The sequence below is a fragment of the Galendromus occidentalis genome, unplaced genomic scaffold, assembly GCF_000255335.2.
Source record: "Galendromus occidentalis unplaced genomic scaffold, Mocc_1.1 scf7180000077429, whole genome shotgun sequence".
Taxonomy (NCBI): Eukaryota; Metazoa; Arthropoda; class Arachnida; order Mesostigmata; family Phytoseiidae; genus Galendromus; species Galendromus occidentalis.
Window position 1 is genome coordinate 104070 of NW_003805417.1, and position 67448 is coordinate 171517.

General features: G+C 53.9%; 1 protein-coding gene across 1 annotated transcript; it reads left to right on the forward strand.

Annotated features, from left to right (window-relative positions):
- The first annotated feature begins 1027 nt into the window (after nucleotides 1-1027).
- On the forward strand, nucleotides 1028-60290 carry Icmt (isoprenylcysteine carboxylmethyltransferase ste14). Its single transcript, XM_003742683.2, has 5 exons — nucleotides 1028-1291; nucleotides 55057-55214; nucleotides 57611-57714; nucleotides 57890-58107; nucleotides 59919-60290. Exons 1-5 carry the CDS (start codon nucleotides 1028-1030, stop codon nucleotides 60099-60101), a joined length of 927 nt encoding a protein of 308 aa, XP_003742731.2. The 3' UTR covers nucleotides 60102-60290.
- The last annotated feature ends 7158 nt before the right edge of the window (nucleotides 60291-67448 follow it).

Sequence of the window (67448 nt, forward strand, 5' to 3'; positions counted from 1 at the left end):
GGTGTGAAGTCAATTCTTGGATAAAAACTCAACGCTCGCGTTCGGGATCTGTTGCTTTAAGTAAAAGCGCCAAGTCGGCCGAACTCACCGGTCGTTGAGCTCGATAGCGTTAATAAGATTGATATTGAAACTTATAAACTTGCTAGAAGCAATTTTTAACCGTGACCCCATCGGCGAATACTTCTTCGCCTGCGGCTCTGAAGGAAACCGGGGGGGTTTCTAATCTGACTACCTGTATGATACGCGGTAGGTTTTTACCAGCGTATGCTCATATCATGGGGGAGATCGGGGATCCGACCGTCCCTCGCGGGCCGTTCCTCGCTCCCAACCCGTCTCTACATCTCGCCCGAAATGTCGTCGAGGCTCTCGTTGGAAACCACCCCAGGACTGCCATAATGAACGCCAACATTCTCATGACTATTCATTTTTTTTCGACGCATTCATTAAAAATCCCCGTGCGGCACGGCAGACTGGGTCCCCGCTACCTCTGGAATCGATAATAATCTGAGCACCGACCCTGGGCTGGCATGATTGCTGATCATGAGAGACTTATTCAGCAGGCGGGGGAAATTTGTCTATTCGAAATAGAACCGATCAGGTCCAAGCGAACGCCAAGACTCGGGGAGAATTCCGTCCCAATGAGCTGGGATCTTCCGCGACTCGTCATTTGACATCGAGCAATGGAAAGCTCAATCTCGCAAATACGAAGAAATCGTATAGCCCCCACCGCTGCTGCTGCATGCCGATGATCGAGCTTTCCTTTCGAATCTCCCGCCATCCGATGCGACCTCCCCAGCGGCATCGAAGGCTGTGGTCCCTCCTCCTCGTCATCGGTCCGGCTCCCTCTCCCGGACCGCTTTCCACAGGCCCCTCTGCCACGGGAGTGGAGCCTGCTGTAAACGATGATCGCGTAGTTGCTATTTCGGCCAAGAGACAACGTTCGATCAGTAGATCAGCCCAGTCAGTAGACGGCCAGTGACCATCATCACTACCATCTTACCACCACCAGCAGCCGCACGAGGCAGCCATGTCGTCACAACGTGCAAATCTTGCCGGTGGTGGAGAGACAATGCAGCTGTGTGACGCTGGGAGAATCGCCCTCAAGAGCTTCGCGTACGGATGTTCGGTCGTCTTGTTTGTGCCGGTGTACTTTTTCGGCGAGACTTTCTCATCGTTCATAACAGAATGGTGGTTTACGCTCGGTTTACTGTTCGTGGCTTTTGTGCAGTGCTCGCTGTTCCTCAAGTTCTGTCTCCTGTCAAAGCGCCGCGCTGGATTCAGCGACTATCCGGTAAGAGCAAATGCTAGAGATGTGAAGGGCGCTCAGCGAGCTGCGCTACCCTCGGCTGGCGTCCCCACGCGGCCCAACTCGTGACTCATCCGATCTCAGCTGATGTCAAGCTGCCTATCCAGGGAACGAGTTGGGCAGCTTTCGTTCAGGTTGACAGTGATTCAGTATTCTCCCAGTCTCTCTTGTTCAGGACATGGTTTTCACGGCTCCCGAAATCGAACACAACGTTCTATCTGTGCCGGCGCGGTGCCGCGCCACCACCAACAGTCGCGGTAGCGCGCCAAATTCAAATCGCTATCAGTGGCATCAGCTGTCAAGCAGAACACTCGTCTCATTTTGCTTCATTCGACACACGGTTTTCTTCTTCTGCTCCGTTCTTCCTTCCGCAGCGCAGAATTTGGGGTTATGCGATTTGGTGAACATTCCGGATCCCCGAACAAATATCATCGATCGAGTTTCTTAACTATCCAATACTTGCGACGATTTCCATGCATCTGGAGCTCTGCAGAGGAGATATATTCCAAACCCATCTCCCCATTGAATTTCCGAACACCGAACTTGGCTGCAGGACGCAAGGCGATGTCGTTCATGAGTCTGCAGTCACGCAAGCCTGGATGCTGAGGCGGTTCTTCAATCTGATGGCTTTTTGAAATTCTTGGAAATTCCCAGATGGCTGTCGCTTTGTCAGATGGCGGTCAGACAGGACGACTGGTTCAAGATCGAGAACCAGGATCAATGGGTCGGGAGAGCTGACGTTCAGACCACGTCGCGGGGCAACCCTAAGCTCACTATTCATCCGATGCCAATCTGGAGCGAAAAACGTCCCAGAATATATTCACTTATAGGAATCCCTGCTGACATATTCCATCATCGATAGATGCGGTACCGCTCTCCATACTTCCGGAAATCGGAAAGAATTGTGTACAGCCCCTCGGTCGACTGACGGGTGAGAGACCTCGGGAGAGACTTCGAGACGCATATCCCTCGCCTAAAGCGCGAAAGGACATCGCTTTCCTTGACAACATTGAATGACCACGATTAGCCCACTTATCTCCCATCGGACGAGGAGTGTGCTATCGATAAGGTCGGATTCCTGATGCGATCGCCCGCGAGCGAGTTTTTCGTCGCCGGAGAACTCGACCGGGAGCGCTCTCTAGGCATGCGTGAGTACTTTCATCTTCTTCCAATGGGTTAACTTATTATCATGCAATGGCCGAGGCTCTAACTTCGAAGAGAGGGTGTCGCCGTCAAAGTTCAAATTTCACGGCTCCAGCAGACGCGTGCCATTCAACAATCACGCCGAACAATTGCTGAAGGCGCTACTGAGATCTCGAAGGCCCGCTCGTTCCATTCACTATGATGGAAATCGTGACGGAGTTCCAGCTCTTGGGAGCGCTCTGCAAGAAGCATCATTCTTGGCGGTACTCAGGTCGAGTGAGTGAAACGGTAGCCGTTTCGCAGGCCGACCGAGTGACCAACGCCTCAGCCAAGTGCTCGAGCCGCATTCGGACCGAGGCTACGCTGAAGACCTCATACACACTGCCTTTCGTCCAAATTACAACCGGTGGAACGTTCAGCCTAACAACGCCGTGCCGGCTGGCTTACGTTCGCGGCTGCTGCTGCTGCTGCTATCTTAAAGCAAGAAACTTGATCGCGACTATCTTCGTTGCATGCACCGCTGCTTCCGTGTTTTTTTCTGTTGCTGAAGCAGCTGTACCGGTACATGCGAACACCGCTCCCCTCATTCGCATCCTGCGCTTGTTCGGGAACAAATGCGACTGCTTTCACTGTTGCCGAGCCCCTAGCCCTCCCTCTTCGCGCGCCGGCGCTTCATGCTTTGACTTCTTCCGCGTACGGAGACTTTGCAGTCGTGCATTCGAAAATGAGTTTGGATTGAAAAAAACCTCATACATAATCGCTCCCACGCATGGACGACGTTTTTGTAGACATTGCAGACCACATGGTCATGATTCAGTATGGAACGGGTGCGTTATTGCCCTGTAGATGGCGACGTAATGGTCATTTCTCACTCCCAATAACTGGAGTCGGAAGGTCACGTGCAACGCGTCCCTGACCTCAGACTGTCACCTTCGAACAATCCGCCGCGTTGACGAACCCCGAACGTTTTCACATTTGGGATATCTGTGCGGAGGCGGCGACCCGGGGGAAACCGCGCGGAGTCTCGAGTGCTGGTTTTTGTTGTAATCGCCGCCGTCGTCTCGGTCTGGGTCGCGGGCTCCCATGGCCGGCAGGCGGTATGAATGGGAATCGACTTCCGTGTAATCTATGCCGCGAGGATTATGTGCCCCGGCTTCGACAATCTCATCACGACGAGCGCTCTCACCGACGCTGCCGCTTCCCCAATCGCAACCACAAACGATTGGGGATTCGCACCCAACGGTAGAGTCGGGTCAGAGGTGCGAGGAGATTCTGATTGAATACCTGATTTTCGAGCACACATCTCGATGACCAATTGATCTATGTGCTTGCTCGGGTCGACTCATCATCTCTCTGACTGATTTTGAGCTGTCGAAGACGCAGTCCTGGATTATGCAGCGGAATGCTAGCTAACGAAGAACTTTCAGAAGATGGAAACACGACAGACCCGGTGTATACCTACAAAGAAGTTCCTCTATCGGAGGTGAGAACGGGGCAGATCTGCGAGCGCTGAATCACGCCAGAGGAAGCAATTCCTCCCTCAAAGGCACTGTGTGGGGGAACAGAGTTCATGCGCAACGCTTCGTGGATTGTAAAATTCATGGATTGCCGGCAGGCTGGCCAGCATGCTCGCTGCGTGCGCGGTTGGGGTTTTTCCAGGTAGCGGATGAGGTTGCGCGTGGTCCCGTTCACTGGGGAGACGTCCGAGCGAGCCAGCAGGAATGTCGGGCGTGGAAAGGAGCGAGAGAACGAGAGAGCAAGCGAGAGCAGAGCCTGTCTATTTGTCGGAACAATTGTTGCTTCCCGTCGGTATCTGGTTCTCGTTTGGCTCCTTTCATGAAGATCGAGGAGATAGGAAAAGTTCACGCGGGAACGGCTGCGATACGAGTGGGAATGGGAGCGGCCAGGAGAAGCAATGGGGGAGAGATTTAAGATACGCGGGGTAATTCCTTCTTCGCCGAGTGTGTAATAATGCGAAGTAGGAGAACTCGGACCGAGGGCAACAGGAGGAGAAGAAGAAAAATCAGGCGGAGAAGAGGCAGGCAGAGGAGTAAGCGTGGTGTATAGAGCAGACGAGGAGAAAGCAACCCTCGAACGAGCACCCGGTGAGAGAGAAGAACTCGTCGCAGGAGAACAGGTGGAACAGAGCGGTTGCGGGAGAGCGCCTGCAAGAAGAACTGGAATAGAAGAACCAGAGAGGAAGGTGTTACGGTGTTGGCCCTGGCCGTGAGGGAGAAAACTTTCTCAGATCTCGCCATGTTTAGATTTTCTGAAAAAAAGATATAGAGGCTAACTCTTGAGCGTCTTCTCGAGAACAGTTTTTCCCCCAACTCTAATTCGTTCCCCCGCTTGTTCCGAAGTCGTGCCAAGATTCCCTTGTGCGGAGGTCCGCGCGTCGGCTCTAACGCGGAGTTTCCGGTTGTCGAGTCTGTTCCAATTTCGTGCGTGTCGTCTTTTTGTCTCTCTATTTCCCGGTCGGCGTCTGTTCGTCTCCTCGATCCCGGAGGGGGGAGAACGATGCTTAGGGGAGCTGCGAATCGGGCGAAAGTGAATCAGGATCCGAGAACGGCGGAGAGGCGGGAGGGGGGGGGGTAGGACGACAGGCGGACTGGCCGTCCTTTTCTGTCCTGCAAGAAAATCACGAGGATGGAATCGGAACGAGCAGACATGAGTCCCGGTGCAGCCGGTGACTCGAAATCTGATGATCTGGTGCTTCGTTTCTCTGATTTTTCCATTACGGAAGGAGCCCGGCGCTTGATCTCCTCGGACTTCGTTCGGTCCTGTATCCCGGTTGTCGGAGGGAAACGAAGTCTTATTCAACCAGAGCGCGGTCGTCGCGCGGTCCTCCTGTCATCGCCTTGAGACCTTGCCCGATCTTTTTCCATTCGGTGGCAGGTACGCTGCAGCTTTCGCACTCAACTTCCCCGAGCTTTTCGGTTCTCGGTCTCCGGCTTGCGATCGTGCGCGTATTCTCCCGTTTTCCGCACTATACTTTATCAAGATTCCCTGTCTCCGAACCTACCAAGCCCTGAAGCTATTCATATTCCTGCTCCGCCCGTCTTCGGCTCGCTTCTCCGGTCGTTTATCCCCTCCCCCTCCCCCTATTTATTTCTCTTTCCCTCTTCTTCTATGTACTCTTTCTGTGTCTGTATTTTCTATGATCTATGATTCCTCTACCGCTGTCTGATTCCCATGATCTTTCGGTCTCCACCTCCGTAGGATCTTGTCTCCCTTAATGTGTCCCTCCTCGCTAGGATTCACTTCCTCCCTCAGTCGCCATTCACTCGAACCCATCTGCTCGAGGTTCGTCTCGCATCTGTCGAGAGATGTGACGTATTTCCGTCTGTCCGATCGAGCCTCCCTCTTCAGCGGAGCTGGTCGAGCACAAAAGATCACTCGGCTAGAAGTGGAAAACGACGTTACGACAATTGTTGAGAGATGAAAGCCACCATCAGTTACCAGGGTGGAATGGTGAGGTGACCATACTCAATGCTTTTCCGCTCCCTCTCCGTTTTTTTTTCTCTTTCATTTCTTTCCGACGCGTCCATCGCCGGCTGAGAGTCTCCTCTGAGCGTATCTGCTCACTTCGATGCCTGTCTGCTGGCCTCCCTTTGAACGGCGGCCGCAGCAGCAGGTGGCACCAAAGCGAAGAAATGTCGTTGCGCCGCGACGTCGACGTACATCACGACCCAAATCCGAAAGGATTCGGATGAGACGGACGCAGGAGCAGACGAATAAGCCTGAGGAGTCCGGGGGGACGTAATTGTGGATACGGACGGCCATGGAGGAGAGTCCTCCAGAGCCAGCGAGCTCATCCACTCACAGTGAAAGTTTCCATAAAAAGAGGTGGACCATGTGAATGGCCGAGCAAGCAGAACAGCGGAGAATGACGGTGAGAACTGAGCCGAAAACTATGAAAAAGGAGCTTCGGAGAGAAATTTCACGAGGAATTCGTTCGAGTGGAAAGTCCGTGAAGCTAGAGGAACACACGAGTATTTCTCTCCGGGGAAAGGAAAACAAATCCTTCGTTCGGGATGCTCTACAAGCATACTCTGCCGCGGCGGTTGATACGGATATCTTCTTCTCGATTCACGTCTGAATAGGGAGGGAGGCTTCAGAGAGAATATGATGCAAACAGACCGATTGTTTATGTGGCTCCGGTCGATGGCCTCGTCGAGTCGTCGATGCATCGTGGTAGGATCGAGCTCGAGGGTAGCTGCTGGAAGGAGAGGTTGATATGCTGGAATACGAGATTTACTAGCAGGAGCCGAGGCACGAGGTTGTGGTGATGGTCTTCGTGTTGCTGTTGGGCAGGGAAGTGGAAACGAGAGAATAAGACGACGAAGACGACGTAAATGCTGGCGGTTTCACGCTGGGCAGTTCAGATTTTTCTTCGAGCAGCCCGCGGTGCAGCCTGCGGCATCCGCTCAGCATAGAATGGAATTCCGTTCCGAGCTTGGCGAGTTGGATGGAAAAGCTGAATTTATTTCTCACCTGGGAGACAGACTCCTTCATCCACTCCATCCGGGCCTTCGTAGGCCGTCCGCTCGCCGATCGGCCAATATCATCGCGGTAGCGGTGCGGCGGCAACGATGCCATCGGTGGATCAGCCGAACCCACCGCAGCGATCCGGGCAACTCTGATGCCGAGCCGTAGGCCAATACCGATGATGATGACGCGGAGCCCCGCATCGAGAATTCGAGACCTTAATACGGAGAACGTCCGAACCCGCTTTCGAAAGCTTTCCTTCCCTTCAGGTGGGAAGTGATTTCAGTGATATCGTTCTGAAGGGATACGCGCTTCGGATCAATCGGAAAATAAACGTCGGAGTGCATACTGCGTTCCCGACGGGTGGGGGAGGGGGGAAGGGGGCTCGCAGGGTCCTTCAAGAAAGAAACCTCAACCGAACCGAGAGAGAACATAGAGAGCTCTTGATCTCGCCGGTCCGTCGAGCTCCAAGATTGGCCTTGGTAATGATCTAAAATTGCTTGTGACGAAGACCTTAATGAGTTGGAGAATAGAAAGTACGTTCCTCTCGCAGGAGAAACGTATGGACAGCCAACCCATTGGGACGCAAGCGGACGTTCGTGACGGCCATCAGTTTGTGTGCTTTGAATGAGTGCGGAGAACGAGCAAGAGGAAAAGTGGGTGCAGGAAGAGAGGGAGACGGAAAACGAAGAGCAGGAAGAAGAACAGGACAGCGCCTGGAGACGTCGAAGTAGCAGGAGAACAGGAAGGCGCAGCAAGAGTTCGTTGTTCGTCGAAGGACCTCTTGAACACGCTTCTTGCCGCCCCATCTCCCACCTGTGTGCCCTGTCCGTCCGTCTGCTCCCTCCGCCCCTCCCCGCAGCCCTCCCCATCGTTCTCTTCTTGTTCCAACTTGCTGCCGAGCCTTAAGCTGGCAGAGGTGCCCTCCATAGAATAAGAGCTTTGAATGCTTTTCTCGCTTCTTCAATTTCAGAGCCGCTCTGGCTCATAATTCGTCCAGGCTGCGCGCTCCTCTCTTCCCGCGAAAGCATTTTCCCTCAATCTGCTCGGATTCCCGAAAAAGTCAAGGGAAATGCTGCGATTCGGGGAACCATCAATGATGCTTCATCCAGCCGGGGAAATTTCCGCGAGCAAAGCTAATTCTGAATGAGTGAGGATGATTTTCCGGGGATTCCAAATCGTTCCGAAACAATTTTAACAAATTCTCAGGCATCCCCCCGGAGCCCAACGGGCGGACGATGTTTGAGAGCCGCAGGCTCCCCCGATGATGGAATGTGGGGGATGAGAGGGAGGAGTGAATATGGGAGCTAGAAGGAGAGGATTTTCATTGCTTCATTCTCCTGTGACTCGATCATATCTTGAGTAGATATGGGGAGAGGGAGAGACGCGAGCGAGTCTCCGAAGGTGAAGCCAACATGAACGCGCACGAACACCTCTTCCGTCTTCTCCCTCCTCCCCATCTTTTTCGCTTTTCTCGTCTCCTTTCCGCGCGAGTTTCTCCCGCTGCCTTTTCCAGTTCCTTCATTCTGCCCTGCTCTTTTCCTATCGCACTCTCGCTCTCCTTGCCCTCATCTAACCCTTTTCCCCCGCTCACGCTCTACTTTCTCATTGCTTTTTCGACCTTTCCTCTCTGCTCTTCCGCTCGAATCTCCCCTATTTTCTCCTTCTGCGAGTTTTTCCCGAACTCCCTTCCGCTGCTTCCCCCTTCTTCCTTTCGATCTCCCCATTTTTCCTTGTCTGCTATATATTCGTGGTCTGCCAGCTCAGACCGGCCATGCTATCTCCCTCGTAGAAGCTCCGGACCCTCCCCGTCGCCCCAGCGGCCATTCTCTTCCTGCTCGAGCTTTCGGGAGAGCAGAGCGAGTGGCGTCGGCGTAGGAAATTGACTCGATTTCTCTCCGTGTTCTCTCCGCTCTCACCGGTACTCGCTCCTCCTTTCTACCTCTCCGGAGTCTTTCTATTCTTCGCCGCCCGCACCGCCGCGGCCACCGCTCACCAGATTGGCGAATAGTGTCGCCGAATACGTGCCGTGAGACCTGAGTTGACTTTCCTAGACGGTCCACCACACACCGGCCGTCTTGCCGGCTGTTGCGTTTGGACGCTTCGTTTTATATTATCCAGTTAACGCCGAGGGGGACGAGATCGAGCCCTGCTGCTCAATACTCCGGCCGCTCTCCGCCGCAGCGTTGAATACCACATAGTTTCTCGTCCGGAAACGTCAGAAAGATTTAGCGAAGTCGTTATTGTGCATAGAGATTTTAGATACACCTAGATTCTCCTTCGCGGGCGATGCGGATTTAATTTTTTGGAGGACTCTGAACCTTCGTCACTTCTCAGCCACCTTCCCAATAGCGGATGGATTTTCGGCTCGCGAGAAACTGATTCGCTTCTGAATAAGTCTCCTGAAGTCGTCACAGGATTGTCGCTCCTTCCAATACCTTCGGGGAGATCAATTCCGATGAGCTCCTAAGAGCTGTGAATTCTCGCTGTGATACATCTGCGTATACTCATTGCTTCGAAGCCCAATCCGTGTTCGTGGAGCGGGTCAACCCCGGAGAACCTATTGCCGAGGCCCTCTCGATTTATAATATTCGTCCGAATGAAACCGAATTCCACAAATGAGGAAAGAGAGAATCAAAGCAACCTGAACGGCAGCAGGCGGAAGTTTGTCCCAGCTGTGTGGTGATGATATCTGCTATTGTTCGGTTTATTCAAGCGTTTCAATGCGCAGAACTGATTTGAAAAGTTTCACAATGATTCGGAGCGCATCGGAGCCTGTAGGCAAGAATACACAAAAGGAAATAGTAATTTCCCTTTGGACTCTGCGAAACGTACTTCTGGGCGTCGTTGTTTGCACTGGAACGAATTTGTGAGTCTGACTTGCAAATACAACGACCCGAGAACGTGGGAATAGACGCATTATCCGGAGAAATACATATGTATGTACGTGATGCATTGATGGAGATGCCGAACAAACGATCATGGCAAGGTTAATGACGTCTCTCCTCTCTGTCCGGGACTCTCCACGAAGAGGAAAACGGGAAGGGCTTACCGTGCTCTCGGACTGTGTGAGGAACCGCCCCGAAGACCGTATCCGACTCGCTTCAGGTCTTCCGAGGTGGGCTGGGAGACAATCTAGTGGATTCAATCATCTCCTCGATTCGGAAGAATCTTCCCGTCGGTTGAGGAAAAGTGAGCTCGTTCAATATTGGAAAGGAGAGCAAACGCCGAGGATTCCGCCGGGTTGGACCCAAGCTGTGCGCTCACCGCATATGTTTATCTCCTGGAGAGACGCGTCATCAATATTCTTGAGAATCTCCGGGATATCGATAACGCAGTGGGCTATCGTGGCCGATGATCCGAACGTCTATCTGACTGAGCTTCCATTGTTAAGCATCGCCTTCCCAAATTTCCCGCTCCTGAGCCCCAGTCCGAGGTTCTACAGAGGTTATTCAGACTTACGAACAACATTGTGAGTTGTCTTCCGGAACTTTTTCCCTGCTCATCCATTTGCCCTTTCCTCCCTGTCAAAATCAAATCCGCTCGTTCTTCCATCTGCACTCCGCACTTCTCGGTACACCTGCTGCTTCACGATTTCCCTAAATCTCTACCAAGTCAGTCGAAAAACGCTTCCGCGATTTCTTAGTGGCGCCGGTGCCCCTCGTTCCCCTTCCGTCGCGCTTTTCCACGTGAGCCCCTTCTTCTGCGCAAGCACGACTTGCCACAGAGGAGCTGCGAAAGCAGAAACAATGTAGCGACAGCAGCGATCGCCTCACCCCACGTCGCCGCTTTTGGGGGAGGGAGCCAAGCCGTCACTAGAGCCGGGAACCGGAAAAACAGAAATCCGGGAGAGAGAAAAGAACGCTATCAGTTTCTCCCGCTCTGAGCGCCATTCAAGCTGCAGCCGGTCCTCGGCGAGAGAAAGCAGTGAAACGATACGACACAGGCTTCTAGGTGACTGGAAATACGTGGAGTGGGGTGAGAGCGATTCACGAGCACGGGGGACAGTTCCGAACGAGAGCGGGCCATAGGCAAGACAGTGGAGAGCCGGTCTGATGGACCAGATGGGGAAGTTCCCAGAGTTCTTGACGTCGACATCGGCAGTGGAGATGGTGGTGGCAAACCGAAACCACGTTCGAGGCTTACCACCGAACGGGGCTTAGGATGAGTTCCGGCGGGCGGGCGGTCGCGCAGGCGAGCGAGCGAGTGGGCGAACGAGTGAATGAGTGACTGACTGACGCCAAGATCAATGCCCATCATCTTATCGACGTCGGCTCCTACACAATGGACCGAGATGAATTGAAAAATCCAAGAATGGGTGGAATAAGTAGTTGATTGAGTGAATTCATGACGCACGGTCATTGCGTTTGTTGGTTATGCTGCTCCGGCGGCCGCTGTGCTCGAATGGTTCTTTGAGGAAACCGTTTGCGTCGCTCTTGGCACCATCTCCTTTCTCAGCTCCACGATGACTCGCAAGGGCAGATCATTCTTGTCGATGGAGTCCGGAGGACACATTCTTTGAGATTGAGTTCTCAGAACATGGAAGAGCCGGCTGCGGGGGTCAACGGTCCGAGCGTGGCTCAGGGACGGACAGGCCAGCGGGCAGTCGCGCGACAAGCACGAACGCTGGCTGGAAGTCTTCGGTTTTCTTTTCAAGGCTGGTCAGAGAGCGTTCGGGATCAAGGAGGGATTCGCGAAGACGAGTGAGTTTCCAGCGTCGGTCAGAACCGCGGGCAGAAATTGGGGGTTGCTGGGTTTCGACAGGGATCAGAAAAAAGCGAAGACTGAACGGAGTACGTCGGACAGTGGCCGCGTCGTCAGGGGTGAAGCTCGCAAGGTTGGAGAAGCCCGAAATGCTCCCGCTGGCCGCTAACCCTTGTCGTTGCCCCTATGATCCATCCGCCTTCTTATTCCTTTCTCCCGCTCAACCCTCTTCCGCTATGCAGCTCGGCCTCTGGCTCCCCGTCAACATCCCTTCAGCTCCCTTTTCCGCGCCGCCGCAGCCGTCGTCGTCGCCGCCGTTCTCCGGGGAGCAAAGCGTTATCTGGACCGCGCAGACTATTGAACGCCCTCAGCTTAGGGTCAACAACAGTGAACGGCGTCATACATCGTCGTCGTCTTCGACGTGCGTTCGTCGCTCTCGTGCGTGTACGCGCGATTGAGGAGCGCATGCACGAGAGCGGCTATCGGCGAAGCCGCTGCAGTCGGATGTGACGACAGAAATGGCGGACCCACGGACGGATGATTTAGACAGGCAGACGTACAAACTGAGAAATTAACAAACTCGGAGATCGGTCGACTGACGGATGAGGGGTATCGCCGCCGCACGTGGATATAAAGCTTCCGATGTGGGTATGCGCGAACGCAGGTCGGATAAGATGGGAATCCCGCTCTTCTGTGGAGTCGCCTGAACGGCCTGCCGTCCCTTCGGACGTTGCGAAAAGGAACGGAGCGAAACGAGCTCCGCAACCAGGTAACAAACGACTTCCTGGGAGCCACCGGGTAAGACCACAAAAGAGAATATAGAACAAATGAAACAAAAGCGAACAAAGTTGACTAGCTTTGTTGATCTGTTGTACAGCTAGCGCGGCCCCGTCGGTTTTCGCTGGTAAATCAGGCGAATTAGGACTCGAGTTGCTCGCCGCAAAGATTCACCAGCCGACCCGCTTCCTCGCTCGCTCGTCGACCGAGAGACCGGCAGAACGGCTAACCAACAAACGGACGGGAACCAACCGACCTCCGAGCGGCTCACCTCACAAACACTAGGGACGAGGTTTTTTTACGCCGAGAGGAGCCGAACGACTGCACTTTCTGTTAGCGGCTCTCCAAGTCCGTGCTTCGCGTTTCCTTTGCGGAGCTGGATAGACGGAAGAGTTGTCGGTCGAGAGTCGACGAGGTGGTCCACAGAGAGCCAGGTCCACCCATCGGGCATCAGCCAACTCTCCGACTGATATACCGCAGGTGCAGCAGCGCGGAGCCCACCACCGGGCCGGTGTGCATGCAGGCAGGCGAGCAAGTTGAAGAAAACGGTCGAAAAAGGAAGAGGAAAAACTTTCATCATTGCATTACTCGGCGCAGACGAAAACGAAGCGAAGTAAAACGGAAGAAAACGAGCATGCGTACGAGCCAGAAAGGGGAGCGGAGAAAAAGGAACAAGAAAGCCTGAATAATGAGAGCTTGTGAAGATATAAAAGATAATCGAGCGCGGGAGCAGCTCGCTATCACTGCTGCTCGAGTCGAAGTGCCACCGCGAATGATGCCTCAGTTGTGCGAGTCGAAGACGACCGGCCCGCCGCGCCGTCTCCGCCGGCGGCAGAAGGAGGGGGGCTAGAGCGTGATAAAGGAAAATACGGCAGGAGAAGAGGAAAAGAAGGAACAGATAAGAAACGAACGAAGGAACGAATCGAGCGATTGAATTCTTCCAGGATAGAGAAATCTCAGGAGCCACGACTTGCATGACCTGCGCCAGCCGGGACATTTGCGTCGTCGGACGGACTCGTCTTTTTCCGAAGTCATTCGCCCGGTCTAGGCTGTTTCCTGGTTCGACTTCTCTCCGCTTCGTCTGGCGTCACCGGTATCAAACATATTATCATTATTCATCAGCTTCCCACAGATTATTTACTATTGATATATTCCTTCGCGGATGCCTTCCGATTGCTGCTTCCAATTGCTTCTCCATAGATTATTGGCATCATCATCACCTACCTAATCGGCGGGATCTCAGACGTGAATCGGTTGAGACCGACGCAATTAGCACGCGATGCTATCTCCCTCTGGGTTACCCGTGATAAGTGGGCTGCGAGAGGGGCCGTGGATGCTATCTCCCTCTCTGAAAGTTCTGTCTAATGCTCGTTTACACGTGCTGGTTATCTGTTCGGCAACGACGCGACTACGGCCAGTGGTCAGACTTCTCGGAAAGTGATTATTCTCAATTAGCCGGGCTAGGACACTTGCACTGCGGACATGGAGGAACACACACTCTTTATCACTCAAACGCGCCGCGCACTTACGCACTTGTGGGCTTGTGGTATGTAGTTGCTCCATCCACTTCACCCAAACTCGACAATGCGTAAAGACGACGGAACGAGCCACTAGTCGTCTTCGGACATCAAATGATATTTCTGCTGGAGGTCCTTATGCAGAGGGTCACCCCGAACGTCGCTCTGTCTAAACGAGCACGACCTACCTTAGAGGAAGCATAACAAACAGTTCGTGACCGTTGTTACGGGAACTATATTTTCCGCGAGAGAGTTTGCGTCGAAAAGTGCGAAAAAGAGTACATACAGGACAACGAGAGAAGGAAATAAGCGCGACGAAGTCGTTTCCGGGAGGGCAGAAGAGATCCGAAGGGAGACGCTGTCTGGCCGGGAGAAAATGATGGGGAAGAGGGAGAGGGGCGAGGAAAATTGGTCAGAAGTAGGAAAACCCCGAGGTACACACGGATGAAGTGAGCGCCGTTGCTACTCTACATGATTATGTGTCCTGCTACAGGCCCGAGTCGTTTAGGAATTTCCCTCCTCGTACTGAGCGTCCCTCCTCCTCCTCTCCAGAAGGCGAAGAAAAAATAGATGAATGACGCAGACGACGACCGCGCGGAGACTATTGGCCCGCTCGGTCTATGTACGAGGAGCCCAAGGAATCGAGGGGAATAGCAGGAAAACCGACGACTACGCACCGGTCGACTTATGAGTGTTCTGAAGACGAGCCGTGAGTCTGCCATGGAAGTCGATTGGACAACCTATGGGTCCCCTCTGGACAACCTACGGTCGGCGACGGCGGCTCAAGCAAGCAAGCGAACGTCCGAAAGAACGGAGCAACCGACGAAGCCACTGGGTGGGGCCGACCTCGTGCAGGTCGGCATTAAGCCCGACCAGAGATAGGTCAGCCAATGTAAGGGTGCGCCTTGGGGGAAGGCAGAGCTCGGAATAGGATAGAAGGAAGAATGGGGAAAGTAGAGGGACTACTGGCTGCGGGGGTCGGACTGGCTGGCTGGCGGGCGAGCGAACGAACGAACGAACGAAGGCATATATAGGGGAGTCTGTCCAGCTTGCCCATATGTTGCATGGCCGGCGCTGATGGCCTTCTGAGCCGCCGGGTCGGCAGAGGGCCTTCGACCTGGACGTGAGTTCTCGGCTCGTCACTCCCACTGCAATAAGGAACGAAGCCGAGCGAGCGAGCGAGCAAGCATCCAACCAGCCAACCAACCGAGTCTGTCGGTTGATTAGTCATTCGGAGAGTCGGGCACGGGAAGCAAGACGACATTATTTCAATGAGCTCTGTCCAAGCCCCCTTGCCGGTCCCCCCTATCAAAGTAGGCCTGACGGAGTACGACGACTAGACGGAACTTACTTTCGTAGAGGTTTCGTTGCGACAGCCTATAAGAAATATCGTTTCCGCCACTGGAGAGAATCGTGTAGCTTCCCATACGATACCATCAACTGCTCTCCTCGAAATGAAAAATAAGGGGAGCAGGTAGATCCGATCGCGGGACGGACAGACAGTGAGATGCAGAAACTTCGACTGATTGTGGAATCGTTCCATGGTTCCCTCGCGAGCGGTTTCCGATTTTCGCTTGAGGAACGACACGACCCATCATCGCTCATTATCGCCTCCGAAATCGGTCGGAAGGGGAACGATTCATCTTGAGCCGTTAGAATTCGTCGATCAGAACGCGGAGGGCCGTTTCCCTCGGTGGGCTCAAACCCTCCATTCACATAGTGTCGTCCCCTCTCCATTCTGCCCAGACCTCCACCCTGAGCTGGGCGGAAGATAGTACGTGCTGATGCTAGTCATAATAGAGAGAAGAAGCAACAATTATGACACCACCATCACGACGATCCTGGCCCACGTCGACAGCATGCGGCAGCGTGAACAAAAATTCGATGATGGAGCCACGCGCGTGAGATTCCTACCGAGTGAATGAGATGTCCTCGCACACATGGCTGCTGGCGAACGCAGGGTAAAATGAATTCGACTCATGGAATCACAATAAGACGTCTTCAGCGCTCCGTTACATGTAGCGACGGACAGAGGGTCCAGCCAGTCGGGACTGACGCTCCATTTCGCGCCGCTCATTCTGGGCCGGAACAAATGAAGGACCAGAGGGATAAACGGCTGAGCAGTCTTACAATATCGCGGGACTTCGGAGCAGAAGACTGAGCTGTGGAGGGGGAGCTGTGTAGACGTGACGTCGTTTTCGGTGTATTTCGACGACGGATGAGAACGCTATTCGAGCTTGTGGGACAAGCGGCGGAGCGGGCGGATGGGCACGATGTTTGGATGGATAATCGTACTCGCTCGCTTTATGTTTAAGCTGTTGTCAAGCTGTCCGTGAGCTAAGCTCGTAGACGTTTACGAGTCCATCGTGGTGGGCTTAGTGTAGTGAGAGGACTAAGCTGTCATGTTGTTGTTGCCGTCGCCGGCGACAACGACGTAGCCTCCGTCGTTGTCGGCCGCCCGAAGATCTCTGCCGCACGCGGGGTAGCGACGGGGACGGGCGAGAGAGAAAGAATTATTGTCCTTTTTCTTCGGATAGCGCCGTCGAGCAGACACTCCGGATCCTAGCTGGGAACAGGCGACGCGGCGTTGTTTTTTTTTTTCGTCCATACATTTATGGTGAATGCACCTGCTCGACGTTGTCTGCTCTGGAGACTTAGCTGTCAGTCGCTCCGTCACTTAGGCGGTCCTCGGTAGCTGTCAGCTCCGGTGCAGTTAAATAGTGTCGCTACAGAATCCCAAGACACCCTCCTGCGCGTCCGTCGACCGATTCGTCCCAACTACCGTCTGTTCTCTCGGTCGCCCCGTCTCAAGTCAGTCATGCGTGAACGAAGCCACGGAGAATCTCGCAGGGGCACGCTTGTTGATCGGCCTTTGTTAGCAATTCTGAAACAACACCGACTGAGCTCGACAGCTGCCGAGTCGTCTGTCCTGGGGCGCTTGCCTTGGAACGATGTCCACGCGTCCACGCACGACCGAAGCACCTGGTCAGCAAGACATGTTTACTTTTGAAGGGAGGAGCTGGAGGCAAAACCATAATCGTTCGCACACCCAACGCAGCGTATCGTCAGCGATCGGTCGGCTTCACTGCGCTCCTATTAAATCTCTGAAAACAGGATGGGCCGCTAGGACGGGCAATCAACTCTTGACTGAAATCGAACAAGTTTGCGCGGAGTGTAAAACTTCTTTAATTATCGACAAGACAGCTTTCACAAGTTCCTGAACAACGGGAAAAAATCTCAAACTTCAACTGTTCCACCGACCCGTCCCGGTCCAGTCGAGAGAGTCGCGAGCAAAAAAGAAAAGACTCGATGGGCGCCGCTCGCAGCCAGGGTGAATATTGAGGGGTTTCCGGTTTTAGAGTGCGCGAGTGCGGCAAATAGCACCGTGCCGAGGTACGAAGTTCCTGACCGACTTCGAATGACCACGCGTCCTCCAGTGAAACTGTTGCCAGACTGGGCGACGTTCGTCGGGAACAGAATTCATGCCATAGGTCGGATTTTTGAGCGAGAATCTGAGTTTGACGGGATCTCGGCAACTGATGTGTCGATCTTTGTCTACGGCGGGCTTCGCGACGTATTTTCAGCGAACTCTTCTGCCTTTCTGAAGTTCTCCCCCGACCATCGATGTCTGGCGCCTGGCTTGCATAATATGCGTGGGTGGCGAAGAGGGTGAAACTAATAAAATCCCGAGGGCATCGGTCGAGAGGCAAAGTTTATGAGCTGAGGTGTATTCTGCCTCCTCCAGATTTTCTCCCTTGCCCATGGAAGTATCGCAAAAGCATCTTATCATTTCAATGGAAAGAGAGAATCATCATTTCATCCTGAGGAGGAATCCGATCGTGAACCATTTCCCCATTCGACCATCTGATTCGCGTATAGTGACGAACCTCTGGTCACATCGAATGCGATCTCGGATCTTAGAACGTTACCCGTTCCCGCAGCGAACGGTAAATCTTCTGCACGGATGGGGGACCTGTGAATACTGAGGCTGAAAGGTCGCCGACGTTTCATGCAAAGCCATTCAGGTACGTTCCCTCAGCCGCCGGGCTACATTGTGTGAGATCTATTCAGCGCGAGATACGAACAGCCAAAGCTGTACATCTGCGGGATTTCTCCGGCGAGTAATCGAAGCAGGAAAAAGATGATGAAGAGCAGCAGACGATGAGCTCGAGGTCATACGTTACGCGCTGCTTATTTAGAAGCGATCGAGGCGTCCCGATGGCTGCCGGTGCGGGGAGCCGCACTGAAAAAGTGGAGGAAGGGAAAATGTCTCGTCGACCTTCCCGACCGGGCTGAGTCGAGGAATTCTCCTTAGGTTTTTCCGCGGGAAAAAAACCCTGCGCGCTTCCAGATCGTCTTGAGACGTCGCGGTGGGTCCTCTCGTCAGAAATCAGATCGCAGCACAAATCTGGAAATCAGGAGGGATTTTTGATGAATAGAGTCCGCGCGCGATGGACATCGCATACCAGCTCAGGACAGGAAGAACGCATGAATGAACCAGACGGGAGCTCGAGGGTCGGGAGGAGTCCACTGTCCCCGGACATAAGGTGCGAGAGGAGAAAAAAAGCGCACCATAGAGCTCCCAACTGCTGGCACAAGTCGCCCCGGGGCGGAACTCCCCTCGCAATCGTATTTGTTAATGAATAATAGCGGCGATTCCAAACTTATTGGCCCGGCTGCCAGCTCCCTCTATTGCGGGGAGGACCGACCGGAGAGTCGACGCGACGGATCGGTTGGTCAGACAAACGAATAGGGAGACGGACCCACGAAGCAAACCTCTTGTATATATGCATGTAAACAGAATCGGGAAGTCCGCGCTCGCCGAACGGCAACACGCTGCTGCATAGAGTTTCGAATGGTAAATTCGCAATTAAAATGCAAATCTTCCTCCGAAAGGAAATGGCTACCGCTCAAAATAGCCGGGGCGGCCAGAGGAGGAGGCGGGCAGATATACGGAACGTTGGCCCGGAAGTTTTCCGTCGAAGTTGGTCAGTCTACGAGAGACAGTGAGCAGCGAAAGGATCTGAGGGTGCCTTAGCGGTAGTAGGAGTCCGGACTCCCGTCAGGCAGTTCCATATTCACCGAGGGAGCAACTTCAACGGGAACGGCTCGAGCCGACGCCGTCATATCAGAAGCCGAGGCTCGATCGAATTCAGTCAGACAAGGCTTCCGTGCTTTCATATTTTGGGTTGATCAAAATTTCGATACACAATCTCTATATTATACTAGCCGTGAGGGCGCTTCGCGCCCCCACAGCCTCAAGAAAATCGAGTGTTGCTTTTCGTTGTCCAAGGGGAAGGGTATGCAAGCAATAGATGATGAGTACTGATGACATCATAGAAGCGGCTTTGCATTTTGTGAGAAATAACGATTAGTGGAGAAACACGTAAACTTCACGGAAAACATGCGGTTAAGCAGTTAGAAAAGTATAACTCGACCTCACTGGAGTGATTGTGCATCGTTCGGGTAAATTTGGGGTCCGTTCGTAGGTGGAGAGCGCTAAAAAGTGGTCCGGTGTCAGACAGACATAGCGCTTTTATTATATAGGGGGATTCTTTCATTTTGTATCATGTGATTTTCATGGTTGTCCTGTACGATCTGAATATTCCGACAAACGAAGTCCGCGTTGGCTAGAGACTCATTATGCAGCGTCCATCGTGACTCCCCTGAGTTGGAGGGAGAAGTTTTGTAGCTGGAACAACAGTGGCAAAAAGAACGGATACGGTGCTTCGAAGCACGCGTCACGCTGCAGCTCCGAAGGTTTTATCTCCAAGTTGCGAATAACGGCATGAACGGCTGCCGCATGGAGGAGAAACGAGCGACTCTGGCAAGGCTGCGAGTGTTGCTCTCGGCAAGGCGATACGCTTTGATTTGCCCTGTTCCAGTGTGATGATCGCGGAGTGAAGTCAGCTACCCCAGAGAATTGTATCGGCTCGGCACATACACACTCACTTGCTCGCTCTGTCCTTCACTGCCTTGCCTCGGTCCCCTCTTCACCCTTTTTCCCGCCCTGTGTACTTATCCGACTCGGGAGCCCCTCTTCGCTTGTTGCACCCGCCTACCACACGCCGTACGGCGTTCCATCTCCGCAGTGCGTTTTGACCGAGGCATCAGTGAGTCATTTTCCAGGGAGTCCAATTCTGCTTGCTGATCCCGTGCGGTCTCGGCTCGCGAGCACCGACCGACGTCGCCGTCGTTGTTTTCAGTCGCAATAGTCTTATTTGTTGTTCCCTTGGCGGTCAGTCTGGACGCACGTTCAGTGGAAATAGCCCCGACTGAGCGCAGCAATGAGTTTCGAATGACGGTATTTGTCGGCTAATGACATCGATGTGTTGAAATAGTCGTCACATGGTCGGTCTCCCACTATTTCAACTACTAATAGTGTCAGAGTCGGCAGCCTCAGCAATAGATGCTGCACTTGGTGAGAAATAAAGTCTTTGTTGATGGTCGACCCGACGCCGCCGGCGGTCTTTCGACTTGTGGATGGGACCTGTTCTTCCACGAGTATCACGAGATTAGCCCCGGCGTCCTCGTAGCCGTGGGAACGGCCTTTGGCGTCATATTGCAGCTTCCCGGAAGCTCCTTTTTATTTCTCCTAGTTTTTCACAAGCTGCGAAAATAGCGGCGGGTCGGGGAAATCCTTTCTATATTAAATTCCCTCTATGCCCCAGCCCGGGTGATTGCGGTGTGGCTTCCGTGGGCAGCGGTGACTCCTTCTAGAACAATCGCCGCGGAGCTCGCTGAGCGCTAGACGCAGCAGTCGGAGTATTTGCAGTTGGTCTCGAGCTTCAGAAATCGGTACTGTAAACCCGTCGACAGCAGAGCGTATCGAGGGCGTTGTAGACAAAGAGACAGAAACGGGGTTCATTGCCGGTGGTCTCAGAACCCGGACTCCGACGGTATCACATTGAAGCTCTGCCTGACAGACTGACTGACCGACCGACTGACAGACTGAACCGTAATGGTGTGTCAGGGTGTTCGCTTTCGACTTAGCGGAAAGACGAAACGACTAGTGGCGAAAATGAAGAGAAGGACTACTGAACGGGCTAGCTGAGCGGCGGACGGCTGAAAGGGAGGGAGAAGGAACCGAAACGTCCTAATGACGGCAAAGATGTGTTGAAGCAGTGAAAAAAAACCTCATCGCTGAAAGTGACAGCTGAGAAGCGGTGCGCCAAACGCCAGGTTTGCGGCCGAGACAGACGGTTCCCTTAATCGAGCTTCTTTTGCACTCCATGCTATCGGCCGAGCACTTGGCACAATTATCAGACGACGAGGGGAACTAGCTCACTCAACAGATACTTGCGGCGCGACTCCTCCAGGATGTTGGAGCAGCTGTCTGTAACGGTTGAACGTGATTGACATCGTTCCTCCGACAGAATTGGCGTCAAACGGGGATTTATTGCTCCCCATTTAGAATCTACTGCCTGGCTTTTGTGTTGACGCTCCTTGTTTGCTAAACCTGTTTGTGGGAGGTCTCATGTATATTCCGAACAAGCTCCAGGAAGCTTTTGTTCTGGAGTAACAATATCAGGCCACGTGGCTCCGCATCGAACACTGACGGGCTCGTCTTGCACCGGAGCTTCCAGGGAATTTCAGGAAAAATTGCATTTGCTTGTCTCCACGGAACTCGCTGCACGGGAGACACGTAAATTCACACATTACCGATTTGCGTTCTTATATTCGATATATTCGTCGTGGCATGATTACTGGGGGCAGAAAATGAAAAAAGTGAACGCCCGAAGTTGAGACCCGCATTGCTAGCAATCCGAAAATCGAGTGAGTTTATTTCGTTGTGTCGTGTGCGCCCGAGGGAACGAAGGCGGACACTTCAGTCCGAAGTCTCGGAAGACAGAAAGATTGGCCCAAACGGCCGGTCCGGTCGCTCCTTCGCTCGCTAGCTCAGACGGTAGCTGCTTCATTGCGCGGATTCAGGCCGTGAGTTAGGTCCTCGCAGGGGGCTGAGCTTCGAAATGTCTGTGCACGTTCAAGTTGTTTGTTTCATCGTCATCCCACGAGCTTGCGCCCCTGCCCTGGCCGATCCTATCTCTCGAGGACCGTGGAGCCAGCGCAGCGTGTTCAGAGAGCGCAGCAGCATCCGAGCGGCATAAACTGAGAAAATCCAGAACGTTGCAACGACTGAATCGGGATATTAATGAATGATCGTCGCCCATCGACGTCGCAGTCGAGGTGGGGTGTCGTATACGACCTGCGGGGACGAAGGGGCGGACGGAGAACGAAGGTTTACGGCAGAGGGACCAATGGAGACAAAGAGGAAAAGAAGAGTATCAGGAGTAGCAGCAGCAGCATAGCCGCCTCCACCACGGTTCCGATAGGAGAATTAGGCTCCGAGGCGTGCGAGTCTGATGAGAATTAATGAGCGAATCGTATGATGAATGTCGATGGCGCGCTTCGGAAGCGCCCCTCACAATCAAGCGACTGCGATAGAAGAGGTGCTTCACAGTTTTCGAGAGATAGACTGCGAGCGCTCAGCCAAATGGGCTCTAATTTTAGAAAGCTCCGGTGTCCTCCGTGTGGAGGACATTTTCCATGGAATCGCTGACGATTCGGTCGAGTAATCGTTTGAATGCTCGGCGAGAATTATTATCCCGATCCAACGATCGGTCATCGCGCATATCGGGCCACCGATTGAGCTCAGAGCCGGCGTTCAGATCAAGATCGGGGAGCTCGTTCTCGAAGTTCCCCGTCTATTTGGCTTGAAAATAAAAAATAGCAGACGACGTGGGGAATCATACGTGGGCTAGTCCACCGGTTCCTCGTCGCAGGTCGATTGTCGAGTTGACAGCCAAAGGCGAGATTTCCCTTTTGTTTGAAGCTCGGAAACAAGAGCGTCCTACCTCAGCTTCCTTATGTTTCGTCCGGGGTAGGTGCGAATTGTTGTCCCGCCGCCACCGTGCTCCATCGGCTCGCGGCTCCGGCCGTCACTGTTGTTACGCGTTTCGGAACACTCGCCATTATACCCTTTTGTTTGAGGGGGGTGTTGAGGTGGAAGGGGCGGAGAAGCGGTAGAGACGTCGACCGGATAGAGCACACGAACGAGGCTAACGGCGGAGCTGCTACTTCTCGACACTCAACCTATCGGCGCTCGACCTATCGTCCGTAGACTGGATACTTTCTATTTCGTTATAGTTTCCTTCGGTCAGTTTGCCAGTCGTTCATTCGCCACTTGTCCGTCCGGTTGGTTCGTTTGTTTGTTAGGACACAGGAGTCGTTTCCGTTGAGTTTTTGCCCGTTGAAGGATTTGCTTGCAAGACGACGTACGTCGGTCGGTCGGTCAGTCGGTCGCTCGACCGCCTGCCGGACCCGCTATCCGGCTATGCGGGCCGAGTCCTCTTCTAGGAAGACTGATCGCCAAGGTCGCCCGTCGGACTCATTCGATTCGGCGCAGGGGATATCGAACAACCAAAGCTTCGACTTCCTATTTGCCGACCCCGCGACAACCGATCGAGCGAGCCAACGAAAGAAGGAGCGACCAGTCTGACCAACGGCCGACCGACCGACCGAGCGGCCAACCAGCCAACCGAGGGATCTTTCCAGAGCTCGAAATATCCCCTATCGTTGACCGTCGCTCCCTGTATAAACCGAACGGAACCACAGATGCGACTTCGATGAAGTAGATCGGCTAATAAGTTAAGGCTAATATCTGACTTCTGAAAGCTTCCTCCTCCGACCCACCGGTACGGTCGACGAGATCCATTCCATTGAAGCTATTCCGAGGAAGAATATTCGGGAAATGTTTTCCGATCGCGGCAGAGGTCTAAGCAGAGGATTCGTGTATCGGGATCTATTGGAGCGCGCGCGCCTCGAGACGAGTAAGTCACTCCGTATGTCTACGGCGGGATTTCCATGCCCTATCCTCTGCTCCGGGACCGAGGTGGATATATCCGGTTTCCGAAATTTAATAGTTCGTCACCGACCTATACGTCATCTGGGCATGTGTTATCTCAATGGAAAGTCTCCGGGTCCGCTCTTGTCTCCTGAGTGATCAAAAGATGAAATTCCTCTAGACGCTAGAACTGATCAAAGGGCCATGCGTCGCGGAATGGCGAACACGAAGAAGTACACGAGGTGCTTGAAATTGATCAATGCAGCCGGGGAAAACGAAGGAAAATTTCGACGCTCGAGTCGTGCATTAGAGCAAGCCGACGCGACGGCTTGTTGCCGTGCTGCCACCGTCATTCTCCTCCCTCCCCCCCTCGCGCCCCGCTTCCCGCCGACTAAACGAGACTCACTAATACTCGTGATATGTAAAACAGTTGGGCTACACACGCTCATCTACGCTCTCATATGAAGCAGAGCAAAACGAGCGCGCTGCCTTTCGGCGGACCAACCGCAAAGCCGGCGGCCTGCCTCTCTTCATTTCTCTTTTTTTTCTTTCATTTTCTCCACGTGCTCTTCGGAAGCGTTCGGACCTCAGTCGCTCGCTCCCGTTTACCGCGCTCTCGAATAATCTCCCTCGTCCCGCTGCGGCTGCAGACTTTTTTCCAGCCTCGTTCTCAAATCATAGCTTCATTAAGCCGCCGCCGCGCCGCCGTCGACGATGACGAAGACGACGACGATCCGAACAAACTCTTCCGAGAAGTGATGACGAAAGCGATGGTCCCGAAAACTTGAACTCGTCCCGGACTACCGGCGAACATTTCTGAGTCTTGATGAAGGAAATTACGAAGGAAGTCTGCGCGTTGCATGGATAAGTGAGCATTTGTCAAGCGTTGTCTGCGGCGGGACGTCGCTCGCTCACTCACCAGCTAGCCAGTCGCCTCCTACTGAGCACCGTCCGGACGGTGCGCAGTTCTGACGAGTCGTCGAGGTGAGCCATACAGGGAATAATAATTGTCCGATTGATTCACCTCGGGGATCGAAAGGGGAGTTGTTCGCTACATGCAAGCACCTTTATCGATACGGGATCGCCGGACGAGACAGGAGGGTATCGAGCAAACACTCTCGCCGAAAGATAGCTTAGGCTCGGGCGGAGGCTCAACGGAAAAGGAGAACCGGTAGGGAAGGAAAGGTTGAATGTAGCGAGTTCGTTGCGTTCTGATCTCACGCTGTTCCTTTGAGTTTGTTGCTCGTCTTTGAAGTCACAAGCCCGGTCTTCCTATTCGCCTCTCCTCGCCCATTTTCCCCATCTCCCCCTTTTCCCCTCCCCCTGGCTATCGTCCGACGGTATCCATCCGCAAGAGTCGCAGGTTCACTGCTGGTTACGTATTAGCAGGAAAGTCCCGTTCACAGGCGACTGGGCATCGGTCGGACGCCATGCTATCCGATCTCCCGAAATGGAGGTTGCCCAGGTCGCGTGAACGTGGCTCGCAACCCGAGTAGCCGAGACGCAAGCACTCCGAGCTGGAACCACCAGTCCCTTCCCGGCCACAGATCCTGCTGCTACTTCCATCCGACTTCGACTACTACTCTGTCGACTGCTAGTGAGCTGCCGGCAACTTGCGACTCCTCTTTCCACTTGCTTTTCCTCGACGGACGGGAAGCTGAATACCGACTAGCATTGGTCGCTAACTCGAGATCGGTTTCGCTTACAAAGCCGAACAGCGGACCCGGCCGACATCAGAAAAAAACTACACAGACAGCGCCGCAGGTGCAGAAGCAGAAAACGACAAGACATATGCCTTCTCGTATTCGATCCCTCTCCCGTTGGATTTCTAAGTCGCTGCCTGTTTGCTTGTTCACTCGATTGATCGACCGCTCTGCCCTCTGTCCTGGAGTGGAGAGGCCTGGAGGAGACCCTCGAGACAGAACAGAAATTTTCGTCGGCCTCCATCCGAAAACGCTTCCGGGTTGAGGAGATCCGTGGGAGGCAATCGTCAGTGCATCCTGGAAATTCCATCCTGCACAGGGGAACTGGGAGGTTTGATGCGCGTAGGATGCCTTTGAGTCCATCCCCGGAGTAAACGGGAAAAACGGTCCGGTAAGATATCCTCCGGAACGAGCAGCTGCCTCCAGTAGATAGATCCTCTGGAACGCTCTCGTGAGCACCGATGTCGCAGAATTGGTATTTTTCTGCCATGTGCTCCGGTCGTGGGAAGCGTGGGTGGAGGGAGGGGAGGCGAAGTGAACGGTGACGAGATGCAGCGCTTCCCACGTATTCTATTTTGCTCCGTGTCGACCATCGTCGTATATTATATTCCGTGTGCATCGGCTACTAGTATTTGACAGGCACGGCCGAGCGATCAGACCGATTGACATGGCCGATTTATTGGAACCCACCGTCGGAATTCCCTGCCCATAATCGACTGTGTTCTTCTGTATCTCGTCAGTATCGTCTTTGCCGCTACCTACTAGCTCCCCGAAGGAGGGAAGGCATCGAGGATTCGATGCGAGAGAAAAGAGATTGTTTTCCAGGTCCCGCGTTCAAACTCGAGCTGCGAGCGGAAAGCGTTCGGAGTGAGCTCCGCGTTTGCATTCCTCGGATGAGTCAGTCTGAACTCACGTTTGTAGCGTTTGCTTTCCCCATCGCTTTTCGACGCCGAGTCTCCCTCCGTTTCTGGCAGTTGCCGCTGAACAGTCCGGGGCCGGTCGAGTTCGCGAAATCGTTGGCACGCCGAACAGGAAACTCGGCGAACAACGCTTTAGCCGAAAGACCGCCACCGAGGGACAAAGCAAACAATTTCGACAGTCAGCAACAGGAGATTGACACACAAACTTCGTATAGCATATGTACATACATATGCTCGTATGATGTTGGTATGCACGTGCGTTCCTCGAGCTGGGCGTGATGGCGTACGCTTCGTACTTACACGCTGTCCTAGACATGGATGCAGGCACGGTGGCAGACGGGCCGGCACGATCTCCCGTCCGTCTTCACGCAGATATCCTCAAGCGTGCATACATACACATGTAGAGTCGGCGGAGTCACCAGGCAGTCTATTCGCGGATGGCGAGTTCCTTAGGATGCAACGGATTCTCCGGCGTCCACAAGTTACGTGACGGGAGAGACATCGATAGGCCGGAAATTTGACCACACCGAAACTGGAATCCCTCACCCGTTTAAAACGTCCGGGTACCTACCTCACTGTGACATTCCGACCCTGGATGAAATATTTACGCGGCGGCCGGCGGGGTGATTCCAGTTCATGAGTCTGCACCTCAAAAAAGAAATCTCGTGCGGAGCTGCAGGAACTCGCGTCGAGCTCATATTGCAGCAAAGAGGGGCGAAAGACTCGGTGAAGTTTTTTCTGGGAAGGGATCATGTCGAGGTACCATCTCGGGAAAGACGATTTCCCGCTTTCCGAGACACTGTACTCACCAAATTATCTCGTCGCGAACAAGTAGGCCCCATGGCGAGACGCATTCGCTTGAATGCACTTCGCTCAACTTGAGGCCTAGCGGGAGCGGGCCGATGTCGGTCAAGAAGGAAGAGGAACGAGCACGAAAGTTGTAATGCGCGGAAAAAATCCGGTGACGGGTGCCGTCTCCCGCGTGTTCAACATCTACATTCTCAAATAAGCTTCGAATCCGGTTCAACGCAAGCGCGTCCGATCCCCCATCCGACGGAACGGGCGAGCCGTCCGTCCGTGCACCCGCCGGCCGGCCTACCGCTCGCTCGACCGAACGAAGGAAGGAATAAGCGAAAGGCAACGAATGAGAGGTGGTAGAGGAAAGCTCCTAAAGGATTAAAAGTTTTGTTCGGGTTTAGTGGTTTTCTCTCATGTCGCCTGAGTGGCCTTTTTTGTCTGCTGTCGTCTATTTTTTGTTCATCAGAGATAGAGGAGGGTGCTTGGCCGACGTCGTTCGTTCGGCTAACCGGGCGGCGGGAGAAGCGGGCGGACAACGAGTTCGGATCCACTTGGCGGCAAGGTGTCTCCCGACGAGAATTAACGAAAACGAAGAGAACTCCATCGCGAGAATGTCGGCCGCTGCCGGACACTTGGGTTTGGCGGGCTCCGGCCGTAGCTGGTTGGAAGCAGTCGACTGCTCCGTTGTCTGGGTGTGGTGGGTCCGGCTAGTACGGATTGTTGGGGGCAACAGCTCTCCAGAGAGTGAGGATTACCTCGGTGAGGTGTACGGACCCACCAACGACTGAGTGACTTCTCCAGACCGTCGTTGGAGACAGAAGGAAGCGACGAATGGTCGGCCACTGCGGCGGGATCGACGGCGTTTTTCCTCCTTGTCAAGAATGTGAACTAGCAATGCTCCGGTCGATCCTTGGTCGTCGTTGGTTTTGTGGCGTCCGTCGTGGTGTCCTTTATTTATCTGACAACTGACCGGGAGAGGAATTCTTCCTCCGAGGATGGCGTTCTTGAGCTGCCGGCGAGACATCGGCGGATCTATACTCATCTAAGTGTCTATCTGTTTCGCGAAAGAACCCCGACACTTCCTCCGACGGCCGGCGGGCGGGCGCGGTGGTTTCGCCGGGCTTCTCGTCGGCAGCTAAAACAACGAGTCAGGAGGAGAACTCGGAACGCCAGAGTTCCTTCATGTGCTGGGAGAAGTAGACCTGAAGCCCGAGGGCAATGGAACATCACTTCAATAGTGGGCAAACTACGGGGAGAAAGGAACTCGACCGGCCGCGGCGTCCGACGGCCAAACTCTCGGGGAGGACGAGCGGACGGGATCAGGAGAGAATGGGAGAGAGAAGAAGGTGGTGGACTAAGGGGATCCGAGTATTACGATTTCATGGCGCCTCCGGCGGACGAATGAAAAAGACAGTGTGTCTGGCTCCGTTCCTGCGTTCCTTTCCCGTAGACTCCTCGTCAGATTGGTATTCAGGAGTGGCTGAGGGACGGATCGTGGCGTCCTGCTCTTCCATCCGGAGGCCACAAGGGGCTCCCTCGCACAGTCAACCACGCAGTCGGTGAAGCAGCGCTCCGACTTTTTCGCCGCTGCGATCTGAAGCCGAGCTCGCTCTTCCCACATAGCCTCGACCGACCGAGCGAGCGACCGTCGGACGGCCGACCAGTAGGCCGACCTACAGAAAGGGCAAGGGAAGGATCGTCTGTGACGGGATGTGGAAGGAGCCAACCCCTAGAGATTCCTCGAGTCGAGTTGAGATTCTCGTATCCAGTTCTCTCGATGTTTCTCATTTTTTCCCCTAGAGATTCTCGTTTCACACTGGGTCTACTGCAGAGATATACGGACTGAAGCAATCCCACGCTATCGGAGATTCATCTGAGTTCCGCCGCACACAGAGATACGAGAATTCTCGTAGAGCTCTCGACGGCATAGGTGAGAAGTAATCAAGTGGAGAAGTGCGGGCTCGAGATTCCGGCCACGCAATTTGGTAATTCACGACTGATCGGAGACGTTTGGATAAGTGGTCGACTTTCAAGCTGTCCATCTCCGGCTGGATCATGCCATCCGTGGGCTCTCAAGGTAACTGGTTCTCGTGGGCGCAACACGAAGGGGACCGTGGGTCGTTCTTTGCAACGTGCGGCAACGATGTGGATGGCCGTTTCGCACGATGGCTCGCCAGCTCGATGGCCAGTACGATGCGGAGCTACATGGCCGACTCACTGACCGGGCGACCGACCGACGGGACGACCGCCGACCGATCGACCGACCGAGAGGACCCACGCACAGGCGGGCGAACAGACGGACGGACAGATCGACTGACTGACTGACTGAGGTGAGCTGAAGAGGCCGCCCGGGGCCACTCCGTCATCAGTACTCTACCTCTGGCACGGCCATCACACCGTGGGCGCCAGACGTCCATATTGATGATGTAGGGACAAGCAGACATATCCGCTCCCTCCTTCGCTTATTTCCTTATTCCCGAATAAGCAACCAAACAGACAAACCACCATCGGGCGGGAAGACGGGCCCGAAGCCAGCCAGCCGGACCGACGGAGCCACCGATTGACTATCTGAGGTCCCGACTCGGGAGTTTATGCTCGTTACCTCGTTGCAGAAATATTCGGCCGAATGCGATGTTCACTGGTTCCCCCGAGGGGGAGAGTTGAGCCGGGCGGGGTGAAGATGAACATTTCGTTTGAAGTTCGTAAGAGGCTCACCCCTTCGCCGGCTCGGAATCGAATAATTGGAGCGCGTTCGAACGGGGAGCTCCCGACGCGGATCAACGAAGTATGTCTTACTCCCAAACGGTTCAATTATCACAAGGTGAATGATTCATCAGATGCAACTATCGAATCAGCTGGAGAGATCGGATAGTTCAGAAATCGAATTCGGGACCTGTCCTGCGGCAGCGCCCCGGGGGTCGCCGATACGAGCCGTGAGTGGTGAGGTGCACCACGAGCAGATCGCAATCGTTCAGCGAGATAGTTCGCTGTCGGAGTTTTTTCTCGCTCTTTCCTCTCCGAGGAGAATCGGACAGCCCATGTCTGTCCGACCAGCTTGATCCTGGTTCCGATGGGTCAGTCGAGCGGACCACCGGCTAGTCTTGCGTCAAACCGGCCGACCGGCTGTCGATGAGGAACCCATGCTCGTGGGTGGTTCTCTCCTGCCTCACGGACTCTGCCAGCTCTCCGCCGTGCTCGTCTGCTCATCAGAGTCGTAGGAAAACGCTTCCGTGACTTCTGAATGCGGTCCCGCGAAGTTCAAGCTGAAGAAGATGCGGAGCAGGCGAGAGCGGAAATACTCAGGTCGAGACATCTCGTCCCTTTGGGTCTCTGCGATACCTTACTTCACTCTATAACAAGAGACCCTCTGGAGAGATATTTCTTCGAGTGCGTTCCGACGGCGGAATACACGCGGCTAACATGTACATAGTGGACCCAGGGTGATACCGGCGCAACGGTAACTCAAAACACCCAGACGAGCCGGGCAGAGGCCCGAGCAAGCGAGAACCCACGACGATATCGGAAGATTGAGCGACGTAACTGATAGATTATGAAAGCGAAGGAGGTACCTATCTGCTGCTCACGAGTTGTCGATGCCCGACCCGGAGCAATCTGGGTCGATCGATGGGGAACCACTCAGTCTGCAGTCAAATTGACCAAGCCGCCACCACTGCTCTTTTTCGTATCTCTGCAACATGAGGGGGGGGAGCTCCCTCGGGGGAGACGTTGAATGCCCCCCCTTGCCGTCTCCCCTCCCCCGCTCTCGGGTAGATTCGGAAAGACATCTGCTTTGCAGTGAAAGATTCTGACTAAGGGTCGGGCGGTTGGTCGCTCGTGTGTTTGTTAGTTTGTTTCACCGATGCACGGGTCTATGACGAGTATTCGGCGGGATGTCTCAGGCTCGCAAACGGTAGAAGAAAGGAAAACATGGCTCGCTTGGAGCCATCCGGATTCGAATGAGCGACGAGTGGCGTTCCGTTTTCCGGTCAGTCGTCAACATGTAGATGAGGCAAAAACGGCAGGCGTCGACTGACTCGCTCGCCTCACGTTCTCATTCGTTCCTTCTCTGTGCTCGGCCAAGTTGTACGCTTCCGTCTTTTTCGTCTTTCTCAAACTCCGTGTGTTCCCGTCGCTTCTCATCGTGGCTCTATAAGCGCGATCTCCTCTCGAGCATTAATTCCGGTCGCCACCCCGGCCGTGCTGGTCGGTAGCGATTCTTATTCTGTGAATCGTGCCCCTCGGTCAAGAAACCTAGCCCTTGTTCTCCCGAATTTGCGAGTGTCTCACCTCGCCCCTTGGCCTGTTTCCTGCCCGGACACGCTCTCACCCTGACCTCTGCCTGCGCCAGCCACGCCAGAGATTGAGCCACGTTTCTTCGGTCCCTCCCGTCTCCCGTCCGCTTCGTGATTCCTCCAAGGCTTCTCCTCCCCTTCGTTCTACCGCCGGCCATCAAATTAACAATCCTCTAGAGAGCTTCCGCCTTTGTCTTCGCGGCCGCCCGCCCTCCGCTAAAAAGCTCAAAATTATTTCACCAATGTCCCGTATGTTGATTCGGACGACGAATCTCCCAACGATTCTCGCAGTTCCGGGCCGGGGGCCCCGACGATTCGCGGTTTCTGCAGATTTTCGATCAGATAATAATCCAATCTCTGCGCATCATCGATGCACTTCCAATGACCGGTTTGCGAGTTGAGCGGCGTGGACGACCCAAAGTAGGTCGAGTCAAGAACTCTTTTCTTGGGAGCGAGACGTTGGCAGCATACAGCGACGCAACCCGCGCATGCTGCTTCCGGGATGATCCGACCTCAGTCAGATCCGAATATCTGGATCCCTGGAAAAACACGCGATGACTTGAGAGTGGAGTCGTCGTTTCGTTACCGAGAGTCCCCGCGGTGGTGCCGCATCAGATCCGTGTATTCCTGCCGGATCAGATTAGTGCGGAGCGCTGCAACGTCGACGTGCCAGGTACGACAGCGAGGCTGGGAACTAAGAGCACCGTGTCGAGTCGGCTCTGCTCTCGTCGGCCTAGCATCGACGTGGAGTTTGTTTTATTTTGTCGCCGCGTAGTTGAATCAGTCGAAAGTCAATCAGAGTCGTAGCCGCGAGGATTCGAATTATTCCAACAACAATGCTGATGGTTTTCAAACAGTGAAAAGAGTTCCGCTTGCTCGTCTCTATATCGTCGTGGTTCCGGTCTACACCGGAGTCGGTAGTTCGAATGCGCATTGATGTCGACGTGTCCGGGAAACAGTCGCGAGTGTCTCAAGATGGTTCGACATGGGCATCACTTAGCAACGTAATCGTTTCCCACTTGAAACATTTGGAGTGCCGAATGGGTCTCGAGCTGGCGTCTGAACGATTCAAGCCTCGATTCGCAAACTGAGTGGCTCCGGGGCCCCTTTGCGTTGCTTGCCCGCGGTCCACCATCGCTCTCATTCCTCCAAGTTGTTTCCAACACCACGCAGATGATAAGAGGAGCTCTTCTGACGCAAATGATTCAATGTCCATACATAAGTCTCCTTGTCGTGGACTACAACTACGAGTTCTACGGTTGCGGTCCTCCTCTCCCCGTAATGACAGTTCCCCCGAGCCGGCCGGCTTTGCAATCAAGCCCCGTCTGTCCGTTGGAAGAGATCGACAAGCTCGCCACGGATTCCAGGGACTCGACGACTGACTCTCTGGAGAGATCTGATTCCGTGTGAGAGCGCACTTGTGTGAACGTTCGACATGCACGAAACCTCTCTCTGCGAGCCTCCGAGACACCGAGAACATACAATTTCTCCTTCATTTCATTTTACGACGAGGTGCGGATCTTCCACGAGGGTGGAGAGACGTTGGGCAGTGCGCGACACAAAGACGCTTTTGAAGGGCTGAGAGAGAGAGGGGCGAGCACAGAATTCGTCGACTCACTGGCTGAGCGACCGTTCGTCCGTCCCGTCGTTCGTGCGTTCGTCCGCCCGTCCGTCGGTCCATTCGTTGGTCCTAGCGGCCACTTGAGCAGTAATCGAGTTAGATCCACCGCGGCGGCACATCGAGCTATACAGATCAAAAGTTGAGAGGAGGAAGTCGGCTGCAGTTTCGTTCGATGGCCGGCCGCTGGCTTCCGTTCGGATGCTGACGTTTTAAGACTTGTGCGCTCATTCACTTGTTCTGCCGGGACAGTTCTTCTTCCTCCTTTCGTTCGACTCTGACAAACTCAGGCACGCAATTACTGGAACGCCGCCGTCTACGCTCCGAACGGATTCCCGCCCTCCCCCTTCCCTTCCTCCTCTCCCCCCCACCCCTTCGGTCTCCTGAACTCGCACCTCTCAACGATTCTGTGAAGCGCTTTTGAACCGCATCCGTCATCGGATTCTGAGTCTGCTCCACGTCTCTCCATTCTGTTCGGAAATCATCTTCGAATCGTCACGTTCGGCTCGGAAGTGATCCGCTGACTTACACCACCGGACCAGTGGAAATATTTCGCTGATTCCAGAGTTGTTCGATTGAGGCTTGGACTCGAGCGTCGATACAAAGTTCGAATCCGAGCTCGGAGAGGACACGCGAGCGATCCAATGCTCGTCGCTTGATCTATTCGACCGAATGGGGAACGATGAGCCCGCGGCACTCGCTTCGACGGATTATTAGCTCACTCACGCTGCTCGATGGGATCGTTATCAACATTGTCGTCGTTCTTTCCTCTCGCCGGCTCATCGTAGAGGCGTGCGAGCGCAATCACCGTTACCACAACGTTGCGAAATCATCGCGTTACCCCTCGAGCCTCCCATTCAGCGGTCGTTTGTGGAGGGGGCGGCGACCTCGCCCCTCGCTAATCTTTCGGTTGACCATGGGAGAGGAGCGAGGCGAGCCCCTGGGGGAGGGGGAGGGAGGGGTAGCCGGACGGAACGACCGGCGGGGGAGGGGGCGGTATGCAAGGGCGAAACCCGAAACTCATCTCTTGTCGAATTTGTTGTGTTGTTGTAATGCTCATTCATCGACGAGAGTCGAACGAAGGTGGTCCGGTAGCCGAGGCGGATGATTTGGAAATTCTCTTGCGGGAGCAATGAGCCTAATTCCGTCCATCGTCATCCGGAGAGTCTCAAATTCTCCCTCTCGAGCCTGAGGCTCGTCGACCAGGTCCCGGAGGGTGCTCCGTCGACTCGAGTCGCGGGTAGGTAATTTTCCTGCGAAAGTAGCGGGTATCAACACTCCCGGCATCGATGCATCATAGCATCGCAACGGAGCAACGATGCAGGACTGGGTACGGGTCTCGAGCAGGAATTCTTGTAAACAGTTTCCAAAACTCAGACTCGCAGTCACGCCTTCCGTGCGTAGGTGGATCGCGTCGGTGATAGCGTCGACACCGGAGCCGAACGACAAGTCGCCGGATCTCCCGTCGTCCCTTAAGTTTTTTCGGCTCGCTGCTGTTGTCAATGTTGTTGTTGACATTTCGGAGCAGCGGTATTGAATTTGCAATCGTTTCAGAGCCGACGACGCAACTCTTTTGGAAACTCTTCGTTTGTGATCCTACGTAGTCACGAATTTGTTGCCAACACTGAATATAAAATATGTCTGGGATTGTCTTCTGGGCGCCAAGCCTCTGAAGACACAGCCGAGAGTCGTTCGGACGGACGCGCGCGCCTCTGTTGACATTGTACGTGGCGCGCCAGATGACTTCGGGGACCGGCACAGGCTCGAGTCTCAGCCTCGAGATTCAGACAACAGGCGCCAAACGCCACTACATGAGAAAAAAATGCGTGTCAGCGAGAGGTGGGCCTCGGAACAGGGTACCTCGGTCAACATCGAGAAACAATTCTTCGAGGGAAAATCAGAGTATGCAGAATAAGAGGACCACGACCCGGGTTTGCCCGCTTGCAAATTTGCCACTCCCGGGGCCGGGGACGGCCCCCGGCGTTCCCGCTGGACGGCGCGTGGAACGATACGGGAATAGGTAGACGAGGACCAGTAGCTGGTTTAGTCCGGTCGGGCGTTGCTCGGTTGGTACCACTGGCCGCTAGCTAGCCAGCCATACATCAGATGCGTATGCACACGGTCGTAGCAGCAATGAGCAGCTTCACGGTACGTTAAATTCTGGAATTTTGAGAAAAATGAACCAACACGCACGAGGACAAAATGAGTCTACGATCTCTACGGACTCGGCGGGCGCCACCCGCTCGCATCCACGTACTTCTCTTGCTTTGAGCCGGTGGGCCGCCGACCCCCGCCGCCGCGCCCCGCTACCCGAACGAGCGCACCCTCGCTCGCTAGCTTGCCTTCTCGGCTGACAGCCATTAGGCGGAAATGCGTGCAAACTCTAGAATACTATAAGTGACTCTGCAGGGCTTGCGCTCCGTGCGGGAACGCTGCTTCTAAATGAACAAGCGGAAGGATTTAGTCACTTACCGACTCTATGGGCAGACGCATTGCCGTGGCTAATGCCAGCTACAAATTTCACGCGCCGTAATCGTTTGGCGCCCACTCGTTGTCAGAGGAAAAAGCAAGAGTGAACGAGGCGCGAAACATTCCCCTCGGAATCACCACTACATTCTGGTACGAATACGAAGCTGAGTCAGCGCGTCGGATCAGTGTCGCTCCAGTTCCTCTCCAGGATCTTAGTCGGGAGTCGATGAAACAACCTGCAGGGCACCGCTGACTCTTCTGCCTTCGCGAGGCGTACACAGGCCTCATATTCCCCTTATGAATATTTCACATCTCTTTCAAGTTATGGATTCTCGACCAAGTTGAAAGGAACTGATGTGAGCTGCTTCCGAAGCAAGCTTCCGTGGGAGCAGAACTGGGGAATAATTCAAGTGTTCTGATCATGCGGCGCATCGGGTTCGAGCAGGGGAAGCCATAATGCTTCATCTAATGTACCTGTTTTTTCTTCTCATCTCCAGGTAAGGAACATCTCCGCTGAAGATCCTCCAAATCCATGTGGACCCGATCCGAGGCTTCACGTTCCACCGCGAGTAGATTCTACGAGTAGGACGCCCCGATCAGTTCTGCAGAACTAGAAGAGAATTAGAAGAAATAGGTAAAACTTTCCCTCGAGATTTTCTGCTTCCCGAATCCCTCGGAACCAGAGATAAACCGACATGGGATCCGGTAGAAGGCAGTTCGAACTTCCTTCGGGATGATCGCGCGGTCCTCGATTCGTAGGTTCTGGGTCGAAGCCTAAGCAGTCGATTGTGGTCTCTGGGCGATTGACCTGCGAGCTACATGTCGACACATCTCGCTCGACTACTATTCGTGGCCCACTGCATCCTCTGGCTTTTTTTCTTGGATGGCCAGAGAGCTCGGGCTCGCGCGTACTCCTCACACGCTCACTCATCCCCGCTCACTTGGCAAGGCTTGTGCATACGAGATGAGTGAGAGCTTACCAACTTGTGCAAGGCGTGCGCAATTATTTCAGCATCGTAGAGAGAGTAAGGAAGTTCCATAAGTTTTGCGTGGGAGTTGCCATCGGTTTTTACCGCCACTGTGGTCGAGAGGCTTTATTTCACGAGAGTAAACAATTTCACGCGTCTTTCTGAAAAGAATGATTCGCCACGGACATCATTACCCGGAACGGAGAACCGTCGACTGGATCACAAGGATAGCTTCCGGAGGGCGGGGCGAGCCGGAGCTAATCGAGCCGGGAGCAAACCCGATAAGCAAACGAACACCGCTGTATGAATTCCCGCCGCTCTAGGAGTCCAATTTTCCGTCTCCAATTCTTCTGTTTTCACTCGATCTACTCCGTCCTTGTCGTTCCTGTTCCCGCAGTCGAACATCCTAAGTCCCAGTGTTGCCATCGAACTCTTTCTGCGGTGACGACGACGAGAGCGCTTGAGCAAACTGACGAAGTCAGTTCTTCGTTCGTTCGTCCGCTGGCGAACCCACTGACTGACTGAGTGACTGACTGAATGTTGTCAGGAGGGCTCCTCCGGAGGAGCTCATGGATGTGGCCATTAAAATTCATCGCGAACGAAGGAACCATTCTTGCGTTCGGGGGTTGACTGACTGGCTGGCTCGCTTGCTCACTTCTCCATGTTTGAACGTTCTCAGTAACGGCGGCGTCAAGGGAGGAAAGACGAAGGGACCTACGGACGGAAGGAATCAGCCCTAGGGGAAAAGACTGTTCTAGCAAAATTTTCGGCTGACAAAACGTCTTCTCGGAGAAATAAAACACATATGCTGCGCTCACCAACTCACTCTATTTGAGCCACTAGTGGTCGTTGTCGAGCCCGTCGTCGTTGTCGTCCTACGCCGCGCTGGTATTCGGGCGACGCTCATTCTGGAATACCTCGCGGAGAAGGTTACGGCGGACGGCTTTGCCCGGGACGTATGCTTACCATGGCATACCTCTCAAAAGAAGACCCTCGTCCGTGGAGGTATACCTCCCGTGGGAAGGTTACCAGCACGGCACTGCCTTTGAGTCAGGCCCGAGAGTGTCCCCGAGCCGGTGGAGATTCACGGTAACATGAGGCGTGCATACGAGAGGACACAGCTTGAGGAGTGAAATTTCCGCGTGGCAGAGCGTGAAATTCCCGGAGCTCCGCGGAGAGAGAGTCTCTCGGAAAAAAAAATCTGCCGCATGAAGTATGTCACCGAGGGGTCAAAGGACAAACGACCCCTGACTGTCGAGATTTCTCGTCTATCGCGCGCCAAAGTTGCGAAGTTTTTGGGAGTCAAGGTCTTCCATCATAGGAACTCTGCGTGTGGGATAATATTCGACGTAACGCCCAGCTGGAGAGATTCCATTGGCGACCGCGGTGACGCCACATTTGAGCGCAAGTCGATTTGCGCGCAGCTCCGATTTGAGCGCGGATCCAATTTGAGCGCGAATCCAACTTGAGCGCGGATCCAATTTGAGCGCAGATCCGACTTGAGCGCAAATCCGACTTGAGCGCGGATTCAAATTGAGCGCGATCAATTTGAGCGCGACCGATTCGAGCGCAATCAATATGAGCGCGATCAATTTGAGCGCAAGTCCGACTTGCGCGCATGGACTTTCCCTGTAAAACAGCGCGGGACGAGTTCAAGTTCATAATACACCGAGAAGAGAAGATTTAGGAGGACGGAAAATGTTCACTGATCAGACCGCCCGAACTCGACTCACTGAAGACGATCGGTTCCACGGCATTTCCGCTTGATCCAAGGCTCTTTTTCTCGCACAACTTATCCTTGCTTAATTTATTCGAAACACCTTGAAAACTTCATAGAAGCTCCAGTCATTTTAAACGTTGGAAAACAATTTATGAGCCCGTTTCAGTACGGATGCTTCGGAATATTTGATGACGTCTCTGAGTTAAATATTACGATTTCTATACAAACAAACGACTATACTTCGTCAACTATCCTTCAAGGTATCGGCAGACCAGGGCATCAGAACCTTATATTGTGCGCTATACTCTTTAAATAGCCCAGAGGATCTCGGTGGGGGTACGATTCCACGATCTCTCTCAATCGCTTGGAGCGGTCCCGATACACTTTCTTCGCTTGCTTGGCGCGCCCATTAGCCTGGGAGTTCGCGATCGTGAACTCTGTTTTCGCTTGTTCAGCCTTCAAGTGCTTCACGAGTTTAGAAAAGGTTGGGTGCTGAGCGCCCAATCTCCTGGAGAAGGCAGAATGCCATCCTTCAACGCTATTGGTGGTGCGACTCATGGAGCAAATCGTTACGGTGTACAAATTCCACCAATCGAGTTTCATTTTCGGAGGATGACGGTGCCGGCCGATCCACGTCGCCTCGAGATAGTCCAGGAACTTCGCCAAGACCTCAGCGTTTCGTTTCACGAAGTCAGATTCCAGCACAATCTCGAATCTCTCTCGTACAGCTTCCTCTGGAACGTACGCAAGAGCCGCGAACATACGCATTTCGAGCGCGAAGTCGTCTGAGCTCATGTATTTCTCTCGTAGATCTGAATCGGCTTGGATATGCCGCCACAGGGACTGGTTGAAATGAAAGCCGCATCCGACGATGCCAGCCGACGGGAACGCCGCTTCCAATGTCTTAATCATCGCCAACTCGAAGTCGACATGGATAGCCTGAGGGTCATACCCGTCTAAGGAGTCCACTATAACATCCACGAGTCGACCATAGGTCGAAGCTTTCTTGTCGGGCAACAAAGCGTAGAGAACCGGAACTACGTTCCCTTCAATTAGCTTGACGTGAATGGAGTACAACTGTGTGAACATTAGTGGGGCAACCTTAAACGTGCCATCGACAAACTATTCAGGACACTCGCGAAGGAGCGATAAATTTTGACTGGTTGCAAAGACGATTATCCTGTCTGGATCTTCTTCTCCGGAGTCGAAGTGCAAAAACAAATCGTCCTTCAAAGTCATCTTATCAGAGTCTGATATTCTGAGGTCGGTTCGAGTCCTCCCGGGATTTCCTAGATTCTGCTCGGTCTTCTTCCGTGCGTAGTCCACTTTTTTTCGCAGCAGATGAAGGTTCGGTAGACGGCCAATGACTGCCTCTGATCTCAACGTACCGACCATGGAATCGACAAGCAACGAAGTCTTGTATTCGCGTGGGGGCGGCTCGGGCTGTTCTTTCGAGTTCGTTTAGCTTTCTCCGAACTGTCACGTCTAGATTGTCGGGAGAGTGTTCATGGACCGGGACGACCTGTTTGGAGTTGAGGCGAGATGAGTGATAGGTCACCGAGCCGTGACTTTGGGGTATATGAGATGCCCTTCGAATCCGGACGGATTAGTGTTCTTACCCCGAGCTTATCATCGACGATTTCGATGCGCGCATTGCGGTCTTTCGAAAGACATCGCCACTTCTTACGATCTCTTCGGTAGAGATACCCGCTAACGACGAGAAGGGGCTTGCCTTTCGTTGACTCGATGAATTCGTACGACATTTCGAAATTTCCAAGCACAAAATGGCGACCCGCAGAGAGCAGTGACCAGCTGTGACTCGTGATTTTGTGGAATAGAAAATCGAAACCACTGAACCGTGGAAGCAAGGATGCCGATCATCGTCGCCGAGTCGAGTTCGGGCGGTCTGATCAGCGAACATTTTCCGTCCTCCGAAATCTTCTCTTCTCGGTGTATTATGAACTTGAACTCGTGCCGCTTTGTTTTACTGCGAAAGTCCATGCGCGCAAGTCGGACTTGCGCTCAAATTGATCGCGCTCATATTGATTGCGCTTGAATCGATCGCGCTCATATTGATCGCGCTCAATTTGAATCCGCGCTCAATTCGGATCTGCGCTCAAGTCGGATCTGCGCTCAAATTGGATCTGCGCTCAAGTTGGATTCGCGCTCAAATTGGATCCGCGCTCAAATCGGAGCTGCGCGCAAATCGACTTGCGCGCAAATCGGGGCGCACCGGCGACCGCAAGCCGACTATCGCCAACGGCCTCAATACAGTCTTTTCGATGGCCAGTTTCGTTTCCTCTCTCGCGACTTGTTTCCCCTATCTGGCTATCTATCTGGCTGACTGCTCGCGTAGATGGCTGGTGGGAAACTGGTGGTCGGCTATCCAGCGATCTATCTGCCTCTCAATCGCTCGTGTTCTACTGCACTCGGTCGCGAGGCGGTGCGAGCAGTTGAAGGCTATGAGCGCATGTCGTATGGATTTGTTTCGCTACTATTTGTCCCAAACACGTCTCTCCTTGAATCCGACGGGGAACAACAGCAGGACGGTGTTTTCGAGATTTGCACAACAGCCCCCGCGACCAGCCGGCACGCCAACTTTCTTTTTCCGGTTCGGGATTTCGCGAGTATCCTCCGCTCGTTTTTCCTGCAGAGTGCGAGCACAAATAATCTTTCGTTCGAAACGATGTCGGAGAATTTCGAGGAAAGAGACAGTGGGCATAAGCCGTTAGCATCGCATGCATGATATTCCTATCGGCGCTAGACGAGGATTTTTCGGGAGAACCTTATCCCGATTCGTTGCACGGAGAATAATAATTGCACGCACCGAACGAGGAAGGTTATCCGATGAGAGCTGCCCTCGGTGGGAGCGAGCTTTGAAGCCTTCGACAGGAACACTTCCGGAAGACACCCCTTTCCTCCCCGATCTGAACCCATCAGAGGAGTGGAGCCTCGTCCGTGGGGAAAACGGCTCGTACGCGCATGCAGTTCCCACAGACGGTAGGGGACCACGAGCGCGACCAATTTCTGATGGCACATTTTTTTCAACAACTCGTTCCTCCTTTTGGAGGGCGGAGGGCTTTCGAGGAATCGAGCCCACGAACTCGATTGAGCCCGAGCTTACGGACTCGCCCGGATCCGTGAACCATCGCAGCATTCGCCAGGGTCTCGACGACAAGCATCGCGCGGATTCCGATCAACCTACGCTTAGTGAGAAGCCTCTGAATGCCGGAAAAGACGATTCTGCTGCTCATAAATTCCGAGGCAACAAGTTTGAGGAGGAGACAGGAGTTGCGGCTCAAGTCCTCGGGTAAACTCCCACAATGATTCGGGCGTTCGGCGGAGCAGCGTCTGACACGTGAGCACGGTGCTCCATGAACTCGAGCAAGACAGAAGCTGCCACGCGAGCTGAGAAATTGCTCGTCTCAACGAATGTGGCACCTTCGCTGTGTGTCCCGGGCTGCCGCAGCAGCAGCATATTTCTTTAGGTTACACAAGCCACGTGCTGTTCTGCGTGAGCGAACGTACGTACGTTCGTTTGTATTTGATTAGCAGCGTCCTGCGTTAGTTCAACTAATGCTCTTGAGACTTGAGAGCAACGGATGATTGGCTCCTACAGCTGTGCCTTCTTCGCTTCTCGCCTCTCAGTCAGTCAGTCAGTCGGCAGACCGACGGACGTCGGTCCGACGGGCGGGTGGGCGGTCGAATATCTCAAAGGAATACAACCTTGTTGCGAACGCAATTTGAATAAAAAACGCTGTGTGCCCGCACACAGGGACTCAAGGAAGCTGTCGAACTGTTGAAACAGTCCCTCAACTTCGATTCCCTCGACACGGAATGATCCCTCATTAGGTTTTGCGGCTTGTTGTCACCTGGAAGGAGCTTTCAGACAGAAAAGATAGAACGTGAACGAGAGACATGCCGTCGAACAAGAAACGCAATGTCGTAAAGTTCGGGATAGCCTTGAAAAGGTCTTGTTACTACCTACCTGGTTAAGCTTCGGGGCCTCACTGACTGACTCGGAGCTAGCCTGTGACATGTGGAGTGCGGGCTCCGAGGAGCGAGTTGTCAACCGATTGACGGATCTCCTGCGAGCCATAGCTTGATCCCTTCTATTGACTCGCTACTGTGATCACTACAACATCGCCAAGGTTTCCATCCGTCTCGCCTAATTCCCTCGCAACCTTGCAGCTCTCGTCTCTCCCTCCCGAAAGCCGGGAGTCAGACGGGTCGGCTGACCGATCTTGTGGGCATCAGCCGAGTCGGTGGGATATGTCGTTGGGCCGGCGGACGTCACCTTGTCCGACTCGAAGTCAGAGCTGAGAAATCGCTGCGTTGGCAATCCTATGTCGCCGACCTCCACCAAACCAATGGCGCTTACCTCTACCGTGGACTTGTCACAAGTTCGAAATCGAAGCCATCCGCTTTCCGAACAGCAACCACAACCTGCAACTCTCTCATTTCGACTCTGTTTCGAGCCCGACAATCAGGCTTGCCTCTGCCTTCCTGTTTCCCAACCAACAGAACGCCGCGAATAGAAATCCATTCGATTGGGAGAGCAGCGCTCCGCCGAGTGGGAGCTCTTCATCATGCGGCGGCTTCCCGTGTTCTCCAGACTGACTACTGAATCCGAGCGGGTATTTTCCGGCCTGCAAACTGCCGTCGCGTCGAGGAAAGTGACCGGACGACCTGTGTTGATCATGCGGTTGAATTGTCCCGCTCGGGTCGAACGCGTTGGTTGGCAACGAACAAGAAGTAATATAATCACGGCGGGCTAGCGACAAGCCGCAAAGTTCGACAGCTTGAAAATTATTGTTTATTGATTGAAGTCGACAGACGGACCATGTGCTGGAGCTCTGGGACATTCGCTCGCGATGAGGTAGATGGAGAAGCCTGCCGGGCGAAACGACAGGTAGGCGAGCTGTCGAGCAGACAGGATCGGAAGCAGGACAGCGAGGTCTTGGAACGACGGCAGAGGAAAGCACGGTGAGCTATGGATCTCGTCACGCCGAACCATCTCTAGGCCGTCGTCGTTGAGGGGGCTAGGGCTATTGTTTCTGCAGTTTTCTTCCTGGAGGCACTCGCTCCTGTGGAATGGAGGGGCGGAGGGAGAGACGACACCGAAATCAACTCAAGTCATCCAAGTTGGTCCGCCTCATTGTTGCTCCCAGCACCCAGTGAGTGAGTCCGAGCCGTCTCCCCGGAGCTTCTTTTGCTCGACGGCCGCTTCGGCGGCGGCGGCAGCGGACGCAACGGAGCTCCTAAAAGTTCCCGATGTCAAGGCAATAGATATTCTGGGGTCTCGAAACAGAGTCCTCGAATAGCCTTTGATGTTCTCTCTGGTCTCCTCGGTCGATTGAGACCCACATCCCGTTGTTGGAACCACTGTCTACAGTCAGCAATCGCCGGGCTCAGGATTAATTCGCCCAGTCGCAGGGCAAGCGGTCAACTTTGATCGGAGGCCCGAACACGACGAGAAGCGCTCCCGTTCATTGAATCGACGTTGCTCTTGAGCGAGGCGTGCTCGCGAAATTCATCAATACAGCATTCCAGATGTCGTCTTCTCTTTTTTTGGACAGAACTCACCCGAAGTCGGTGAGGCTCTTGTTGCTCCTACTGCAGCCCAAACCGAGTCGATCCGACGGTCCGCGTCGGTCGTGTCCACTGGGAAAACGCGTTTTTTTTTTCGTTTAAGGTCGGCGCCTTCCCTTTTCCGTCGGCCCGAACATTGTCGGAGACGATGTGGCAGCGATCGGATCATGCGACTGTGACAGCGAATATCTCGTAACACGCAGAGGATGTCAAGCCAACGATATTACAAGGCCCGACCGTTCGTCCGACCGGGCGGCCAACCGATCGACCGACCCAGGGAGCGGTCGGCCATTCTGTGTGCATATGTGTCGTGAAAACCGAGAGACCGTCAGGGAGACGGAGGGACCCTCGGTCAGACGGACAGGAAGAAAGTCGTTCGTGGCAAAGAGGACGCCAAGTCGAAAAGACGTCCTCGAGCGACGAAGGCCACCACCGGCCGAAACCTGCTCCACCTGCGGCTGATTCCCTCGGCTTCGTCTTTCGTGGCCGTACGGAAGAACTTAACGATGCGACAACCTGTAAACAGCAGCAGGTACAGGAGCAACAGATGCGGGATATTGTATTTGCGTGTAACACATGTTGTTTCGTCCTTAAACGAAAGTGACCTTCTGCCTCTAAGACGCATGGAAAAAATGCGAGACGTATTTCTTCCGACGTAGGCGTCGTACTTTTCGAGCGAGTGTTCGAGGCACTCTGCACTCCGAACAGTGTCTGCGTCACGAGTGAGAAATATCGGAACCTGAACCGGCTCCATGTTGCTGTAACGATTCCCCAAGGTATCGAACCCCGGGCTCACGGGTGGGATGCTCCTCGAAATTGCGGGAGGAACTTCTCTCAAGGCCGCGACGATCGCAGAGTTCTTCAACCTCAGACTTGGGCTTCGAGGTTTTCCCTCCTTAATCATGCCGAGGCTTCGCGTGCTCACACTCCGATGCCCACTCACTCGAGGAAGCGTGTGGGTTCGGAAAATACGTGGAATCTGAAAGGCGAGAAAATAGATTGTTCGCGTTACGCATTGTCTCCGAATCCATCGGCATTACCGAGTATAGTCTTCACCGCTCTCCGCGCGCGCTTAATTCTCTCGTAACCACAGGTCTGGTGAATTGGAATCCGGCTAATTGGTTCGCTCACGACCGCGTGGAAGAGGTGCTTTTGATTTTTTCACATCCCCCCCCTTTGTCCTCCGGAACTTCCTCTCCGTTCGCTCCCCGCTTCCATCGTCAGCGTCCGCAATGGCTGTCGTCGTTATTGCTGCTGCTGCTGCTGCTGCCGCCGCCGTGCGTCGTCGTCGCCATTCCCGTCGTATCGGTTCCTCTCAATCGTGGTGGTAGTGGCCCATCTGGTGTTCCATCCCACTTTGTTCTGCTCGTCGATAAAAGCCCGTTCGTCGCCGTACGACGTCGACGCTCCTAATTAGAGAAGGGCTGTCGGCGAGCTCGTCGTTCCAGTCATCTTCATCACGGTGTCCATCCCGACTGATTCCCCGTTGCTGTCTTTTCGTTTACCCACTTTAGGTCATCGGGATGAGGTCGCCTCTCGATCTTGGCATTGATGATGATCAGACCAGACAAGTGAATCCCACCCACTCACCAACTGTCGAGAGGATTTGAGCCGTGGAGTCGCTTTTCGGTCAGGATCCCTGGGTCGATGTCTCTACCGACCCATCGAACGAGCGGCCGGTAGTCAGGTGCTCACCAGATCGTATGGTGAAACGGAACTAAACATCCGATCTGGAAACTGAGCTCGGTCTCAGCGGAGAATATCTGACCATTTGTTTCGACGTCTTTCGCAACCAGACGGTTCAACTGATGGCTAAGGGAAGTGCGGCCGCCGGGACGAAGGGATGGAAGGATACCGAGGGGACTTCGAGGGAGGGGGAACGATGTCAATGCGGCTCGGGGGCGCGGTTCGCTTTCAATCGGACTACCAGCGCACGAGCGGGCGGAGTTACCGAACCAGTCTGGGTCGAGGGATTCGTAGTTCCGCTTGTCCGGCCGATTTCCAGAAAAAAACACGCCTCTCCGGGAGCCCCTGTCCAGCTCACCCTCGACGAATCCTGTCCCGAACGGCCCGTTTATCGCTGAGTGGGATCGAACAAACAATGTGCGAGAAGTCAAGTGGGCTCAATGAATCGTTGGCCATCGCCCTCGGATTCGGTCAATTAATTTCAGCGATGAGCAAACAGATGGAGGACACGGTGATTCTGTGTGACGTGTTCGAGTGTCGCCCCGCAATCCCCTCGGTAATCGAGAGTTCTGACACTACCCGGCCCCCGCACCATTCTCGGATTTGGATCGATGGTCGATGCAGGTATGCGCGGTGGGGCTTCGACCTGCAGAAAGAAGCGATCTGCGAAGGAGAAACGAAAATCTGAGACGGAGGGAGACTTCTCAAGTCCGAGATTCGGTGTTTGCGGTAGGCTCGGCAAGTTCGTCAGGAAGTCAAACGACGATCGTCCACTAGAGCGCGGAGTCGGCAACACAGACTCACCCTGCCCTTAGATGTAGTATATCACTTGGTCTAAAGGGAGCAATAGAGTCTACCGCTGTTGGATTGCCAACGCGCGGCGAACGTACTGGGCCACTGGCGCGAAACAGGGGCACCCTGCGGAGGATCTCGGCAAGCTCCTGTTGCAGCGGACCTTTGGTCTTCGCAGCGGATGTGCCGATCAAGAAGATTATTCGCTCCGCGCCCCCCCTCAATTTGCCTCCCATCTCGTCCACCTGGAGCTGCCGGCCACCTATTCGGCTCCTCGAGGGTGCCGTAGCGGTCGCTCTCGTTTGGATTCTTTCCGTAACTCTTAATGAACCACTCCCGTAAGAGGCTATGCAGGAGGTCAGCCGGCTCGTGGAACTGGCCAACTGAAGCTCGAGGATCCCCCTCGCGTGGATTTAGCACAGCTCGTTTGATCAGAGTCATGTGAGCCGGAAAAGGGGAAGAAGCATCTTAATACCGGATCGGAGAGAACTAAATCTTGAAAACGACTCCATGGATCGCGGAGGCCTCGGCCGGAGGGCGGTGGCGGCGCGGGTCGACTGGCTAGCGACTCGAGTCCTCTCCCGATTCCATGAAAGACCGACACCGAGCCTCGCTCTGGATTCTTTCGAGAGGAGTGAGGAATGCACCTCCCGCATAGAACAACCGTCGAATGATGAACTTGAACGGGAAAGAGGAAACACTCGGGAACGGTCGAGAAATACGCAGCATGGGTGGGGTGACGTGAGAGACTCCTTTCGTGGTACACCTATTTTCGCGAGAGTCTCGACACTGCGGCTCGTGCAATCAACGGAGCAGTTCGGCGCTAAACGCTCTGTCGCGGACGACGGCAGGGGACGGGAGGAAGATGATGAGCAGGTGGAGACAGGGAAACACGTTGTTGACGGAGAGAGGGGGAGGGGAAAGGGTGGTGGCAGGACGAGAACGTGGAAGAACGCCGGGCACAACTCTTAGCTATCTCAAGTGAACTGCCGGAGGCGTAACACATCTCGTCCGCGTGGCCGCAGTCGTCTTTTTCATTCTTCTTCTCGCCCCACTGCACGGCCAATAGCGGCCGTGACGGCGACAGCAGCGGGAAGCGCGTTCGGAGGCGCGCGCGAGCACGCTGTCTCTCAGGCATAGATGCTGCGCAGCGGTGAAGTGTGCACCGTCCAACCGACCGAGCGACTGATTCACGACGAGCGCCAGCCGAGCAGCTGCAGCGACGGCGCCCGGGGCTCGAACACAGAGAAGGAGGTCATCCTGCGCAAGTTGGCGACGCGGCTTTGTCTACGTACCTTGTAGGCATATACGAGCTGCTTTTGCCAGGTGCTGCCGACGCCGCTGCTGCTTTGCGCTTGGCTGATTGATTGTCGAACCTGTTGACTCTTTAGCGACAGCCACGGAGGCATCACCGACGACGACGCTCCTTCCTCTGGCTTGTCTCCCCGGATGGCTGCGTACATGCGTCAATGCCAGAGTTCTGCCCATGTCTGCCCTAGAGCAAGCCCTCCGTCCGAACCCCGTCCCGGCGAAATGGGGTTGGTGGCAACGGCGCGGCGTCATTGCCTTTCAGAGCAGAAAGAACGAAACGAGCTCCACTCTCAACGACCGGTAGCCAGGACCGGTGTAAATGATGATGAATAGACCGAGCGAGGCCCCTCTCGCTTCTGCAAACAGCGTATGCTACGACTACATCATACATGATGATCATGATCCCGATGATCAGCGAACGGATGTGGGTCGAGGAGATGTCATCGGGGAACCGAGAGACGACGGCGCGCAAGCTGTAGATGGACGACGAACTCAGACTAGGGATCCGATGACGAATATGCGGAGATCACGACGTCGGCGTACCCACCACACCATCTGCGCTGAGAGAAATGGAGCGGGCAAACATGCCACGGCCGGCCGCGTCAAGATTCACGAAGATTAACTCCCGAGTAGGTAATCCGAGGGAAAATACCTAGCACGGATTCCTCCGTGAGAAAGTAAGTCGCAAGGACTTTGCCCCAACAACGGCAGTCGCAGCATCGACGACAGCGTCGCCGTCGCGGGGACACATGACACCCGGCCGAGGCACACAGATGTCGGAGAGACAGGAGATCAAAATTGGAGACACAGTGAAGAAATCTTCTCTCCGGAAAAAGGAATAACAGATGAGCAGCTGATGTTACGTTGAAAACAACTCTGATGATGATGAGACAAAAGGAAAAACCATGCAGTATCATTGAAGAGCTGTTCGAGTAGCAGATGACGCTGCAGGTGTTCGCCGCTGGGTGAGCGAAGTGTACGGCGAGGGAGTCAAGCTCAGTTTCAGATGAAGGATTTCAATTGACAGATACGTATGTCGGTTTTTTCGGCTTTCCGATGAGGTTTCGGCGGCGGCGTTTCGGAGAATCTTATCAGCTATCGCTCTTTTTCCCCGAGTCAGCTGCGGTTTATAGTCGATAGAAGGTGGGAGGCGCGCAATGTACCTCTTCCTGACGGGTAGACACGAGACGCGCTCCTTGTCAAAGCTTATTCCTTCTGTTTTTTTCTGCACGGAGCATGAAACTCTTGCGGGACGGCACGGGAAGAGGATTCTCAGATCAAAGAAACACTCCCGCGACTCGAGCACTGGAGTCGGTTCTCAGTCGAACGAGGGTATGTCGGTTGCTATGAAACCTAAATAGCTTTCTTGCGGCACGGTTCCGTTTGCGGTCGCTCGTCCTCGACCTGCGGAGATTTCCTACAGTGGGGGGGACGAATTCCAGGCTTGTGTCCTGGGTGTTTCCGAGAAGCGCTTGCACAAGCGATATCGACGAAACTGGTTCCCGTGACAGCGAGGCTCGAGCTCTAGGAACGGAACGATATTCATTTCCAGTCCTCCGATGAACTCCCAATCGCGCAGCATATGCTAGAACATGATGTACGCTGCATGGCTGGCTCTGAGATTCGGGGTACCTAAGGGTCACCTCCCGCCGACAGACCAAACATTGTCGGAGTTGCTGTCTGCACTGTGGTTATGGGAATAGATACGCGGATCCGTCGCTTCATTGATTGGCACAAACCTTCGGAGGGGAAATAGGGAAGCCCTTCTCGGCATTTTCGCTGACCTTCACTCCGTTGAGGATGAGCGCTAACAACACCTGCAATAAGAGCACTCTGGACGAGATCCACCGATAAGCGAGTCTACCGTCGAGTCGAAGATGCTGCGATATGGAGTACACGCCGAGAGCTACCGCAAGCGAACGATGTGCTGACCTCATCCTGGGATTCGTTCGCCCCTCTCAGCTTGACTGATCTCTAACTCTTGCGTCCTGTAACATAGACTGTTTTTCTCTTATCTGTCTCATCGAGTCGCTCGGTCCAACTTCGACCCTTGCTATTTGTATCGGTCGATGCGTTGTGGCTTATCATAGCGTGGACCGATTGTCATGGATATCTGTTGCTCGAATAGGTACTCTAACTCCGGATGCTCGGTCTGCGTTTATTCGTAAGAACGAGCTGTGGGGCATGGTCGTATTCGGAGGGAGCGTGAACACTAGCTAGTGGATCTAGAGATGCTTCTTCCGATCTTCTCATCAACGTTGACTCGAATCGAGAACCAGTAATATCAGAACGATGTCCACGAGGAGGAAAATGCGATCGTAACTACCCGTTGTAGAGCTTGGGCGTGCGAAACGCGGAAGGGAAGAATCAATTCAAGGGGTGAAAAAACAAGCTCATGGGGCTGAGCCAATCTCTCATTGCAAGCTCAGTCGAGTAAAACGTCATGCCACTATCACGGATGTGTCCGAAGCATGGCCGGCGACCCGCCCGAGATAACGCCCTCAATTGGGTTCCATTGTCTCTGAGCAGCGTCTCGATGGCGTTGCGTTGGTGGACGGCCGCCGTCGACGGCGGCTGCAGAGGACTTCCGATTGAGGGAATCCACAAACAATATGGTCCGCGGGGGTCTGAGGGTTTTGGCCATGTACGGCTAGCAGAAACTGGTAGAACGGGCTGACTGAGGGCGAGAGAGTTTTTTGTGATAGTTGTTGCTTGTAACCCTTTTTATTCTGGAACCGAGCGAGCAAGGCAAGCCGTCGACCGTCCGTTCGAAGAACATCGGAACGTCTCGAGGGGCTTTGGAAAAACAGCGACGACGGTGATGGCGGGCGCGTGGATGGGGGCGTGTTGGTGGCAACAGCAGCAGATGAGTCGGACCCAGGCAAGCTCGTCGAGAGTTCCCGCAAGACTTCGGCAGACTTTGAGGGATTGCTCGAAATCAATGCGATGGCTTGCCAACAACAAAAGAGTTACACCGACGTGGGGAGCAGTGCCTCAAAACAGGAATGGGCATGGGGATTTTCCTGGGACGGGGGTTGCATCGGGAGACGGAAGCTCGAAGCGACGCCTCGGAGGCGCAGGAAGGATGGAGCAGTCGGGAAAGAGAAAAAACGCGCACTAACACGACTGCGACTGGAAGCGCTAGTCATGCAGCTAACCGGAGAGAGTTTGAGGAAGATGTACAAAAGACAGCAGCGGGAACTCCGAAGGGTTGCGCTGAGGGCGCAATTAGAGGGCGCCGTGGACAGCAATCGTATTACTGACGCTGCGCACAGATGTGACGACAAGATCGGCCGGCGGGCGGGCGAGGAATTCGTCGATCGAGGCTGTATGGAATTAAGTTATGACCGTCCTCACCGGTCGCGGTATTTTTTTGTATTACGCGATACGAATTTCGTTTCGGGAAGATGTCCGACAGCGGTTGACGATGGCGTCTCACTTCTGGATCGACCGTCGCGGGAAAGCTCCTGATAGAGCGTGACTCGGAGCGAATTCCATGGATTCGATTGTCGGAGACAGAACAGCTCGTGCTGATAACGTGTGTTACGGTCCTCCTCGAAAGAGACGGAGGTTTTCCATGGCTGCGATCAAATGAACGATAACGAACAATGGAAGTCGGAGGAATAATAAACGCTACTGCGAACGGACAAGTCGTCTCCGACGGAACGACAGCGGACGGAGGAAGCTTAAGGATGCTCGGACAGGGGATGAACAAGAAAAAAATAGCGTCCCCCGAAAGACTGCTGCTTGTAGCGGACAAAGAGAAGAAAACGAGCACAAGACGTTTGTCGTCAACGACGACTCGGCCAAAGACAAGCAAAGGATGGAGCGGCCGCCGGCTTGACTGACGGCCGAAGCGATGGGACGAGTGAGTCGCGGAGGACAAGCGGTCATGGCTGGGAGGGGACGGCGATGAAAGCAGATAGAGAGAATTAGAAGGACGCAAAGAGAAGCTGCGCCGCGCAACAGTCGCATGAGCCTTAGGAAGTCGCTGGAGTAAGTAGATGGGCAGTCCTCGTGGCGGGCTTGATTAAAATGGAATAAAGCAACGTAGACCAGAGAAGAGGCCAGATATCGGGAGCAAATCGGCGAGATGCGTGAGTGATGGTCGCCTTCAGTCTCTCGCGCAAGACTGTTACGGCTGCCGGCGAACATGCAGATCCGAGTTCCTATCCGCCCTCGTGAACGCGCTCTCCGCATCCGCTCACCGAGATTTACCCTTCTCCAAATGGAGTCTGAGGCAATATTTGAGGAATCAGATCGGAGGGCCGGACCCAGAGACATTGAGGAAGGAAGTATCCGCCTTTGTAACTGCCGACAAGGTTGCATGCTCTCTCGAATGCTTAAGGATGGGAAGAGGCTCTCACCACACTCCGTGGTCGAGAATTCGGTGACGGGGAGGGTTCCGGGACGATCGGGGAGCACCACGCCTGCGATGAGTTCCGTGAGGAGAGACATTTGATCTTCGAGAGCGAGCTAGGAACAGGGGGTATTCGACTCTATGTATACGGTTGCGAAATCATCATCATCATCGTGAAATCGTGTCCTGAGGAAAGAATACGCTTTCACCGTCACGGCTATCGCGGAAAGGATTTCTCGCCTCGCCGCGAAGTCAGCGTCGAATCTGGATAGTCGCAACACAATCGAGGCATTCCTTTGCATGACGAATATGTTTATTTGTACTTTTCATAATTTCAGAATGTTTGCACGACGAAATGCTCGCGCTGTGGTACGCTCTTCGATCCCGTTGTTGTTGGGATTCCATTCCAGAAAGAGGATCACTGTGCATGGAATAGGAAAATGACTTGTGCGGCGGCACAATACAATCGCCGCATAGCGTCGTTTTCCGTCGTGCTACGCTGTGAGGTACGGATGCCTCCGAATACGTAGAGAAGAAAGGCCGCTTGGTCTCGGCGAGCGTGCTTGGTTCCGACGCAACGTTACAGCCGCAGACAGCTATCCAGTCGACATTGCTCACATGTATGTAGAAGTGTCGAGAGGGAGCCAGCGGGCGAGCGGCGGGCGGGCGGACGGGACCCGGACGGACGGCAGCGTCGCACGGCATGGATGTCACGTGCGACGTCGCTCGAACGTTGAGAACTCGACAGCAACGGGTACGGCGACACCGTCATTGAGAGGCTATGAACCCCGCTCTACTCGACGAGAATGCAGCCCGAGAGGGAGCCGGGGAACGCACGCGACTCAGAAAAACTCGCCAAGAGAGTGAGCGAACGCAGGTCGAGAGGGATTCGGGCAGGGGTCGATAGATGATGGAGGCGGAAAGATGACGAGATTCGACATTGCGGTAAAGACGTGACGGTGGACGCGACTATCCGTCCTTCAGCGGGTCGAGAACCTGCAAGTCCGCCCATTGCAACGACAGGCAGGTCGCTTGGTGTTTCTTCACTGACTGGCGGTGATTTATAAAGGTAGCTGTACGGAGAGCTGCCGGTAAGAGGTAGGTCGTCGAGATGGGGATGCCGCGATGTCTAGTCAATATTATTGATTATCTTCATTGAGTCGCTCTTACGGTGCCAACCACGCAGACGGGTGAGGGGGGCAAGCCGTCGGTCCTGCCATTCCGCGGCGGGTCTTGTCGGTCATAATAACGTGAGCGAGACAAGAATTTTTTTCTGTCAGAACACTGGAGCAATCAACAAACGAAATGAGTCCGGTAGCAATTACTTATCGCTTTCTGCTTCTAATCATCCACAAGCGACATCCACGGAAGGTTCGAGTGTAGCTGTTCTCTTCCACAGAGGCCAACACAGAGCCGTGCGCGGAAAAAATCACCTGTGAAATCTCTCACCGGAGGGGGAGCATAAGGATCCCGTTTGCACTCAGAAAACTTGTTCGAGTGGATTATCAGAAGAGAAAGGGAGGAATTATCGGCAAGGGAGGAGCAATCGAATAAGCGAGGTCGGCGGACCCAGTCGAAGAAGCGAGAATTCGACGACCTCCAGACCACGTGGAGTTCCCGTCTGGACTTATCAGCAACAGGGTCTCCCGATTCCACAATTCGCGGGGAAGCTGTTGTAATTCTCACGACCAGCGAGATATTCCCCCGCTCGGCCTGCGTCCAACGCACCGAATTATTAGACTGATGGAATCGAATGGAAAATGTACGCGACTCGATCTGGCGGCCTCGCTGCGAGATCCATGCTCCATGCGGCTGCGATTGTACTCTTGTTCAGAGGGCCAGACCAGGTATCGCATCTGGAGGGCAGAGACTGAGAAGACGGAGGGAGATAAAGTCAGGTTAACGAGAGGGGAGCGTGACCTTCAGATCTCCAGAGTTTTAGTTTACTCGCCATGAGAGCAGTACCGGCCGCTGAACTCTTCGCCTCTTCTTGGCTTTCGGGCCGTGTTCGGCGTAGTTGTCGTCGGCCGGCGAGCGAGCGAGATAACTCCCTTGGGCCCCGAAGCTTCTTGAGGAACTGGCTGTGCCGACACGCTTGACCGTCTGAGACAAAGAAAAAGGTGGAAAAGCCCAGTATCTTCAGAGTATTTTTTTCTTCAAGTTCCGCGGTCCCTCATCTACTTTCGCCCAGCTCAGTCTAAGGCAGGGGAAGTAGGTTCCCCACAACATGGTCGGAAGACGGCATGGAACGATACCCGTGGCTGCCGGGTCGAAGTGGACTGGCGGGATCCCGTGAGGGTTGAAGAATCGAGAGTGCGGCCGAAGAGAAATTGACCCTAAATCGAAGGGAAAAGAAGGTGGCTGCCGAGCTAATTTTTCCAGCGGGTTCGCGAACGTTTGCTCAACATCTGCTTCTCCTCCCTCGTTGTCATTCTTCCGCCACCCCTCTGCTCTTTCCCACTGTCGTCCGGCTGCCATCGCTGACCACCGTCGGCGGCTGACGCTCTTCTGCCGCAAAATAAATATATTTCATTTTAAGCCATCCACTGAACAGATTTGATTTATGATTCCTTTTTGCCAAACACTCGCCATATCCCGGAGGACGGGCGTGCGGCCGGTTTGTGGCCGAGCAGGGAGGACGACCGTTGGGTCGAGCACGGCCTCAGGCAGGCACCTCACCGCCTTTTACCCTCCCTCCCCAAATGATAAGTGAATAGCAGATAAGAGCCTTCAAAAAACGATAATTATTTTCAAATCTCTTCGTCCTTTCCCATCTGTGTGCGGGTGTGAGTGCTCCTGCCGCCCGCCCAACTGTCGTTCTTTTTGCGAGTGCGCCTGTGCGACTGTCGAGAGGTAAAGAACTATTACAGGGCGGGGGAGCGTTTGATTTTCGAACGACGCGTACCTAGCTCCGAGATCACCTATGGCCCCCGCGTTTTGATGATTTCTTGATTCTTCAGTTACAACGGAGCGAAAATTTTCCGCCGTGAGGTGGAACCCTACCTGATCGAAAACCATAAAAACTTATCTGTCTTTTTTTCCTTGCAGATTATCTGGCGAGCATCCTTCCTCGGGTCCCTGTTCGGGATGGCGCTCCTGACAGTTTGCTTCGGACCAAAGTTTCTGACGGGAATCGGACTCTACGGGATGATTCTCTCGTTTTTCCACTTTTCCGAGTACATTGTCACTGCCTACATAAATCCAAGGTGAGCGAAAGTCGATTCCGGAAGAAATCCGGAAACGATATCGCTGGCCGGCTGCTAATGGGCCTAGATTAGTGCAGCTCGCAAGGGTACTTTGCATCGTCGGAATCATCGTTCGATATCGGACAACTCCGCATATGCGGACGATATAGCGTGCAAGCGGCAAACATGCAGCCTGCGTCTCCTCATCGGGCTCCAGGCATCACGATTGGGATTACTAAGCTCTCGAGGAAATTGGACGACGCGAGGCGAGAGGAGTTCACTGTCGTGAAAGAAAAAGTCACAGGCATCGTCACCCCGAAAATTTCGGGGACAAGAGCACAAATTGCCCTGATCGGGAATGCGCTCGGCGATATTTTTTCCTTTGAGTGCATCGCATTAATAGACCTCGCTCGGTATTTCATGCACTTTCCAAGGCGAAGGAGCGGCTCTCCTGAGTGAGAGTCCAATATCACTTAGGAGCGCGGCGCCCAGAGGTATCTTTCAGACGGGCTCTCTTCTTCTACGAACGGAACTCCACGCGGGAACCTCCCTGTCCTGATTGTGGCCCCTGAGTGAGTATTCAGCGAGCAACGCGTGGTGGGAGTCGTTCGATTCAGGCCTTTCTCCAGACTCGCTGCTCCCCTCCTCCACTCCGAGCGCTGGACGGACACCGAGTGGGAGCGCTGCTCGCTCGACAGTGATGACCAATGACATCAACAACGTCGCAAGGATTTTTTCCGGTGCGAAGACTCCTCGAAATATCGGACGGAGGGGCCATTGTCCGGACAAGCGCTGAGAGGAGCAACACCACAGTGTTGTCCTTCACGAGGAACGCGACGGCGGACTCAGCGGAAGCAGACGCCATTCAATCAATGAAGGCCCTGTCCAAGCCCTATTTCCAATACGACGCAATGTTCGAGATGAGGTGTCTCGTCGACACGATGGCCACCGCAACAACACCAATGTTGTTCGACGGTGACTCCGATACTCCGCTCCCCGCAGAGAAAGCGGTTCTCGGATACACCTGCGCGGAACCCCCCGCTGCCGACTGACCGACCGTCCAGAGCCGACCAGGCGACAAGACCGACAATGCTCGCCTGAACAGATTCGCTGAGGGTTCGCGGCGTTGCTAGACCGACGTTGAATTTCCCCCCGCGAAGTTCCACAAGCTCTTCTCCCTCCCCGGACGCCAGTCGGGGCTCAGTCTTTCCAGTCGGGCTGTGTGACATTCCGAGCAAGCCGGGGGGTTCGCGGAAATTGTGGGAGAGGCTGACGAGGAACTGGTTGCGCCCCTTGCGCTGGCGAAGGAAAATTGCTTGAAATTCAACGAGGAAAAAAACCGACGAATTCAACGTCTTCTTTTCCGAGAAACTGGCTGACGGCTGTCTCGAGTCGGATTGAGAGCGGCAGCCTAGTAGGTTTGCTCCTGTTGGATTGCCCTTTTACCCTGGGCCCCTTATTCGTTCGTTCTTTGCAAACGCGTTTGCTCCACCTGCGTGCCCCTCCTTGAATATCCAGAGCGGCAGCGATGTCGCTCCCCCGCTGTCCCCTATTGCTCCCTCTCCCTCTAGACCGACTGCGTACAGCCGCCGCTGACGCCGCCGTCTGGCTGGAGACGCGGAGTGCGGCGACGGAGCCTTTAAATCCTCTTCGATTTAAAAGCGTTGCAGAAGCTAGCAGTCAGTCAGTCAGTCTCCTCGCAGGAGGCAGAGAAAAAAACATATAGAGCAACTTGAAGGTCCATATGTCAGAGTGCTCTCTTTACTGCCGAGGAGGAGTCTCGTCTGGTATTCCCAACAGTGATGCTCAATCCCCACTCCTCTTCTCCTGGAAGCGGCAATGCTGTAACCAGAAGGGAATTCTGGACTAGGATGCCCACAATCATGACGAGCATTCACTTACCTGGATTTCAACAGCAACATCCATCGCTCATTTAATAATGCGATATACATATATGTATGTTTGTATGTTGATGCGGGGAGTTATGGGCTCAAGGATTTCGGGCGGAGATTTGTCACTCTGGGTGCTCGGGGAATACGAGTTCGATGGAAGTTATCGCCCTCCTCCGTGGTCATTGTGCTCCGTCAGTCTTTTCGACTGAATTCGCAGGAAATCCGAAACAAATCACTCGGAATCGAGATCGGACACGTTTTTCAACCAGATTGGAGGCTCGATCGCGGATTAAGGATCGCCAGGACCGAAACGATAGAGCACGTTCGAGACGCAAGAAAAGCTCATAATCTGGGCCGCTAAGCCTGATTATCTTCTTCGTTCACCCCTGCCCACCCCCGCCCCCTTTCGCGCTCTCCTGGAAGTTCCTCCAAGGACTCCAGCTACACCTGGATGACCGATGTCCGTCGGAATGTCGCATTCGTATTTTACAGTCCAATCACTCTGGTATTTTTCTTCTCTTTCAGATTTTTGAATCTGGATTCCTTCTTGCTGAATCACTCGAAAGAGTACCACATTGCCATGCTGGCGAGTTGGCTTGAGTTCGCAGTCGAATGTTATTTCTATCCAGGTAAGATTTCGGCTTCCACGCAATCGCCGTAGGTGAGCAGTATGAGGTCGCATGCCGATGCGAGCGACTTCGTAGTTTTGTTCGAGCGTTCGGTGGGAACGAGCCGTATCTGGAGCGAGGAACTGTTCCAGTTGACCTGACCGTTGTTTTTCTTTTGCGTCCTCTCTTTCCGCAGATATGAAACAGCCAGGCCTCATCGCCTACACCGGCTTGGGTTTGTGCTGCTCCGGCGAATTGCTTCGCAAATGCGCCATGCTAACCGCCGGCTCGAATTTCCATCATTTGGTGCGAGTGAAGCGCGAGGAAGATCACAAACTCGTTACCACCGGCGTCTACTCGGTGTGTCGCCATCCGAGCTATGCTGGTTGGTTCCTGTGGAGCGTCGGCACTCAGGTATCTATCTATTCGATTCGTTCCTATTTACGTACATTCGATCCGGAAAATTATGCAGCTTGTGATGAGCGAGCGATCGGGGCCCCAGCTTCCATGGAGTCATGGAAGCAAAGAGAAGCAGTGGGTTGGAGTGAAAGGCAGAAAGTCGACAGCGTACGGAGTACCAACAGGTCGAGTGAGGCCCGCCATTCACGATTCGATGTCATTTACGCCCCACTTGATGATGTCGATAATGATGATATAGCGAACGTGCGTTGAATTCCAAAACGAGTTTCGCCTATCTTGCACTGCGCTGATGCTTCAGGGACGGCTGCCTGACAGGAAAGTGGGTTGTCGGTCAGTGGACTGGCGGATCGTACGCCGCTGGGCGGCTACGAATGTGTGCGTAACAATGACGACAGCTGAATTTCGCTCCGAATTGTTCGGCGGCGGCGGCTCGGAAAGATCCGATCGCGGAGTTTCGAACGGCTGTCTTTTCCGTCGACATCCTCCTCTCTCCATCTTCTTCACATCATTATTTCGAGATGTTTTGCAGCTTCGCTTCTCATCCGGCCAATAATGGGTACTTTCCAAAAGCGGTCCCAACGGAATCGCTGAATTCAAACTCGATCCCGAAAAGAGACGGGCCCCTAACTTACTAGACATGAATTCCGCAGTTTTTATCCCGAGGTTTTATGATGCAAGCGTCGAGTGAACTCGTGAGTTCCTCGCCCTTGGTTTCGCTAAATGCGTTCCGCATTACTCCTGGTGGAGGGGGTTGGCGAGTCGGCTGCTCGAGAGACTCGCTCCCGACCCGATCAGCCCGGGGAGCGAGCAGCCATGAGCAAATCGTGTAATTCCTTCCGTTAGATCCGAACATGTCGAGAGTTCCGGTACGGAATACGTTGGAGGGACATCGATGAGGGGAAGAGAGTGCGTGGGAAGCAGGCCGGCAGAAACAATGTGTCGGTCGAGTGGACGAGCGGGTTGGTCGAAGACAGTTAGCTTGAAACGACAACAAGGGTCACAGAGATAGAGGCGTACTGCTTCCGTCCCTCCGGTTTTTCCAATTGCCCCGCCTGTTTGCGTCGACGGGAGGGCGAACGGAAGCCGACGTCCTCGCAGGGATGTACTGCTGCTTCTACTACTACTACTGCTAATAAATAGAAAGCCCGCCCGTCCGCTCGCCCGCCAGCCCGGGCGCCCGTCCGTCCGACCACTCGTTCGCCTGCCCGCCGTCTGTCTCTTGCAAGTATGAGAGCTTGTTGTCAAGAAGAGGAGAAGCTTCTCCATCACCGGCCGGCGCAGCGACTACTGGCCGCTTCGAGTCGTATCCCTTCAACAAAAGACAGTGGGAATCCTTAGCCTTCCTTCAGAGTCGTCTCTTCTACAAAAGGAAACCCTCCAACTCCGTCCCCCACGCTTTCTATCCCTCGCTCAGGCGTTCCTTCAGGTTACTACCGGTGCATATGAATACATCCGTGTCGGCCAGTCCGCCGGCGGAGTAACATCTTCACAGGTCGATCATTTTCTCTTTCTTCCGTCGGAACGAGTTGCGATTGATCGACGACGGAGTCGGAATTGAGCGATTCCAGGCCTCAGGAGATCGTTTCGAGTCGCCGCAGAAAGTCGGACTGGGGCTTCTACGCTCTCACGATAATTCCATCGCCGCGCCAGACCGTTCGTTAAGGATTTTTCCTGAAGAGCAGGGACGAACGATCTCACGGACATCCCCTTGAAGGAAACGATCCCTAGTAGAATTATTGCATGTCTTGGAGAGAACGGAGAGTTCGTCCGATCCGATCGATAACATTCGCCTTTCTCTGTTTCAGTTGCTCCTGAACAATCTTTTTTGCACCGTAGCGTACACCATGGTGACGTGGGTGTTTTTCCGCGAGCGAGTGGAGGACGAGGAGATAACGCTCCTAGAATTTTTCGGGAGTGAATACGCCGATTATCAGAAACGCGTCGTTACGGGACTGCCTTTCATTCGAGGATTCAAAGCGGACTTATGATTGAAGGACGAGGAGGATTCGCTACGGTAAGAGCTGCACGCGGCAAGCAATCCCCTCCGGAGCTGATTGCGCGGAGTCCATCCCGGGTCCACGAGGACACCGAGGGCGGGAGTGTTATTCAAGCGAATTGATTCTCTCTTCGTTCGAAAATCAACCGTCTGGAATATCGAATGTTCTTCGAGTTCTCGCTGTCAGTCAAAAATCGTGGGGTATCGCCTTTTTCCCGGCGCCACCTCAGTCGGCACCTTGTTCCCTCTATATCGGCGCTTCTGCGATGCGCAGCACTTCAAGGAGTCGACTGCATAATTGATCCGCCAGATTCGCCTCGATATCGTCCGCCGCTCACAGAGCCCACAGTCAATTACCGATCCCCTGACGCATATAACCCCTCCGGATTAAGCCCAATCGTACGCTTCGAATGTTGAGAATGCTTGATCAGAGAATCGACGCGGATCCCCTTTCAGATGCTCGAGACTCGAGACCCATAGTCTGTTAATATTACCATAAGGGAACTGGTTCGGGGGGATTTTCTCTCGGGAGTGTGAACAAGGAAATTAATAAATCATACCGTTTTTGCTTATTTTCTTTGATTTTGTTTCGGAATGTGATTCAGTTTCTTCTTTCAGTTTTTTTTTCTCAGTTTCCGCCTTTTAGGTTTTGGAGAATCTCTCGACTCGGGAGAATCTGGTTCTCTGTTCCCGTTGGAAGAACCTTTGTCCAATTTCTCGATCAAGCTCGCTCAACACTCACGCGGAGAGGTCTCTGTGTGATGCGCGATCTGTGCGATGGATCGCGAGCACGAATAAGACCTGATTTCTTCCCTTGTGCTCCTCATTTCCCTCATCTCCCGCTTCATCCCGCAGCTAGGATCGAGATTCAACTTGATTTCTGCATATTCAGAGTCTTGATTTCTTACGTGGTCGCGTAATGAATGACATGATTCATGCTCGCTCCATACAATCTCCGCGCTGTCCCCTCCGAATGTTGACCGACGCCTGCGGTACAATGATCAACTCTGTGGGTGTTTGAAATCTTCACACTTGTCTCTTGGTTGCCCGAGGCGTCTCGAACAAGCAGACGCTGAATATTCGCCAAGAATCTCTAGAGACGACCGCACGCAAAAACGTTGTGCTCGGTCAACGCCACATGCTTGAAAGGTGGACCGATGCCTGCCCCGACTTCTCATTCCATACATTTTGCACGCAGCGGCTCCCGCAGCAGCTCCATTGGCGCTGGGAAGACGAAGTCGCGAATGAAGGACCGAACTCTAGAGAACGCACAGCGTCCGCCTCGCAACGAGAAAAATATTCGTCATAGAGCCAAGACTCGTCAGCTTTGATATTCGATCGTGTTGCAATCAGATTATTCGGGTATACCATTTTCGATTCTTTTCCCGTTCGATATGTCCATACCGAGAGGCGTTTCCGACGAATTCCCAACTCATCCCTCTAAGAGCATTTCTGCGCGACCACGTCCCGTACAGCATGACCGGTCAGACATACATATTTGATGAATCACACGGTCGGTAGCCTCGGCTCCTTTTTGCGACTCTGGGTGAATGCATGAGACTATTCTAAGCATGGAGAGGGGACTCCGTGGAAGAGCGAACAAGCGAAAGATGGAGGCAGCAAAACGCGTCTGCCGAAGGCGCCAAAAGAGCGATCAGGAAAAACGATGGCAAAGGGCATTGGGTCGTGTCGAGAAGGACCTTCGTATTAGATGAGCAATTCGTTGGTGAGCTCCGGTCAATGTGCGTGGGCCTTCTCTCCCGAGCTGTTCGCTTGCTCTGCTTGCCTACGGAGCTGCCTACCTACACCCAATGCTTGTTCCGTTTTTTTTTCTCAAACGGTGCGGCGGCTTGACAGGTCAACCTATCGTGAGACAAGCCGGGCGAAGTAGTCGCTCTGCCACTTGGAGTGGCGGTGGCTTCTTATTGGATTCCGGCGTTCCTCACCGACACTTCTGCCTCGCCGAAGCTCGACGGGTCAACGCCACCGTCCCCGACGACGCTCACGACCTAGCTTGCCGGTAGCGGGAGTTCGACCTCCGGAGACGGAACTGTCAAGAAAAAAGCTCTCTCGCTCACTAAATTTTGAAACTGTCGAGCACGACGGCAACGGGGAGGGAATAGTGGTGGAGAAATGTTGCTCAAGGGATGTGAGCCAGTTAGCAGAACTGTAACCCACCGCGCAACCCACCGACGATTCAGTACCCAAGAGGAAGAAAGCTTGCCGGCAACGAATGGGCGGACGGAGAAACAAGCAGCCGGTTAGCTTGCAAGGTGGGATGGAGGTGCTTTGCTACGTGACCACGACAACTCCGTTCGGTCGTTGCACACGTTTGAGCAAAGACGTGCCGCTGCCAGGTATCCCGCAACGCATTTCCTTATTTTTCCACGGTACCTACAACGCCGATAGCTTCTGCTTCAGCGGCAAGCTGACCGAAATAATGCCGAGATGGGCCCAGAATGGGGAGGGGATTCGGGAAACCAGGCCAGGGTAAGCGAAGGACGTCGAACGTAGTGTCGGAGTAGGACGACTCGGGCAGCAATGCGACGGACATCGAGTGCCTCCGAAATCCGGAAAACACCTCAAGTTCGCGAGAAAGCGTCCGCTTGCCAGCTCATGACAGTTCCCAAGTCTACTTCTCTATCCGTCCCCGCATTTTCCCGCTCTGGGAACGGTATACCTCCACAATGAGCCTAATACACTGCTGCCGATGACACCTAGAGCAGTTCTTGTCAACGCAGCCTTCGATTGTCATACGACGAAGTTGTTTATCGTAACCCGTCGTTTGGGGAAAAGGGGGGGGAGAGTTGCCGCAGCGGCATCGGCGAAAGCAGCTGTGTGCGAAGGAGACGCTCGAGTAGGGCTTGAGAAAACATTGGAATGAGAATCAAGAGGTACCTCTGGAACAGAAATAGACGCCGAATCAAGGGCGCGGTGGGGCACGGGGCGGGGAAATGGAGCGGACCGTGCGTTGCGGCAAAACTGGTAAGAACGAGTGTCGTCCGCAGCCTCTGTGTTAACATGTTGTCCATGCTTCGTTTGTAAGCTTGGCCCGACCAGATTCCCACTACCGGCAGGAGCTCCTCGGAGATAAGAACAATTTTTCCTCCCTGGAAAAATCTTTTTTCGATCGAACAAGCTTGGCAGACGCGACTCTCGCTGCCGGGAGAGACTGATTCGAAGAGGAGTTGTGCACGGTTCGCGGAGTTTGGGAAATGGAAGCAAAATCTCGCGATCGCCGTGTGGATTATGTCCGAGAGGAGAAAGTGTCGAGCTCAATGGAAGGGAAAAATCTTGCTGTGGGTTTGATGTGGAACTGAATTAAGGTTGCATAATAATGCACTGGGAAATAAGTTCTTTAAGCTCCCTTCGTTTTTGCTTCCCTCGCTCGCTTGGCACCGGATGATTCGACGGCCTCGGAGGGCAGACCGACGACGGTGGGACGGGCAGACGGCCACCACGGCCAGCGATGGCGCGGCAGTCCAGCCGACCGAGCGAGGAGCGGTCGGGTGAGGATTTTTCTTCCCCGCCCCTGTGACGAATAATTTGCACGCGATTTATTCTCGGATGAAATTGAAATGGAAGAGCCCAAGGGTCAACGATGGGGGTGAGATAATCAGAAATTCGGAGCAGCTTCGCAACAGGGAGCGATGGCTGACTTATCGATTCAGGCCTGAGGGATTGTCCCGTTCGTCTCCGCTGCCATAACTTCCCCATACGAAGCTCGTACCAGACGCCGGATACTCCTTTGATTCATTCCTCCGGTCGAGCTTCGGCTCAGCTTCCACACAGTCGACCGTTTGCTCGCTGGCGACGATTCTGAATGAGTTGGAGCCTCCGTGCTCGGATCCGGTCGGTCAACTTGTCTGGCAGCCGATGGGTACATATACTGTCCGCTCATTATTCTGCAGGAGAATTCAAGTTCTCTGCGTTCTGCTTCGAAACGCCCTCGGTCCATAGAATAATGAAGCTAAGCATCGTGACGAGCTCGACGATTCCTTCGCACACACCCGTTCGGAGATATGCCTCGCTACCGAGTCTCTTCCATCGACGCAGTAGGTAGTTCTTCGCGCCGTAGGCGCAACTGCCTCGTCGCACGCACATGAGAACACCTTTTAATCGAGCTCAATCGCTTGTGTAATAGCAGAGAACAGAACAAGGCCTCGAATCGCGCATCGGTGCTGGAATTCGCTCCGACCCCGCTCGAATTTCTCCGCGAGTCGACGCTCCCCGAGCTTGGCCGAAACGTGCCGGTCGGGCCTCGGCGCGATCATGAGTTGCTCGCAACGCGCAAAATTTTCAAAAGAAACCACCGAAACAGTGTATCATGCAGCGTGAGGCGATAAGTTGGGTGGAGTTGGTTATTCCGTCACGGAAATCAAAAAGTCTGACTTTGCTGTCCATCGGACTCCGCCGATAGAAAGTAAAGGAGAGAGGGAAGTGGGACCAAGTCGACTGGTCGGATCGAACAAGACTAGCAATGGACTTCTTACGTATTGGCGAACGTCTAGTAGAGAGCGAACCTCTCTGACGGGACTTTCAGCCCCCGATTGACGCTTCATTCTGACGCACTCTAATAAGAGTGGAGCTCATAAAGAATTCGACGAGGCCCGAATCTCTCCCAGAGACATGTCCCATCTCAAATTGCATCATGTGAACCCGATTACCACGTTCTTCGGCAACAAGAATTGAACCACTTTCGCTGGGCCTTGGAATGATGCAAATCGCTTCGTCGACGTTCGCTAGGGGATTTTTGCAACCTACATGCCTCTCTCACTTCCTTGTTATAGACTGCTACTTTGTTCCTCGGCGGAGCTTTTTTTTCTGTATATCTTTTCTTCACGGTCCGCTGACCGGCTCGCGTGTCCTCCGCTCTGTAAACACTCGCTGACGAAGACTGAAAACGTCTTCGGAGAGGACTCTAATTAGTGCCCCGGCTACTGCTTCCGGATCGTCGCCTTGGACGCCAGTTCTCGTGGTCGACGCTGTCAGTGACGTCCACGTTGAATTCGATTCCTTTTTCCAGGGAAGTCTGGGAATCGGAACAGAAAATTATGGAAGATAGCTGCAAGCTATGCCAAGAAAGCAAGAAGCAGAAACAGCTGCAAAAACGAGGACACGAACACACTCCTTTGATTTCGCCCATGTCTCCGCACTGTCCGTTCCACGCTGATTCGCCAAAAGCGCTTCCTCCTCAGTCGTCGTCGTCGACGACGACGTCATCGATTTCGTTGCCAACGTCATCGACCATGTTGCCTTCGCCGCAAGCGCAGCCACGCGCCGGTGCGTACGTTTTTTCGGCGGAATCCGAACCGCTGTTGGCTGACGCCCGAGATTCGCACAGCCTGGCACAATCTGTCGACTCAGAGCTCACGTCACTGTGCTCTCAGTCGACGCACACCTTCGAATTGTCTCGATCCCCCACTACAGCTGGCAGCTCACCGTTCGCCTACTTCGGCCAACACCAACAATCGCCCCAGCACCAACTCCAACAACAATTGCCAAATCACCAATTTCAGCTGCCGCAGAAGAAACAACAACAGCAGCAATTCTCACAAGAGGACCTTAGCATTCATCAGCAGCAACAATTTGCGTCACAGCAAAGTCAGCTGTTTACTCAACAACAACAACAACAATTTTCTCATCAACAGTTCGCGTCTCAGCAACAATTCCCTCGACCTCAGACGGGGAACTCACACTGGACGTCTCCGTACGCTCCGACCAGCGCCTTGAACACCCATGGTACCTTCGGAGGAGCTGCTAGCAGTAGTGTCGTGAATCCGCAATTTCAACAAGCCCAGCAGCAACACTTCGGAGTGTCGTCGCCGGTGATGGTGTTAGCGTCGCAGCGAAACCCCATGCCGTCGATGAGCCCGTCGAATGAAGACAATTCTTTTTTAGCGTTAGCTCGGGGTCGCAAGGTGAAAACAAGCTTGAGACTGGCGACCGTTCGTCAGCGCGGCCCCGTGACAGAATGGCGTTTGAGGCAGAGAACTCGGATGCGTTGGCCCAATGGCAAGCCTGGCCATCAACGTCGGACAACGTTTAAAGCTCATCAGAAGCAAGATAGGAATAGCGAACATCTCGACGGGATCGAGCCCGATACGACGAGCGATCGACAGAGGCCGTGGTCTTTGAAACGGAAACGTCGCTGCAGATACAAAGTTATGCCCTCGTGGCCATCGTGGGATAGTTCTCAAGAATGTCACTGTTGTGTTCATACGGCTTGGAATCTCTGCGCATCGGATGTATATTCACAGCTGCCTCTCGACTGCTCTGCAATGAAGGTGAGCGGCGACTCCGCTCGGGAGTTTCCGGAGCTCTTCGAATATCACGATCTCCGAGGCCAAGCGATTCGTAGAATGGAGGAACTGATAGATAATAATTGATAATAGTTTAAAATTAGTAATAAGTGACAATTGACTCCCTTGCAGAAAGCACCGTCATGCTCGGATCTGGCAGAGCACTACAGCTTCGGTTTCTACTTGCCCTCGGTGCATGTGAGGGGAGCAGCGTTCAGCGCACTGACATTATCTTCACCAGTTTCAACATGCGTGACTCAGGAGGGACTTTCGGCTCGGGTCGCTTTGAGCGATTCAACAGAAGAAGAAACTTGCTTCAACGAGGACCCAGCTGCCGCCGTGACGAGCAGGGTTCTCCCTGCGCGATTATCCGAACTTCCTCTAGTGATGCGACTACTGAAGTCAGGGTCAAGTGCTCCTATCGAATGTGTTTGATACGACGACAATGGCGACGTTCATTCAACCTGGACCACTCAAACAGCAGCCATCTATTACCCAACCTATCTATCAATCAATCAATCGGTCGGTCGGACGGTCACTCGTTCCCTCGCTCGGTCCAGCATGTGCTCCATCAATTAGGCGGTAGACCGACCGGATCGGAACTGTTGCGATCGGTTCACGTCTATTTCTCGATCCTGCAGCCACTGAGACAAACTGCATCCACTCGCTCGTCATTGTAGCTAGACCATCGCGCACAAAAACGAAGTCAATGCCGCGTGACTCGGTTCCGAATTACAGGTGAGTGAGCGAATTCCCTGAACTAGTTTCACCGTGCCCTACCGCGGCCACCAGGCGCAGGCAGTCCGAGTGTGCTTAGCACGCTCGCCGTCGGAGCAGAAGAAATCGAGTAGAAGACAGAAAAAGGCAGGGCCCTGTTTAGGTAGTTTTTTTCTCCTGCCTGCAACAAAGCGGCGAACGGGGATGGGAATCCAAGTGAATGAGGGCGGTGAGCGCCCCGTGAGCAAGTACCGTGGCAAAGAGTAGTAGTCGGTGCGCGAACCAAGAAGGACTGAGGACGGAACGTCGCTCCGTTCGCT

Bases quoted from the DNA above. Each gene is read 5' to 3' on its own strand.
- Icmt (XM_003742683.2), top strand. From the start codon at position 1,028: ATGTCGTCACAACGTGCAAATCTTGCCGGTGGTGGAGAGACAATGCAG. The intron at 55,215-57,610 runs GTGAGCGAAAGT...CTTCTCTTTCAG, and splicing joins ACTGCCTACATAAATCCAAG to ATTTTTGAATCTGGATTCCT. The intron at 57,715-57,889 runs GTAAGATTTCGG...CTCTTTCCGCAG, and splicing joins CGAATGTTATTTCTATCCAG to ATATGAAACAGCCAGGCCTC.